General features: G+C 46.5%; 1 long non-coding RNA gene across 1 annotated transcript; it reads left to right on the top strand.

Moving 5' to 3' along the window:
* Positions 1–16,858: 16,858 nt before the first annotated feature.
* LOC115252132 (uncharacterized) lies at positions 16,859–50,041 on the top strand. Its single transcript, XR_003890574.1, has 3 exons — positions 16,859–17,090; positions 28,385–28,507; positions 50,002–50,041. It is a non-coding gene; the product is annotated as an uncharacterized lncRNA (long non-coding RNA).
* The last annotated feature ends 9,810 nt before the right edge of the window (positions 50,042–59,851 follow it).

Here is a 59,851-nt window from a genome sequence, read left to right as displayed (position 1 = left end):
GTGAGGATGCAATTAGCGGTAAAGTTTCAGCAAATGAGATCCAAGACCTGGAGGATGAAGAAAGCCAAACTGCCTCGGAGCAACAATACCAACCCGGAGGCTCGTGGCCAAAACCAAAATCCGAGACACCCGAATAACAGTTTAATCTCTTCCCGTCACCGGCTTGAACGTGGACTCGTGTCATCGGGACATTGCGACATCGAGGAAAGAACATTCCCTCTGAGATGAAGGGGAAAGAGATGGAACACGCACGTCAAACAAACACTTGAAACTTGTGGCTAAGCTAACTGGGTCTTCATCAAAGCAGCAAAGAAGCCCAAAGCTGACATAAAACACTGAGACCCCAGCGTCAGTGGGTAGAGACAGACCCAAACACCAGCTCAGCAGTGACCCTGTGCAGTGGGGGGTGGGGGCACATAGAGGAGACTAAACAAGCTTCTACAGGAGGGGGAGAGCCTCAGCGTTGCTCCATCCTAAGGGCTGATGGAGGCTTTGAAAGAAGGTCAGTGTGTAAAGCAAAAAGAATATCTTGGAATAGAGGAACTTCTCGGTGATTTTAGAATGCTGTTGCTGAATGCTGAATGATGTTGACTGTCGTCCCTTCAGCACCACGGTGGAAATACAGAGGAGCAACATTCGAGCATCTTTTTAGGAGAACCTGCACCAATCTCTGCAAAATGACCTTCTACTTGGCAAAACAGTCCAATTTATAAGAGACTAACCTTTGATCTGACTCTTGCCCTCTGGAAAGTTGCGTGAAACACAGATTTCCTCTTTCCTTGTGTTGTCACACCTCTGCTCCTGCCAGATGTTTCATCCCTCACTCCATCATCGCCTGGAAGCACAAAAGCCCCAGAAGGAGTGAGACCTTCGGTCCACATCTGTTTTGACAACAGTGCCAGCAACCGCGCTGTCCAGATGTAACACGCAGGCTGATTCCTGCTTGGCCAGAGCTGACCAAGTTGATTCCTTTTCCCACAGATTTGCATCCGATCACCGGACATCTGATTCACCAGTTCCAGGCTCAAGATCATCTCTTAGACTATTAACGTCAATATCATCAGAACACAATGTCCAGTTCAGCCTGCTGTCATTTAGGCATTACAACAAGATGAATCAACCTTGAGACACCCTTGCTAGTTGTCTCCAAGACATAGGTCGGTCCATTTAAAATTAAAGACAGAGTTTAGAATAGATATTTGATCCTTTGATCCCTGGACGGAAATGGACTCTTATTGGGCCACAATTGTCAAAATGTAAAGTAAACAGCCAGCATGGCTGAAGTTCAGCCTTGGGGAACTTGGAATTATGGCCAGTGTCCCAATGAGATGAAGCTGGTGTGCAGCTGATGTTAGGCTCTGTGTCAGGTTCGCTCCTTCACAGTCAAGAGATAAGTCACACGGATAAATTATTAGCACGAAGCAATCGATCACCACGACAAATTTGGCGCTGAAAACTGAGTCAAGCGTAAATAAACACAAACTGGGAGAAAAGAAGTACTGGAAAAACTTGACAAGGTTAATCCTGTTTGAACTTCAGCTGCAGCAGGGGTAATTAAGACGCTCTTCACTCTGCGTTTCTATTCTTGTATCGAATCCAAGTTCAAAAAGGACATAAATGGGTCAAACAATATCTTGAATTATCAGTTAAATGAGTCACGACTTGACCAAAATAGTCATCACGCTGTATTTTATCCACTTAAATCCTGATGCATGAGCATAGTTTTCATGTTGCTTCATCTGAACCTAAGCTGGGAGATGTTCTCGCTGCATGTGTGCTTCTGGGATCGTGGTTTTTCTAACACATATATGTCATTTGTTTGTTGTTAGTTGTGGGTTTCCAACCATCTCCAGCCTTTTTAAACGTGCGCTTCTCTTGTTGTTGTTATTGTCGAAACACAGCGCATCGTTGGTGTCTCATCCTTCAGTTCTTAGCAGACGCTTAAAAGCATGATAGGGAAGCCAACTCTGGGTCCCACTCAGGAACATGGCAACACATTCCTCACATCAGCCTTGAATCACGGCCAACTCGCGCAGCGCATCCGTCCAAACTGCGCACAGCTTTTTGAATTACGCTTCACTTGAAGATGCAGCAGCTCTCAGAAGTAAACACAGCAGCGAGATCACAATCAGAACCTAAACTTGCAGAACTGGAATAGTCTTTAGGCTGCACAACCACTTCCTGCTGTGCACGTGTGCAATGAACGATGCTAAAACGTTTAGCTGCGGGTTCTGGTGCCTTTCTGGCTCTTTCTTCTGGACACTGTGTTTATTGTTGCATCCAAGTTGAGAAAATGTGTGGATGAATGGATGAAAGTGAACCACGGGTTGAACAACGCGGCACTTCCTGGTCGAGGGGAGTCATAACCTTTGTCTTCCTGGTCATCCACTTGTTCTGGGAAACATGCTGCCGCTCAACGATCAGACACAAAAGCGTGGGCACAAAGACTGGCAGCACTTATCACAATGTTGTTTTGCCACATTTGTGTCTCTATTCACAAATTCAATCAAAGCGTTCACTGGTAATAACAGAAAATTCAAAGTGCCTCAAGTGAAAAATGTGTTTCCAGCGAGTGTAAGAAGGTACGGAATGTTGCGTTTTCCTGCGGAGCAAAAGAAAATAAAGCAAAGACTGTCTGAAGGGAGCCAAGATGGAGTCCAGGTGCTGCCGGTTAAATCAACCCAAACATCAACCTCATGGTGGCGTCTCAGGTCAGAGGTGGGAAATCGTATGACAGAAATCTGCCTTTGGTTGCTCTTCACAACAGTCTCAGACTCAGGATTCCCATTCGGGGAGTCGTTAGCGAACCGATCCGACTATAAACGTCCCATCAGAGAGGCCGTAACGGCGAGAACACTCTCGAACCTGTTTTGATCTCCATAATTACTCAGTGGAGCCGGCCTGTAATCACATGACTGCACATCGCTCGGTCGAGTCTTTTGTCTCTCCTCGGAAGGTTAAGATGAGTTGAAACGAGGCTGGAGTGGCAGGGATCATCTGCACGGCAACAACAAACACGGCCTGCATGGGATCGCGGGAGTTTTTGTCTTTATCCAAGATTAAACGACCCCATCATTTATTTGATGTCCTCTCATTTCCTCGCCTTCCCATGAGTCAAGCTGAAGGAAAACAAAACAAAACACGCTGTGATCTTGGGAAAAAAAAGAAGATTTTTGGCCAGCTATCTTCGTCTGTCCTAACTAAAAAAAGTAGAAAGGTACTGTGCACTGTAAACTTGTTTTCAGCTTTTACAATATGTTGGTGATTAACGCCTAGCAAGTTGTTGTTATGTAACCTGCCCCCCACCTGTCCCACAGTGCAGCCTATGGGCTGGATACTGGAAAAGGTCGTAAATCGCCTTCAAACACTTACGTTGTTTCAACAAAGCCAGACGAAAGCATGTGAAAATTTAAGAGCTATTGTAGCTGAGGGAAAACTTTATGTTCGCCTTCTGACTACCAGGGAGAAGCTTGGATTCAGTAGCCGCTGAGGTCGTGATGAAGACGCCTTTAGTTCGACTGAGTCTGATGTCCCAGACTCGCAGGGCTGACGTGTCCCCTTCAGGCAAGATTATTATGTAAAATACCCTAACCCTTTTTTTAGGAAAGAGTTTGCTCAGTTTGATAATTAGAGATGATAGTTATCCTCCACTGATTGAATCCCACTTTCCCTAGCAACACAGCAGATTATTGTGTCTCCATGCTGACATCTGACCATCTGCTTCTTGCATTATTTAATCTCCAGACCTTGATTTACAGTTCTTAACAACATTTTAGGGTCCAGATGTGCAAATATAATTGAGATTGATCCACACAGTGCCAATGCCTCCTTTATTAGGGCTGATTGAGAGTGTCTTGTGTAGGTGACAGAGTCTTTCAAACATGGGTTGAATATTAAGATGACCAAGACAAAAACATGCTTTGTATGTAATAAATCTATTTCATCATAAAAAACAATGAAAAAAGAAAAGAAAACCGCTTCTAAATGGCAACTCCGGGAGAGGCGGTAGGATACCTCGCTGTAGTGGTTGCAGTACCAGCTTTGGCCACAAACATGGAAGGTCAATGCGTGTTGCGCGCCCTCTGTCGGCACACCTGGGAACACACCTGTCTGACCTCTGTCAAAGGTACTTGAGCTAGGTTTCCATTACCCTCACCGCTTTAGCATCAATTAGATATTTAATAATTTAATTTTAAGACTCAAGTTCTGAACTCTCTGCTGTATGATTACATTGCATTTGAGCTTCTGAATGTGGACATTTTGGACCCTAACTAACCTTACTGTAGATCTACAACATGCAGTACCAAGGCAGACGCTCTATTAATTAATAAAATTACTGAAATGCTTTACAGAAATCCTCTGGAATATATATCTAGTGGTTGGGTTGGCTCCATTTCCTTAGGCCACTTTTCCCAAGTTGCTGATGTCATTGGCTCACGCTCACCAGCGTTGGCACAGAGCGGCCTGTGCCAAGACAAATGTCAACCTCTCCGTCCGGCCCTGTTGTGCCGATACCAGACCCGGGTTGATCGTAAGTTGCAGAGCAGCGCGGTAGAGGTGGTGGGAAAGGTTTGGTTCCCAGACCGAAGAAAACTCCTTTTCCCTGGAGGTTGGGACAGCAGCAAGTAAAATACCCTAATGTGGATCACATTTAAAAAAAAGAATGTATTCCCACGTTTCATCACCTATGCGATACTCCGAAGTACTGGAGCATCTATGAGTGCGTGGAATGATTCTGCCGATTATTTTTTTATTATTCAAGCCTCAGATTTGGGTCCCTCTGAGGGTCAGACAGCTGTGATGGATGTGTGCTGTTTGCTCTCGCTGCACCATTAGGCACCACTTTATATAAACAGCCAAAGGAATGTTTCTCTGGCCTTCTTTTCACACAATTGTCCAATATTTTATCACGTTGTAACGAATAAACCATTACTGCTGCTCCCCCCACCCTGCAAATGACAGTCCCTAATTATGCATGTACAAGTGCTTTCAGTTTAAAATCTGGCTCAGAGAAACAGTCCAATGTGGGAGAAAACAGCTGAAGGAAGCAAAAATGTGTTTACGTCTTTTCAAGAGCCACGAATTAGGTTTTGGGGGCGGCGTCCAAACTTAAGCTAACCGCTGGAAGATGAGCGCTAACCCCCTTACTGACTTGTTGTGGTACTATCGCAGCGAGAGCTCCGGCCGCTGAGGCCTTGCTGACAGGCTGCTGGCACACGCAGGCTCGGGGGGCCCTGGGGGGCCCAGTGGGCACCTCTTTCAGTTGCCTTCCTGGAACTCATTAGTCCTGGACTCCGCTGTCACGGTGCAGAGCGTCGACCAGAGCGCCGTATTCTTCAGCGAAAGTCCCTTTGTGCTGCTCCGCCGGTGGCTTCTTCCCCGTCTGAATGTGACCCCTGTTCAAACACCGAATGTAAATTAAATCAGACTAAGGCCCCGTTTGGGTTGTGGGTCTCCTGGACGAAATAGGGGACCAGGGGACCATAAAGGAACCCACAATGGATAGAGAAGAAGTCTCCAGAGTTCTGGTGGTTGTTGCTTCCACCGGAAACAAGAGGGCGGCAGGAGTTCAGGGGTCGAGATCCGACGAGGTCCAGCAGTTTCTCGCCCGCCTCCCAGAAGGTAGAAACGTACTGCGCTGAGGTCAAAAGGTCGCATCAGGAGGCACCATCAGGATGATTAATAAGTATGAAATGGGATTATATGTATCGCTGAAGATTTCTTTTATTACTGACCACTCCAAATGACGCCAAGGTTTTCGCCTCCAAACCTCTTCGTTATTCTGCTCTGTCTTAAACGGTTTCCCCCTGTAAACTTTTACAGCTTTTACAGCGTCACCTGTCTCACTCTGTCCTGATTCCATCGCTCCATCCCACCATCTTAACTCCTTTCCAGAGTTTAAAGCCTTTATTTAGCCCCGGCAGCTCTGGTCCTTTTGTGGATTTTACTGGATTTTACTCTCTCTCTGGCGCCCGTCGTCACCCTTCAAAACTTCTAATTGATGATTAAAGTTTGATTAAAGTTTCTAGAGATGCCAAAGCCGATTTTTCTGTTGGATAATTAAACAACCAGCACATCAACCGAACCCGTCTCTCCTGAGCCCCACAACACCACCCTTATTTTAGTTTCTTAATATAGTTTTTATCACGTTAAAGCACCAAATATTTTCATATCTCTGACAGATGGAGGCACCGCCCCAATCTTTGCTTCGTTCCCTCTATTTGCCTTGTGATGGTTCCAAGAATTGTGGGTAACGGTCGGACGCTGGCGCCGACACGGCGTTGACAGGTTGAAGCAGGTTCGGTGAGTTTGTTTAAGGACAAAGTTATCAGCACCAGCTGTCCTGGTCCAGCTGTCCTGGTCCACCTGTCCTGGTCCAGCTGTCCAGGTCCAGCTGTCCAGGTCCAGCTGTCCTGGTCCACCTGTCCACGTCCAGCTGTCCTGGTCCAGCTCTTCTGGTCCAGTTGACCTGGTCCAGCTGTCCAGGTCCAGCTGTCCAGGTCCAGCTGTCCTGGTCCAGTTGCCCTGGTCCAGCTGTCCTGGTCCAGCTGTCCTGGTCCAGCTGTCCTGGTCCAGCTCTTCTGGTCCAGTTGCCGTGGTCCAGCTTTCCTGGTCCAGCTGTCCTGGTCCAGTTGCCCTGGTCCAGCTGTCCTGGTCCAGCTGTCCCGGTCCAGTTGTCCTGGTCATCATTTCTCCAGTCTCTTTGACCAAAAGACTGACCAATTAACCATTATTTTGAAAACCATTTCCTCATAAATCAACTAAATAAATATGTTTTATTTGAAGGACAGGACATCTAGCCTGTCTTCCCAGTAACCCAGGTTGGGTTCTATTTTGGTTCTTCTCCTCAGGTGCCCTCTCAGTCCTCATCTGCTGCCTCCCCTCAGCTTTATTAAACTTCATCGTGTGGCTCCTCTCCTCCACTCTGTGTTTGTGTGGAGGCTTTTTGTTTTTTTGGTCCGGGTTCTTAGAAGGTGTACTGGGAAGTCATTCAACACAATCCTCCTCTTTCCAGCAAACACAGCTGCTACTGCGTCCCCCAAACCACCTCTCTCCACTTCAGGCCTTTTGCCCTCCGTCCTGCAGCCAAACAAACCATGTAGGTCAACAAGTCTGTGGTGGCCGCGTTAAGTTGAAATCACCAGAGGTCGGCGCTCCAGCGTGTTACCGCCATCGTTCGTCACACGTTACAGCCGTACCCATGATTAGCCGTGATTGATAACATGACAGGAAGGCTAATTAAGTAAGCTAATATTGTTGCAGTGGCTGAGTGAAAGACTTTAATGCACTAAAATGTGAAACAATTAAGTTTTAAGAGAGGGTTTAACATTGAAAACACATCCAGCTAGCACGCTAATTCGCATGGTTTGACAATTATGGGGTTTGCGTGTTCCCCCCGAGCCTGTGTGGAACCAAACACACGGACATTCGGCTGACTGGAGACCTGACATTCTGACAAATGCTTGCTCTTCTTTTGACACAGTTGGAAAATCAACACCTAAGTGAAGTATTACTCCAGCCCATCCACCCAGCGCCCCCTTTCTGCCACAAAGCAGATGGTACAATTTATCTCTGTGTGGCCTCCACTTGCCTTGACCGTTTGAGGAAATTCCTGTGAACAAGAAAACAGCAACAAAGTAAAATCGCAAACCATAATGAGGAAGAAATGGACCCAGGAAGAGAAAAGCTCAGCTACAATTGTTAGGGTTGCGGTAAATGGTTGAAATCTACACTGAAAAAAGGATTTGAGTGGAGTCGATAATGCCAGACTCGATGGCGAAACAATCCCTTTTTTTACATCTCTTCAAAGATTCTCTTCTTTGATTGCTTTAATGTCACTTGCATAACAAACTAGGCCTCATCTAAGAGGCCCCGAAATGTCAAACAGCTACAACGGAGACGTAAACTTCCCATAAAAACACGCTAAGAGTTTGTTTGGAGACTCAAACCCAAAGATAAAAGGGACTCTGAGGTCAGCTAATAAATCGTATGCAGCTTTGGCGAGGTTCAGTTTAACGTTGCTTTTTATAGTTGGCCAGTTTTTGTCTGCCTCTGTAAATTAAGCGGGACGGCGTTTATTGGAAGGTACAGCTCGTTTAGGTTCCTGGGAGCAGGACTTCCAGTACAGGTTCCTTTTGTTCTTGCCATGGGGAAGTCACCAAGACAGCAAACAACAGGGAACACTTCTCGGAGCTCTCCTTCTCTTTCGACATTGTCCCGAACCGCCCTTTACAGTCCAGATTCTAGATCAGTCATAAAACAGTGGCCATGGAAAATCTGCTTTTATTTAAGCATTAACGAAGGCATCAGCGGCAACCTTTAACATTCCACTTAAATCTGCTGGTCCTCAGATTCCTCAGAATCTAGAGCCCGGAGGAGGCGGCTACCTGCACAGCGCCGACTAACGTTGTGTCCAGAAGTGAAGCTGACGGGTCGGCCTTCTTTGGCTGCTGTCTGAGGTGGAGAACATCTGGATGGTGGCCGCAGCAACATCCACTGTAGTGTTACAGTGAACCAACATTGGTTGCTCCCGGATCTCCAAGTGCTTTCATGGGGCAAACGAAGATCTTTCCACCGCCATAACGAGGTTCAAGGATGAGGTCATAGATGTAAAGTGGCGTGTTTAGATAGCTGGCAGGGGTACAAGCAGAGCCCATAATCAGCAATCAGGTATCATATGATGCCACATAACAAAGTGGGAGGCCTTCGCTGATTGAGTTTCGGCTTAGTTTCATGGAGAAGATGCTGCGAAAATGGAAAGATATGATGTCACTGTGGCTGATTGGGCGGGTGGCTCATGCCTGCTGTCATGCAGGTGGTTGTTATTGTGCAGTGGAGAGGGAAGTCTGGGTTTGCCTGTCTGCTTACGGAGTACCGAGGGTCATCTACTTAATCTATTCAAACAAAGCAGTCGTCTAAAAACACACAGATTTCTCCGTTTTGCCGTCGCGTAGATTCAGACCGGTGACTCCTCGTCACATCCCAGTGACTCCAATTGTCCACGCAGATTATTTCAGTGCGTCAGAGACGACGTAGTCGGACATTTCATGGAGATCGTGTTACTGTAATTTTGCTGTTTTATGATGACTGTTAATTACACGGGGCAGCATGGTGCAGCGATTAAGAACTGTTGCCCCACAGCAACAAGACTGCAAATTTCCAGTCCCCTGGGGGCCAGAAGAGCGGAGTCACTGGGGGGTTTGTGATTTGTCCCAGTGTTTAATTCTCTGAGTGATTTACTTATTAGGCAACAGGTTATTCATTAATAAATAAACTGCCCTACGAACAAAGAAGAGGAAAAGGAATTCTTTGGTTTCCTGAAACATCTGGAACGGTTTGACGTCAACGGTCACGTGGTGGTTTGCCGCCCTCTCCTGGCGGAAACGCTCCATGGCACCTGGAGAATTAACTTAAATACCCGCATTGGGGCAAAAAATGTAAAAGTTGAACACGTTGAATCTATTTTAATGGTTTGACTTTAAGGTGGAAGCTGAGCAGAAAGCAGCGCTGTGGTGAGCTGCTCGGTCAGCCAATCAGTGACAAGAGATCCGCCCATAGCAACGGGAATTTATCCAATCAGCGTCGTCAACCTGCTTCACCTGAGAGCGGAGCAATATGTGGTGACTTAAGGAATTAGTGGACCAACAATGTGCACCATAGTTTTTGACCGTGTTTACAACTTAATTGCACAGATATATTTTTTTAGATTGGTAACAAAATTGTAATACCAACTTCGAGGCTTTAGCAAACACCAGTCCCCTCTTTGTCTAAGCTGATATTAAAAGCCAGGGTAAAGGTAGAACTATCAGAGTTGTTTTTGCCTCCTCTTATTACTCAAGAGGACGAGAGTCCCCTTTAATTAAAGCTGTTAGAGGTCAGCGGTGAGCCGAAGCCTCCTCCCCCCCAGCTAATTTAACATTAGATGATCCAGCTGCATTCAAACAGTGTTTGATGGCTGCAGAACAGTGTAAAATACAGGCACAAGGGACACCCACTGCAGCCTGTAATGTATGTAAATTACATATTAGTTTTGGGGGGGGGGGGATGAAGCAGCTTTAGGGATTACTATTTAACAAGGCAAATGCTTCCTTTGGTCAAAGCTCCGACAGATTGAATTAAGAGATTAGAGAACGGCGGCCCGGCAGTTATCAGGATTGTTGGTGAAGCTTCATTCAGAAACAGGCTGATTCATCTCAGCGAAGGTCTAATTAGAAGGATGACAGAGGATAAGATTATGAAGGAAACGCTGAGGGATTATCAAATCAATCCCAGGCGGTTCTGATCATCTGTTGATTACTCAAACGATAAAAAAATAAATGTAAATACATATCTGTTATTATTATTGGGGAAATGACCTGCTTAAATCTCCCTGGTCCTGATTATTTTCGACCTTTTCTCTGTTGCACTACCTCTTGTGTTAAACTGCCACTCACCCCCTTCCGGGGGTCATCGGGTTAAACTGGGCTCTATTCCCAGCAGCCACTGAGAGAGAGGCAGGAATCCACCCTAGACCGGCCACAAGTGCGTCACAGGACCCACACGTGGACTCACACCACGTTACACTTGTGAGCACGCATGTGCCGAGAGACCCTCAATCCCTAACACCATAATCTCATTCCCATCAGCCATTTTTGCACCATTTTCCTACAATTTATCAATCCGACTTTGAAAAAGTGAAAGACAGCTGGTTCTTTTTTTGTTTGTTTTAAACAAATTATAACAAATCATATGTCAGCCCACATATGAGCTTTCCCAGAGCTAGTATCCATCATACTTTGGTGTAATAGGATTTCCTGGGTGAGCAGCACTCCTTCCTTGAATGTCACGCTAGGCCGCAGGTCAGACCTCCCCTGGCGGGGGCTCGCACACCGCAGCTCTGGGGAGGGGATTGTTAGAGCCAAAGTCATAAAGGTGACTGCCGGGTAGACTCCTGTGCAAGATTTCATCAAGAAGAAGCTTTAAAATGACTCTATAAAACCGATTGTCTGGATCCAGATAGCTGAAAAATGTATTGTAACTAGGAAATATATATGTATACATAGCATGATCTACTCTATAACAGTGCTAACAAACAAATGCAATGACATCGCATCCAAAAAAATCCATATTTTACAAATACAGACAAAAAAAATAATCAGGGAATGTAGCATTCTTCAGTCTGGCCACTAGAGGGAGCACGAGTACGTAATATGTATTCATGCGTTCTCTCTTGAGAAGAACATTGTACATCTACGAAAGCACTTCCGGGCATATCTCATCTTTCTATTTTAGCTCTGTAAGAACAAAAGGGATTTCATTTTCTATGCAATGAGGCTAAACAATTAATATAAATACTTATATAATATGATCCACAGATGTGCAAAGGTATAAAAGTCAAACAATGGGAAGAACCATTGGGAAGGGAAGACACAGGACTGCCAGTGTGGTTCAACTACGATATAAAATCTGACAAAAAGACTGCAAAGACGAGGTTTCGTCGATGATCTGGGGTTGCGGAACCACGCTTAAAGAAATCTCCGGACCCCTCAAGCCCTGCAACGTACAAAAAGCAGCTTCAAATTGGTCACCAAAGCAGGTAAGCACATGATTTAGTGGAACGATAAAAGAGTGGAAAGGTGACCATTCATCATGGAGACTCGCTCACCAGGAGATCGCCTGTCATAGAGGGAGAGAGAGACAGATGTGTTTTCCAGATGGACACATAGGCGTCTGGTGGCGGAGGACCCTCTCTTTGCCTCTCCGTCACCACCCTGCTGACTGACGGATGCTTTGGGCTCACTAGAGTTCAGCTCCTCCGTCATCCATCTTTAGTTACAGGATGCAGACTTTGTTCTCTGATGTGAACAGGTGAGAAAAAACTTAGCGTCTGGGAAAAAAGAAAGAACATCGGAAATGACGAAAACCATGAACGGTTCCAAGGGCTCTACAGGGAAGACGCCCTTGGTGACATGAGCATCACTGAGGATCCAGAAGGTTCCAGAAGGTTTCTTCTGCTTCAGGACGTCACGGGGGGCCTTTTCTCCACACAGGAGAACTGTAATAAAGCCTGTAAGTCGGTGCTCAGACGGAGCGCGTTGGCCAGAGCCGTAGCAGCCGTGGTGTGGCCGCGACGCGGAGGCCGAACGGCTCCACGGGCACAGATGTGGAGCAGACCCTCTGCTAACAAGAACTGCTGAAGGGGGACCAATGCGGGAAACCCCCTTCTGCCTGCTCCCTTGTCCGGAGCACATGGGCTCGGTGGTCTCTGGGTGCTCTCGTGTGTCATCCATCCTGCCATGCAAACGGGGAAACCAGCATCAGCTGAGGTGTTGGGGAGTCTGTGTTTATGGATTCTGCAGTTTGAAGCAGTATTGAACATATTTGCTGGGTCTAAAGCCTCAGTTGAGATTTAGTTCATTTTACTCTCCTTTTTATTTTTTTTGAGGCCTCAGTGTGACCGCAAATATAACCAAAAACATACAGTCTGCTGCGTGGAATGATTAAAAAAACATTCCTTTTCCAAGGTTTTCCCTTTGAACAAGCATTTTAATTAAAACCACTTGCTTCTGAACCTGCACTTAATATTTCCCATCAGTCACATTTTTGGGATTATAGACAGCACCAATGAAAATCAAAGGCTAAATGGAAAACGCAGATGTTTGAACAATGCGCCTCGTTTTATAGCTATCACGGCTTTTTAGTCATTTTGAAAAATTAAGTGTCACTGAAAGACTTTGCCAAGTCCACTTAACAATAAAGATGTCGTTTGTTATGGGATAAAAAGACGATACTGGCCTGCACATTAGCAGGGGAGCACTGCAAGTTAAGAGCGCGCGGAGAAAACTTTTTATTACTTTCAATTATTTTCTTCCCCCTAAAACTGTCCAAGAAACTGGAAAAAGAAAGAGGCCATTAAACAGCGATCTGATTTAAAAACAGGAACTCTTTGTGCTCGATTATTTTGCATGAATGATTAAAAAGGTCATACAAACGTGATGAAATAACCACCGGAAAACACCTGACTGAATTCACAAGTTCAACTCTAATTTCCGATGAGAGCGCCCCCTAGTGGCCGGGACCTCCGATTTCATGACTAAACTTTCTGCTGTCAGAGGTCATCGCCACTGAATATGAGCTGATATCATCAAGCCCCTGCGAGGATTCAAACGGCATTATAGCCGCCGTTAGAACCAACATTTCCTGGAACTTTTATTTTGTTGGCTTGGATTTAAAAAAATCCCTTGTTTGGGTTTCTCCTGTGGCCAAAGTTCAGCCACGTTTTTCAGAAGATACATCTGTGCTGCTGTTGTAATCGGCTGAGGGATGATTGTTCAACTACATTTATGTTCAGCACCGACAACTTATCTGCTCGGACACTTTGAGCCTCTGACAGGAAGTGCATCGGAATTACAGAGGCGCTCCAGAGAGATTTCATCGTTCATCTGCTTTCGCTCCATTTTTCCAAATGAAGAAAACACAAACAACGTGACGTTTGTTAAATAATAAAGGCCGCGAGTGAGTTCCACCAGTCGGCGGTCTTTGGCCCCGCCCCTCAAGAATTCCAAGGCACGCGAAAAGTCCTGTTCTCCTAAAAGATGCTTCGGAATTGGGGAAAAGTTTTCATCTATTCAGATGCGACCTGACAAAAAAAACAACTAAAAAAAAAACCTCGTTTATGTATAAAATGCATCCATATTTGTATTAGAAGCACTGCGTCACTCAACTATTGTGCGGAATAATAATAACAAAGGACACAATTCCTGTCTGGAGCAGCTTGGGCCTCGATCGGCTCGGTCCCGTTTGGCTCTTGCGAATTTCTTCAACACAAGTAAATATTGTCTGTCTTTGCTCTGTTTTTTAAATCAACCCGGAGTCTCAGCTCCCTGGCAGACCTTCGAGGGTTAATAAATGGAAAATAAGGGAAAAAGAAGTGAGATGTCTCTGCAAGAGTTTAGAGGAAAAGAAAAACCAAGGTATGAAAGTAATAAGTTGCCTTCTGCAGATTCTGGCATATTTATGGGGCTGTGCTGCAGAAACGCACCTTTGTGATGTTATTTGCAGGAAGCACACGTTGTTCGCTGGCCACAGTCGAGGGCGAGGCCGCGCCACGGCGACCTCGCGGCGGAGGGGGCGACGGGGACTCGACGTTAGCGAGAGCTCCACGCCATCAATAACGCAGCCTGGCTCGGCGAAGCCTGTCCCGGAGCTGCTGCCGAAGACACCTGCAAAACCGTGATGCAAGCGCCAGGGGGGGTCTTCAGGCCCCCGCCGGGTCCCTCGGCACGACGTTCTCATCACCCTAAACGTGGAACATCGCCCGGATCATCGCGTTCTTCAGTCACATTAAAAATTTCCCTCTTTTTTCCCTCTTGAACGCCGACACATCCTTAAGTGGGACCGAATGACGGTAAAGAAAGCGGCGTATAAAACACGAACGTCGCAAATCAGGTGACCTCATAGGACGTCTGCGTCCGTCCCGGGCGCAAAGGTCACCAGCTGGCTGAGTCAGACCGCCTTCGCTCCCCTCTCCCAAACGGGAAAGAAATAAAAGGAAAGGAACGCGGCCGCTCTCCCGACTGTACCTTTGGTCCCTTGCTCTTTGTTAAAACCATATCTCCGCTGCTCCACTGCCCCCGGCTACATTAAATCCCATTAAAGTCTCCTTCATTAAAGCAGTCCTCGGCGCTCCTCGCCGCCGCCCCGGTGCAGGCCTCTCAAGGACGCAGCGGTAATGAGGCTGGACTGGATTTCACCTTGAAGAGTACAGGTTTTCATTTCCAAATCAATAACTTATGGTTCAGAAATACTGCTGCTACGTCCAGCCTGTAATTTTCCAGCATTAATTGCGCGGATTATGTTTCTCCTGCAGTGAGAAGGTATTTAACTTTAACTGCAGATATTGCCTTTATCAATTGTGTGTGTGTGTGTGTGTGTGTGTGTGTGTGTGTGTGTTTCTTTTAATGAAACAGGAATTGACAGCTTGCACATTTTCTATATTTTGTGTGCCTGTCTACACACTGCGGCACATATGGAATAACTTAGGGAAGATTATATTTCAAAGAGCCCGTGTGAGGATAAGTAATTATGCTGTTGGTGCAATTTTCTGCAGAGAAAGAAGCAGAAAGGGCACTTGATCCCCCCCCCCCCATCCTCCTCAGACCTGTATTGCAGCTCGGTGTCATCACTCACGCCAAAGAGGGAGACAGGAGCGCTGGAAATCTGCTCCCCTACTCCACGAGGTGACTTTTGTCAGTCAGCTCCTGTCAGACGCGGGCGAAGACGATGAATTTTGAATGAACGCGTGAACGCCAGACGAGGTAAAGCAACCCGAAACAAAAGAGCGGAGCTGGTTCAACGCCTGGAATTGTCTCCGTCTCCGTCTGTGGAGGGGCTCGAACGTGTCCTGCGGTGATAATTTCAGGCTAATATGCAATATTGGATCTTTGGAGAAAATGGGGACGCTGTAGCCGCGGTGATCACTGGAGCCTAATTTTTTAATCAACTCCTCTCTTAAATTAATCTTTATTAAATTACCAAGCTCACACAGTGGGAGTAGGACACAGGCAGAGATGGCCTAGTATATTAAAACAAGATTTCGGGGGATAATTTAATAAAATTAGTATTAATAACAAGAAAAAACCCAAAAAACAACTCTGCACAAAGTGAAGCCAGAAGCTGTTTTCATGTTCTGGTTCTAGTTCAGCGTGTTGGAGGAAATTTACCCCGCGGAATCAAAGGAAATGAGAGGAAAAACAAGGGAAACAAGACTGATGGACAGTGAACAAAAATGCAGATGTAGTCGGGTTTTTACCCCCTCATATTTCATACGCAGAGTGTGAGAAATGAGAGGTCGTTAAGGACGAGCAGATGAGGCTAAACTGCCAATTATTCACTGCTCTGCAACGGTGACGCATCTGTGAACAAGTCAAACTTCTCCGGGTTGGGTTACTTCATGCGTTTCACCCCGACACGACCCCGACACCCCCGTTCTGAGGATAAGAGGCTCTGAGGCTTCAGGACAAACTGCTAGAGACGCTCATAAAGGCAACAGTGGAGTCATCGTGAGGAGAGTACTCCTGAATTGCTCTTCAAGCCCCATTAAAGGCACTTTTTTCTTTTACATTCTGTTCCAGGGGTTTTTCTTCGCGCTGCTATTTGTCATCGTTCTTTCTTCAAAGACGAAACCTGATTCTTTTTTTTTTTTTCTCCTCAGATTCTGAGTGAAACGGATAAACTCGGTTCAGCCGTTGGGCTCGTCTCGGGCTGCACACGCAAGAGCTTCACATCCCGCTCAGCTGTCACTGAATTCATAGCGAAGATGATGAAAATATCACGCGTGGATGTGGAATTCGTCGTGTCTTTGCCGTCTGATCGGTATCATCTGACGCAGTCCCGGACTCTCGGTTTCAAGCTCAAGCGGCTTAAAAGCCATGTTGATGTTCGCTGTTCTGTAGGTCAGAAGGTCCGATGTGCTCGTTCTTCACTACTGGACGATATCTGGTCAAGAGTCTGCGGCCTTCCCCACTTTTATTACTGCCTTTAAAACCTCCCTCAGCTCTCCTCGGCCATTTCCGGGGTCTTCACAAACGTTTGAAGGGGCCTCGGTTATGTTAAACAAGGTGAACATGGTTCCGCGGTGGCGCAATTTATTTATTTGTGACACTTCTGTTAACCTCTGTTACGGTACGGTTTTTACAGGACCCGAAAGCAGGCCAGAACACAGTGATAAAAAGTCCAAAATCAAACTGGCAGTCCTCTGGGACCGCAGGGAAGCACTAGTTCAATCTTCCAGGGCACACAGAGAGCTCCAGCGCGGAGCCAACACAGGAGTCGGGTTCTGCACGTTCACAAGTCCAGCAGGACGGCGTGAAGACCTCAAACGAGGAGGGGCGACACCAAGTACTCCGAGCCTGGTAGGCCGGCGCTCCCTCCTTAGATAGGTGGCCTGATGGAGATTGCCGACAGGTGCGCCTGCCTGCAGCGGAAGCTGTTGCCAATACTGACTCCTCCACGGCCCCTGCAGGACAAACCAGACACCACCCGGAACTCTGGACCCCAACATTTTTGTCATATAGGCTGGACTCTTCCTGGACCTCGCTGGGATATTTATGGTCAGTTACTGTTCTGAATAGCATCTGTGCTAACATAACACTTTTTGGCTGGAGATCGTTTTTTCCACTATCTCCTTCCCTCATTTTCTGAAGAAGCGTTCAGTGTCTTTGCCTTGATTTCTCCCCCCTCTTGACTTTGTGTTCAACTACAAACTGGGCCCCTGGTAACCTCAAATAGACACACCGCACTTCGAAAAGTTTGTGTCTTCCTCTGATATTTTCAGCATTCTTTGGAAACTGCGTCATTATTGCTGGTTTTAATTGGAAAAATGCCCACATCAAAGCAGAAGAAGATCAAAACGGTCAAAGCGTTGTTGTGGATTTTCCATCCTGAGCAGGACAGCGAGGTTCGCAGTGAAAACACATGTCGTGGACGCGCCGCGTATTGATTCTGACAGTGTGTTAGCTCACTAAATCATTACGCTGATTTATGAGAAGCCCCGATGTATCCACAGCTGGGCGTGAAAAGGAGTTACAGAAACATTTATTTTTCCGTTTCAGGATGTGAGCCAATCGCCAAAAAAACATTTAAATAGAACTCTTGTGCACCTCCTGAAAGCTCGATCGCACTTCCTTGAACTCGCCGTGTTACAAGTGTCGAGTTTAGGCTGAAAACGTGAAGCCAGTGTAATATAGTTACACAGCCAATGAAAGAACATGTCCATCTGCAGGTAATTATGGCCGGCCCGGGAGTGACCAGGGGTCTAAAGTAAACATGGACGGCTTCCACAGTCAACAACATTTACAAATGCAGAAGAAAAAGCTACTGAATTTGCGAGGAATGTGCAGAGGGAATGGAAAGCATAGAAGCATGAAGGCAGCAGATGTTGAAAATTAAATACATGCGTGCACGTAGCTGAGAGGACTTTTTCCCCCTCCTTCTTGATGGTGGACCCTGGAGTTCTGCGGGGCTGAAGGACAGCTGGTCTGGGTTAATTTTTACAGGTTCATATCCAGTCAGCCATGGCTAAGAGCTCCCCCCCCCCCCCCCAGCCTAATTTCCTTGAGAGAAAATCTGAGTTGGGTTTAGTTCCTTATCTATGTCCTGCTACTGTTGTTGACAAACGGATGTGCGTCCAGGCCAAAGCCTTAAAACTGGTCACTCAGCACAACTGGTTTGGCTCTGGAACACGTTAGCGTGCCAGCTGCCTTGACTTAAATTGCCCAAAGCCTCGCTTGTTGCGCTCTGCAGCTGGCAGCACGCCGCTGCCTTCTGCACCTTCGGCACCTTCTCCTCGTTTTTATGGCGCTTCCCCCGCTGGCGCTCGTCACAGTCGGGCGTTTCGGAGCCTCCGGCGACGACAGAGTGACTGAGTTTAATTCGGCCACACCAAATAAAGAGACACCAATCCAGCCAGGGCAGATCAGACATGTTCGACCCGTCTCGTTCAGTTTTGGTAATGTGGGACTCGTCGGTGGTGATAAAGTGGCTGAGCTGGGTTCGTTCCATTCTCCTAAACAAGCAGCACTAAGTCCCGCTCGGCCCGATGGTGCCTCTTCTTTCACCAGCTACCACTGAAACAACAACAGCTTATTTGGAGTAGCTGCCTTAAAGTTTACTGTGGCCTTTCTGGCTCTTTGGCTGTTGCAACACAAATGTGTCGGATTTGTTTAAAGCGTAGCGCCATAAAATATCCCCAGTAACCTGTGTGGGTGTTCGCCCTGACTCGCTGATTCCAGGCTGGAGGCCGATCCTCTCCGGAACGGCGGTTAACACTTGACCATTTTTTTCTTTAGTGCCCTAACTAAAGACTGTCTTACCATTCTTATTTTAGTTTTACACTGAAGTTCCATTTAAATATCCACGGAGGGGAAGACTTTAGAGTCACTGTAGACGTGAGCGGCCCAGTCTGCAGATAAGATGGTTCTGGACGTACTACCAGCTCTCATGCACATGCAGCAGAAGGTCTCCATGGTTTCTTCATGTTAAATCATTTGTAAATTCAGCGGGTTTTGGGGGATCGGACAAATCTTCATTTAAAGGTGTGATGTTTTTCCGTAGCTACGGGGACGCTGGACAAAGTTGAAGCCCTCCTTCTGCCTGGAGGAGGGCTCAGGTCATTAGTTTTAGGTTTTTGAAGTGTTTGGTCTTTTGATGTCCCAATGTTCTCCGGAGGCAGCCTGGCCTGAAGGGTGTTTAATATCGTTCCTGCAAATTTCCAGTTAGGAATAATTTGTGCCCAGCATCTGTCAAAGAAACGGCCATTTAAATACAGCGGTCATGGTTAAAGAGGCATAAAATTAGGCCAGATTAGACAGAGCACCTTTCTCTGAAGGTTGGACCTGATGGAGGTGGGAGGCCAAACCCGGGGCTCCAACACTCTCTGCTCCCAACTCATTCATTTACATTCAACGCTCTCCCCACGACCGGCCATGCTGGCTTCTCCCGCTACTCTGAGTCTCAGCAGTCCATATTTTATTTATGAATCTTCAAGAAAGATGAGACAAGATGATATTTTTCTTCGTCTCTGATGCTCTAAGCATCAGGGGAGTTCTGTGTCCCTGAAGTCATCTCATGAAACATTCCCGGAATATTTCCACTAGGGTGTGCAGGAGGACCTTCTTCTGGATGCACGAACGAAGATCATATCTTGTCGCCTAGAGAATCGTGAAACATGCAAAGTAATAACAAAAGCCTTATAATGAAGCAACTGGAGCATCAATCTGAATGTATTGAAAATCCTATAGGAGAACTCTTCTATAGCACACACACCGCTGCCCTGGTCTCCTGTCCTGGGCGTCCACAAATGAGGACCGGTTGCGTGAGGCGGCGCTGTCTTCAGGGGCAGATCAACAATGCATTAGTTCCGCATTGTTTTTGGGAGTGGAAGGAGAAGAAAGTAAAGGCGGATTTGGAGGAAGGGTGGTGGAGGAGGGACGGCGAGAACACGGCAGGGACGCTTCAGCTCTGCTGACTTCTTCACTGATTTGGCCTAAAATGAAATTGTTTTAATTATGATTCTAAGACCAAAAGAATATTAGATAATCTCTGATGATGTGTCCCGCAGATGGGTTTACTGGATCAGTGAGTTTAAAGTTCTTCAAGTTCTTCTCCCGCAGTGCACGTGCGTGTGTGTGTTCATTTGAACGTTCAAATCTTCACATTTGTGATAAAAAACCCTGAATTTCCTCTTGTGGGATCAACAAAGCACATCTTCTTACCAACAGTTATCTCCTCGCACAACATGCCAACTACAACACGATATATTCACCAAACTGCCGTGCCAGGGTCTGAACGTGCACTGGTTTGTCTACGGCGAGCGTGTGCCGCGGTTTAAGCACAAGCAGACGACTGTGCAGGATCAAGCGGGGGCCTCGCTGCCTCCGCGCGCCTCCTGGTCTCAGGCTGAGTGTTAAATAAGTGGAAAACGTGGAGCAGTTAATCGGTGTGAGGTTGTAACTTTCCCCCCGTCCTGGTGCTGGAGGTGAATGTGCTGTAAGTGCAGATCTGCTGTGGAATCGACTGTCAGGGTTCATTAGCCCCAGCCATCTCTATCTCAGGAGGAATGTGGCCAGTGGTTTAAAACCTATTCCCATTACCTCCCTTCATTTTATTAACTTCCGTACCATTACCAGAGAACTTCCCTCCGACTGTTGTGCCTTCTTACTGTCTGGTGCTTGTGTGAGGTCAGCGAGGGAGCGAACGCCGAGAACCAGCTCTCAACAGGCCAAAGTGCACGCGTGTGCACGCGTGTATGTGTCCGTATCAGAACCTCATCCGTCCCTTTTTGACGTTTGTGCTCAGTTGACGTCCAGCTGGAAAACCGGGCTGGGAAAATTCCACTGTCACTTGACTGAGGTCACCTGAGAGACGCAAACCTGGCTGTTGACTTTTGAGGGGTAGGTAATGTGCTGGGATGATCCTGCCGGAGTCGGAGACGTGCGGTAAATAGAGAGCGATAATATCCGTTCCGTGACCCTGGTCCAGTGCTGCTGATTAGATCTGTTGGGAGCACTTGTCCATGAGGAAGACGGGCTTTTTTCCTGCAGCCCGAGTCAAGAAGTTGGGGAAGAAGGTGCGTGAGGCGCTTCTCTGTGTAGTTGCCACTTGGGAGCCCAGAGGAGGAGGAGGGGGAGGAGGTGAAAGGCCAGGTGTCTGCCACAGGATTTAATTAGAGAGACTGGGTGCTTTGTTCTCAATAAAGTTGCTTCAGGCGCATTTTAATTGCCCCATCCCCAATTTGCAGCAGCAGCCCATCCTGGAAAAGTTGATTAGTTTTCATTTTGCAGAAGCGTTTGAGTGTTGATTTCAGCCATATTTTACTTCACCCTTCTTCAGACGACTTCCTTTTTATTATCTTATTACTGCTGGAATGGGAACAAAATATGTGTCTAATGGCTCCATCGCAAAAGGGGAGGAAAAAAAAGGTGCTCCCATTTTCTAATGTTGCACTTGCAGCCACTTTAGCCAACCTGAGGAGCTCGGTAATCGCCTGTGCTGATTAACCTCCTGCTTATTAAGAGAGCTGCCAGCTGGTGTTGGAGACCAGAACACGAAATATTGTATTAAAACACGCACTCAGAACACGGAATTACAGAAAGTAATTTCGCCTAAACATGATAATGAGGGGGGAAACAGGGATGTACTGTGTAAAAATAGAGCACAACTTTACTGCTTCTTCCATCAACTGACTGTCTCTACTTGTTTTTTTTTTTTGGAATTACGAGAGTTTAATTTTTAAAGAATTCCATCTGAGGGATTTCTTCCACCGACAAATCAGTGTATGTAATGAGCAATTAACTGTTCGCTTTTTATAATTCCCATGATGGAAGTACCAAATCGTTCCCCTTTAGAGGCCAGCAAACACCATCCATGAGCTTTATCAGTGCTGTGTGAACCAGCCGGCAGCATTAAAGAGGAGAAGCCTGAGATTAACCCCGCAATTACACCGAGCCTCATTTATTAACACCGTAACCAGGCTTTAAATGAGATTGGGAGGAATTTCTCCTGGAAATTGAAAAAAGGAATTATTTGTCCGGTTATGGGATTTAACAGACAGGGAGTGAATTCAGCAGCTTTCAAAATATGGTAAGGCAGCAAAATCCTCCCCGAGCAAATTACAGACCTCTCCGCGATTATCAGAGCATTTCTAGGGGGAGACAGAGGTTATGCCCCCTGCAACACACACACACACACACACACACACACACACACACACACACACACACACACACACACACACACACACACACACACTCCTACACCTATTCCGCTCTGCAGTATAATATCTGGTTTATCTAGTTGCTGGGAATAGTTAAATCCTTCATGGGGAAGCACTCTGTTGTAGGATTACCTCATATTCCCGCCATTTCTCTCCTTATTACTGCTTTTCTCTCTCTCCCTTTGTCTCAACAGGCAGATCTCAGGCCAGTGTTTTAATGTTCAGCTCTGCGATCCCTGCAGCTTTTCTGCAGGATGAAATATTTATTTGGTTAATCACTTCAGTATCACACTGGGCTCAATGTCTCTGCAGTGGTAACGGGATTGTGGGTGAATCACGGGACGCAAACACGCTTTTGCCGATCTCCTATTAAAAGCCTTTCTTGCTTTACTTTTAACGGTCTGATTGCACATTTCAACATAAATTCAGAGTATCTACATATTTCTTTTCAGTTCCGCCCCCTGGAATCAGGGTTGGACATTCTTCAAACTTAGAAAAGGACAAAACACCAGGCAGATTCTATAAACCATCTTCTGCGTTCTCTGTAAAAAATAAGTCTTTCTCCAGTTTGCAGCCTCCTGCTTCGCTCTCTAAAGAGTGGACGCTGTACCTGCTGCTTTAAAGGTTCGTTTTGAATTCCCAAATCACGGCGGACGCCTGAGGAGCCCTGCCTTTGATTGATCGCTGAGGCCATTGATCTAATTTTGAAACCTTTGAATTGCATCTCTGCATCCTTCCTTTTTTATATGAAGTGGAATAAACCTAATTTCCTTGTGCCACATGCAGGGACTCTCTCTCCGAGGTTCAGAAAAGACAGTGAATAAATAAAGAAGTAAAGCCTGAAAAAACAGCTCTTTCCCAGCAGTACAGGGATTTTTATAGACTCGCTCAATTAAATTTGTCTTATTTGAAACGACGGGGCTCTGTGACTCAATAAGAAGTAATGTGGTTGAAAAGGCGCCTGACTGTGCGACCATTAGGTGAGGGAACGTTACCATGGGAGTATTAACATGCAGGGATTATGGAGGTATAAGGCTGGTTTGTGCCAATTAGATTCAACAGCAACACAGAGCGTGCAGGCGTCCATCTTGGAGGAGGGAGTCGTGCTGCAAAGACAAAGACGATGTCGCTGCGTTGACTCATTGAGACGGGTATAAATTAAAATGCGATTATGTTTTGGCCCCATCTCCCCTTCTTCTCCTCAGCCCAGACTACCATCAGCACCAGGGTCCCCCCCACATGAGCCTGGTCCTGCTCGAGGTTTCTTCCTTGCTCTGGGTTTCTGTGGAACTCACCGAGACAATCGTGACTGACGATAGTTAAACAAGGTCGTATCGAAGCGAACCTCGTTACTTCACCTTCACGCCTCAGCTTTAACTTAGTTTTTGCGAGCGATGTAAAAGTTCCAGGACGAACAGGTTGGAAGTGGGACATCCAGCACATCGGTCATCACCTCCACCCCCTCACGCGCTCCTGTACTGGGAAAGGGAACAGAATCATTCCACTGAACCATAAAAGAACATTAGGACTCTACAAAGATAGTTGCACAGACGTGTGTGTGCGTGTGTGTGTGTGTATGTGTGTGTGTGTGTGTGTGCGTGTGTGTGTGTGTGTGTGTGTGTGTGAGAAAGCGAGAGAAGCGCTTCCTTTTCAGTGAACTCCGATGTGTCACTCGTGTGCGTCTGAGACACAAAGTGCTTGGGGACATTGTGACAAAGTCCCCTGTGCCACCAGCCCCCCCGACACAATTACCCACTCATGTCTAATTGGCATTTGAGGCTCGCGTGCTTGATCGACCGTGGCCACATCGCCATGAAGTGGCGGGCCAGTGTTTGCCAAGCTGTGACTTAGCTGGTATCACGCTTTGTTACTCTCCTATCTGCTTACATAATTTGCCCATGTAAATTTACTCTGCCTAATTAACATCGTCAGCCTCTCGTTTAATCTGAGCAGACACGGGATGTGCCCGCTCATGGTGCTGCTGCCCATTTCGCTGTCGTCTGAGCAGCGGCGGTGCGGCCTGTCTGTTGGCTCTGTGCGACTGGGTTGAACACGTGCGTTATTCACCGCGCACACGGGGGGAAGGGGGGTCGGGGGCGCACGGAACCAACTTTCTAGGACTCTCCTGAATTAAAAAAAAAAAATCAAGTTGGTTTCAGTTGTCGGCTGATTGGATCTGAGCACTTATCTCCAGAGTGGTTTAGATGGCGGCGCGGGGACATAAATCTGAGTGACAGGTCTCGCTGTGGAGAGGAGCTTTGTGATATTTGAGGTGATGGCTCGACAGACAAATAATAATACCCTCAATTAGAGTCTCTTTCCCTTCATGGTCTCTGCAGCATTTAATGGCTTGTTCCTAGAGAAGCCTTTCTGGATACCCGCACAGTCGTCATTATCCAACCAGATCTCCTGTGGTAACAAATGACAAGCGTCTGGAATATTGATTTGTTAACCTTCAAAGTGGCGCCATCCGATGCAGACTGCCGAATTATATGAGCTTAACGAATGCAAGGGGAGCTGGACGCAGACGTCCCCAGCTGAGGGTTGCTGCGAGCCGGGCTTTTGAAACTGGTTCAGAGTTTATCAGCCCGGTGCATCCTGGCGTCCAGGACCGGCCTGTGTCGGCGTGGCGAGGCGTTCCCAACCAGGAGCGCTGGCCTGATGCGCACCAACCGCACACTCATTCAGTCAGTCAGGATATTAGATTAGACTGGTGGTTTGTGATGGCGGCCGGGTCAGTGAGCATCTCATTCTCATGCCCCCTCCCGCTGCTGCGCACCCATTTGCTCCTGTGCCGCACTGCGGGGTAATCAGGACAGCCCCACTTTATGAGCGAGGGGACGACAGGAGAATTCACGCACTGAGCCTGGAATAGAGCCGCCATTTGCCTCCAGACTTTGGACTCCAGCGCGTGAGCACAAAAAGTTCAGAGAATGAAGTTTGAGATGATTCCGACCCCGACAGACACCACGCTTAATTGCTGCATTAATCCTATTTTGCACGCGATCGTGCAGAAACCGGCTTCGGTTCGGCTTTTTGCGGCAAATGCTGGTCATTTGTGAGGATCGTGGCGTTGAAGAATGAAGCCGGCGTGACAGTGTTGCGTCATTTTGCCCCGCTAAGTGGACAAGGTTACGAATATTTGTTGGGACACTGGTGGCAATCTGGGATTCTTGAATTAGAGGTGAAAGCATTGAAATATTGATAGCACCTCTCTGTGTCCATTGCTAGTTCATTTATTATTCATTGTACCTTGAAGGTAGCATGCAAGATGACCCCTTTTTATTCAGGCCGCTGCCTGCTAACTCCCGCTCTCCAAAGGTGGGATTCCGCGTGGCCTTGCGGACATTTTGTTCCGAGCTCCCACTATAATTTTGCTCGTTGTTTACTTTTGTTTGCCACGAGCCCGAGGAGCGAACCCCGAGTGTGCGTCTGTGGCAGATTTAGAGATGTAATAATTAAATCAACGTTTCTGTACGACTGAGCACCTGGAGCTCCACGATGATCTATCTTCTGGTTTGTTTATGCCCGAAAACAAATAACAATAAATGTGTGATATCGCATCAGATCTTATTAGTTTTACAGGCCTATAATTCTAAAATAAAACCCAGATAAGCTGAGGAGAAGCTCTGCCGTTCTGCGTTATTCTTGTAATAACGCAACTATAACAGTGATAAATACTGTATTTTTCGGATGCTCCGCATCAGGTAGTTCCTGCCAACTTTTTATTTGTTTGCATAACCATAGATGGTTTTTTTTGGTTCTCTTTCTTTGAAAGAGACCTAAATTCTATTCCATAGAATGAGCGGAAGGATACGTGTTGTCTCATCCATATACAGAATTGTTTTAGATTTCCAGCAACTCTCCCAAATGATTCATATTTCATAGGGAGCATATTTTCTGGCGCTTCTTTGAAGATATGTGCAGGGCTTCTGCACAGACTTTGGTTAGTAATAAATAAGAATCCCCCTGAGGCCACGGCTCATAGGTGCTGTTTACGCTGACCAATGGAACCACAGCCTGGAAACCGGAGGCGTAGTTCTGCTGGGATTGAAGCAGGTGGGTTCTGGGCTTCAAAGACCAAAAGATAATCTGCTAAAAAAAATAAATAAAAAAAATCTAAAGCCAGGCTCTGAAACGTGGGGGAACATCTACGAGCTTCTGCTCGCAAAGACACAAAGCTCATCGCGTGGTTTGAGGAATGCTTTGATGCCGCTGATCTCCCAAACTTTCGTTAGTTTATTTGCCTGAGATTTTATGTATAATATGTATTCCAAATGCTGCCTCTACTTTAAAGAACTTACAGGAAATCCTGGAGAAATAACCTTGGAGTTGAGGGCTTGTGCTAAAGCAGCAGATGATTCAGGGGCTCAACCAGAATAAAATAAAAAAACTTCCATAACACAGAAATAGGAGCGCCAGGTGGACCGTGGAGAAACTGTGGCCAATAAATGGCTCCTCATAAGTACAGAATATTATTTTCTAATTGAGTTTCAAAGCAGAATGATGATAAGGTAGATATGTTCGCACTCCTTAAAACCTGTCCTGACTGTGAACGATGGCTATTTCCTTCTAATTTAGGACAGATTTCTTCACCTCGGACCAATGTTCAGTCCTGTGATGGTGCTTTGAACACCAAGTCCATTCAGGAGACGTTACACATTCACAAAGCAAGCGAGCAACTTTGTAGTCTTTCATCCACAGAAATGTTGAAGTCTGCATCGCCCAGACCTTCTTTTCTTCTTCTCTTCTTCTTCTCTTCTTCCTCTATTCAAGTAAATGTCCTATTCTTTTGAGCGAAGTCCTATTAACTTGCTGCCCCCGTCCACCAGCCTCTCTCTGAACCAAATCATATGTTTGCAACCCAGAACTTAAATACCCTGATTCATGATCGAGGGAGGACACAACTTGTTTAATTTTCCAAACGCCGTGGTTTTGTCCCCCGAACTCTTACGTAATAACTGTGGGCTCCCTGGGTTCGACAACCCCCGCCCCCCCCCATCCTTTTATCCGGTGTCCTAGTTTTCCTCAAGCAACATCTTTCTTTCATTTAAACAGTTTGGGTTTTTTTTAGTGGGCTTCGATTTCCATCAGAATTCCATCAAGAATGTGGAAAGTCATGAAGGAAATGGCCTCCGAGGCTCCATTTTATTCTATAAAGCTTTTTTCAAGGAAGTGATTATGTTCTCCTGCAGAGGGGGATGTTGCCCACAACATCCTGCGCCGTATTAAAGGCCCCCACAGGATCAGCAACTACATTGACTTTTCCCCCTCACAGCTGCTGAATGTTTTTCTGTGCAGGTCTGGATTGTGAATACATGCAATTCTCTCTCTGTGTGTGTGTGTGTGTGTGTGTGTGTGTGTGTGTGTGTGTGTGTGTGTGTGTGATACACCTTTCCCATTAAACGTCCCTGCTGATACACACTCTGCAGCGGTGGATCCGTTGGCTGTCTGGCGTAGATTCTTACAGGATCAGCACAGGAACATTTTGTCCTGTAGGCTCACATGGACAAATGAAGAGGCGATTTTCTCTTTTATTTTCTGAAATAAGAACAACGACTGTTTCTTTTTAAGTTGCCAGGCGAGGACACAGCAGAGGGTTGTGTGTGAATACGAGAGATGGTTGAGGGTTCTGTGGCGAAGCAGGCGACAGAGGTGGGAGATGAGATGGAGGTGTGTTCATTACCCCCCTCCACACGCACACACACACACACACACACACACACACACACACACACACGCACACACACACACACACACACTCCACTATCATGATGGCGTTGGCTGCATGAAGGAACGAAGTAGCCATTTTGTGGCGAGTGTGATGGTGCAGTAAAGATGAGATGGTTAACACCCTTATGCAGTATAGCCACCCTCCCCTCTCTCTCTCTCTCTTTCTCTCTCTCTCTCTTTCTCTCTCTCATTTCTCTCCCCCTCTTTCTTTCCTCACTCATTCGCTCAGTCGACTATGAAGACACTTCATCTTCCCTGACAGTATGACCACTGCTGCATGTTCTGATGCGTTCAGTATACCTTCCTTGCGTCATAAATAAATCAGAGAAATGACTTTTTCTTCCTCTTCCTCTCCTCTGTTCCTTTATCTCTCCCTCCTCTGCGCCCGTTATCTCAAAGAGTTGCTGAAAAACGGGAAGCGGGGTGCCGCTGGACTTCCTGTGTGTTCCACCCTGCCACTGCTCTCCCTCCATGCGCCTCATCATCAACCTCCAAAGCTCCTCTTTAACGTCACCTGCAAAGGTAGAAATGATTTCCCTTCCATAATGATTTTCCACCCCTGTTATGACATTATCTGCTTTGTTTTAATTTAAGTGTCATAGATGTGACGGATTTCCTTAATTAAAATACACACGGGTGGCAAAACAAGAACTTGTGCAAATGTAACAAAGTCACCCCCCCCCCCATCCCGTTGTTTTTCCATGAGGGGTGAGGGTGGTGGGGGGGGAGCGTTGGAGGCTGCTTCAGTTATCCGCTGGGGCAACACAAATCAAGTTGACGCGCTTTGTAATTTGTGCGGAAACCGAAATAAATAAATAAACCACTCACATTTGTGTGGCTGTGGATTACATGACGGGCGACGGATAGCGTGGTGGAGGGGGGGCGGGGGTTGGAGGGAAACATTGTCGAGCCCCCCCCCCCCATCACATCCCCACTACTGACTCCCAGTCCCTCCACCCCTTCCTGTAATCTCCATTCCTCCGTGGGTAGTCTCAAACCTTGTGTTCGTCCAGCACCAACCAATTACCTGGCAACCCTGCCCTTATCCCCGGCACAGGCGTGATGCTGCTGCATGATGGGGTTTTTGTATATTGAATTCCATCTCCTGGTGAGATAAAGGGTGTAGGAACAGGGCTCTGCTGCTGTGCTAGATAAGTGTTTCTCTCAGACCGTTCCTCGCCGCTTCTTCTGACACTGATTGTAGAGAAAAGAGACATTGAGCATGGCGGGGGCAGGGGGGGAAGGTATGAAGGTTTGGAGGTTTCTGTAGTGAGGTGGTAGCTAATTGTAGCATGCTTTTCCTTTTGCTTTTAATTGAGTTTGCTGCATCCGAGACGCCAGTTTTACTTGCGGGAAGTTTATGTTTGGCTATCGAGACTGGTATTCAAATATGAGGGGGTTATTTTCCCCGTCATCTCTTCCTTCATTGTGCTTACCAAACCCCAGATATTACTCTGTAGATCGATAGTTTATCTTCATTTAGGGCGGCTGTTCAATCTGCAGAGGTGACAGTTATGGGTTGGGCAGCTCTGCGGAGTATCAGCTTTTGTTCGGCTTCATCCCTTCCCTCTCCATCCTATTTGTAAGCTGTCCAGAGAAGTGTCCCCCGGTACGTATGGCCTGAGTCTGGCCCATCTATCTGTCTTTGTCTGGGCCACTGCGGGGGTACCACGCACTCATTGGTTGTCCCGGAGAACAATGTAAGTGATGGACTGCCGTTCATACATCAAACCTGCAAGGCGTTTGACAGTGCAGGACAGAAACATTGAAAATAATGACCACAGCAATATGTATCACAGGTTATAAATAGAGAAGTGCTGGCAAAAGCTGAGGCTGAGAGCTGTTGGGTGTGACCCTCCAGATTCCGGCCGTCCCACTGTTTTAGAGGTTAATCGAAGCCGCCTTGAGTGGCGAGGAAAAGATGTTTCCAGTTAACTGCGGTGAGTGATATTCAACGACTTGGACACTAATACGCTCCAATTGAATTTCTCCCTTTGTCAGAGTGGAGTGTGCCTGTTGTGGACCCTCCCTCGCAGCTGCGCTCCTGCCCCACTCCGCTCATCCTGCAGACCAAGCCAGAAAGGTCACGTGTGAGGGGTCAAGTTTAACTTGAAACCAGACAGAGCTAGGGGGTGGGGTGGGGTGGGGTGGGGGGGGGGGGGGGGTCGCTGAGGACAGCACTCTGCTTGGTGCTATCGTGCACGTCCCCGCGACCTGAAGGAGCAGAGCCTCTTGTGTCGAAAATCCGCATAAAAACGTTCTCTGACAGTCGACATCCCAACGTTCTCCTGTTCTCTCACAGATGAAATCAGACAATCAACCAAATGAGGTGCAGAAGAAGCAAACACCATCATGAAATGCTGGAACCGCTGTTTTCATTTGGTGCATTAGTGGGACACACACACACTCACACACATTTGGTCCTGCACCTGGAACAGATAAAAGGTCTTTCATGTTGGCGAGGCTATCCTGCGGTCAGTGAGGGCTGGTGTTGAGAGCTGGTTTTACTGGGAGTGAGTCGAACTGCAGACAAAATGAAAAGAAACCGCTTCCATCCAGGTGTTGCAGACTTAAGAACATTTCATTTGTGCACAATTCATTCATTGATTCTTTTCTCCACCTCCACAGAACCACCCCATCTTGCCTTAACTCTGCATCTTCCTCATCTGCTGCCTCTTTATGGGTGCAATAACCTTCTTGGTGACTTTGGTATTATTTAATATTCTTTGCTGCATCTTGAAAAGAAGATCTGTGATTCTTGAAACCAAAAACTGGTGCAAAACTAGCAACCACCCCCAGCTGCGCACCGATACAGTGTTTTAGTCATAACCTCATTGATGGATGGTATTCAGTGACCCTGAACTGCTAATTTCCCCTGAAATGCACCGGTGCCGTCATTCCTGCGGATGCTTTAATGTGTGTGATTTAAAAGAGATCGCAGCACACAGACTCTCCCAGCGGCGTGAGGGTGGTTGCCTGACACCCGTATCCCTGTAAAGTTTCCAGTGCAGGTGTAATTCCCTGTAAAAGGCCCTGTAATTTACTGCCCTTTGGGAGCAAACAATCAGGGTGTGAAAATCAATGGGATGGCGGGAAGCGATTGGACGCGGTGTCCATGCTCGGATACAGTGCGGCGGCAGTTAGGGTAATTCTTTAATGGTGGGGGATAAAGTTCAACCTATCTAATGCTCTATCACAAGCACATAAATGTTTTACAACGTTGTCGTTTAACCCCTTCTACCCACTCTGCCCCGTGTGCAACCTCTTAGAGAGTGGCCCCAAAGGGTCGAGGTCCACGAGTGTGTGGTGTGCGTGTTAATGGCGTGGTGATGGGGAGGGGTTACCCCCTCATTTCCCTGGGTATGTATTCCTGCTCCTAATGCTTTATAACCTTGTAAAGATAGCCCGAGGCATGTTAGCGTATAGCCGATTTTTAAAATCCCCCAGTTGTTTCAGGGGGAAGCCATGCAGAAAACACGCATCGAATCATACAAGATGCTGCATGTATAATGCAGCACGCATCACATCATATAGAGCAGTGAACATCACGGACCTCATCTGGCGCAGCATAGCAGAGAAAAAGAACAAATTAGAGTTTTAAACCAACAAGAATGAGAAGAATAATGAGGCGATGGAGCCACGGAATCAGCCCGGACTTCTGCCTCTTTGAGGACTGTGCGAATGGGATCCGTCGTGAGCTCGATGGCGAGGGACGGCGGGGAGGGGAGATCCCACGCTGACTTCCTGTCCGTCTGCGCGTCGCGTCTCAGCTCCAATTCCTTCTGTCACGTGGAGCTCAGAGATCCCATTGTGCCCGCCCAGACCGGCACCATCAGCAATCACATGTTTCTGATTTATCAGATAGCCGAGGAAATTAATTTTTCTCCGAAATGCACGGTCGGAAATTAGATGGTGAAATTGTGCGAAAGAATCGGTGATTGTTCCCCCGCTGTGCTATCCCTCTGGAGGTTCTGATAACTGCTGATCTCTGTGACACCATTAATGAAAAACTTATTTAGATTCCGGGAGGGGGGGGGAGCAGTCTTCCGAAATTTACTTGGAGTATATCTCCTTTCCTTAATGGGACTTGAACCGTTCATTAACAGCCACCTCTTGAAGAAAGTGACCACGATCACTCAGGTCAAAGCTCCCTCCAGAAACACGGGAGTCCTTCCTCTGTGAGGTCACTTCCTGTTGACGTGGAAGATCAGGGATTGTGATTGGTCAGGGGAAAAGGATCTTTCTGCAGATATTCTTATATTTATATCAATCCTCATTGTTTGTATTTCAGAAATCTGTTTACACAAATAGATTTATGGCCTTTAAAAGAAAAAAACATATCAGAATAAACTGAATCCCATCAATACGGGTTAAAGGGAACATTTACCAACATTTATCACACTAGTATCTTTAATCTCCCAGCCTCCTTAATAATTCAGAAGATAAAGTTCAAGTACTTCAACAGGGACAACTTGAGTGAGTGTAGTTTAAAAACAGTGCTTTAGAAAGAGCTTAACATTATATACATCGAAAATAATATTAAATAATGTTCTGCTTGTGTTTCTTTCTTCTAGCGTTGCTCCTTTTTTGTATTTTCTGTGGATTTGAAATTTAAGGACACTAAAATACGAGATTGGCCTCAGTAACTTTGTGTGTGTGTGTTGTGTGCGTGTGTGTGTGGAGTGTGTTGTGTCTAATACAATCTTTTCCCAGTAATGGGTTTATGTTGGCCTGTCCTAAGGGTAAAAGATTGCCTACAGTACATATTTTCTCTGCTCATTATCCTTACAGATAGTAAACAAACCTCCGTGCACCTTCCCTCTCAGCCTGCTGAGTGTGCCAGTTTGTTCAAACTCCTTTAACGCGTCTGCAGATAAATATAAATAAGCATAAACGTCTGGTAAACCTTTTAAATCTTCATCGTGTGTGTATTAAAACAGGGACTTGAAGCCATAAACGTGAAACGAACTCGCATTATCGCCATGTTGTGCTGTGTTTGATGATTCACCTTTATTCCTCGTGGACCTTTTATCCCGATAAATTTCTCCTCCACCATTTTCTCAGGATTGAAGGCAAATTGGTTAAAACACTGATCAGAACTTATTACAAAATGGAGTCCTGCTCAGAGAAAGACCCAGTGCATCACTATGAGAGGAAGGATGGAAGGGGCTGAATGGCAGCCGTAGTGGGTGGGGTTAGCAGGCGAGTTGGTGTGTGTGTGCGTGTGTTTTTTTGTGTGTGTGTGTGTGTGTGTGTGTGTAGGGGAGGGTTTCTGGCAGGAATGGGAAAATTAGATTTATTTTTTTTTCAAGGGATGCAGGAGAATTGGAGGTGGGGGCGCTGGGTTCAGCAACAGCACCTCACTGTATTTTATACATTTAAGGTGGAAGAAAATGAAAATATTTTCTGAACACATTTCCATCTGCGCTCTTTCTTTGGGTTGACGTAGACGTGTGCGAGTGTTTCTGTCTTTCTCTCGGTCTGTCTGCATTTAACCCGTCCCGACCCACCCCTCCTTCCTGTTCCCTTTCTCTCTGGCAGATCCCCAAGGTTATGGCATGTCTGGACATCTAATCAGACCAAGCCGCTATGCTAAATATGTTGTGCCCCTCATCCCCACACCCAGCAGTTTACCCCAAACCTTCCATTATGCATTCAAGCCTTTGTCCAGGCTCCAGCACACACCAGCTGTGATAAATGAACACGACCTTGGAAAATAGAAAGGTTGAAGAATGGTGATTCAACTAGTTTAAAAATTCATTTTCTCCCGTGTAGCTGGTGTTCAGCAGGTACAGAGATAGCGCTCAGTCTTGGCCGAGTCTAATAAAGGAAGGCGCTGGGGCATTCGAAAATTTTCTGACACAAAAATGAGGCACAGGCCGCATATGTGAGGCATTATGGGTAATTTTAGGCAGTTATGGCTCTTGTCCCTTTTGACCCAAAGAGATCAATTTTGCACCTTGTCAGTAGCAATAAAACATGAACAGCTCTCCTCAGAATGTTCACTTTAAAAATGTATTTTTTTTTGTCCCTTTCTATTTGAGCCTTTTTTTTTTTTGAAGCTGCATAGATCTTTGTAGAGCAAAATGTATTTACTGGTCATTCTGCAGCTTATCACTGCACGTGGACAGCTGTATACAGGGGAGCTGCCTTAGGGGTTGACAGAGACTATAATTGTGACCTTTCTGGGGAAATAATTCTGCCTCGGCAACCTTTTACCCCACAGCTGCCTGCAGTTCCTACTCCTGACCGGTAGATGGTGCGCCCTCTTCAGGATTCCTCGGTTTCCACACACTGAAGCTTGCTTGCTCACCCGTGACTTGTGAAAGTGCTCTGGGGTAGGCCTCCCTAACCTATCATCTCAACCCCCCACCTCCCCTCCAGCGACCCCCCCAGAGCACCCTTTCCATCTCTGCCATCTCCCCCATCGCCTCCCCCGCCTCCCTCTCCATCCAGGGGGCAGAGTCACCGAGGTGGCAGTTCTAACAAGCTGCCAGGGACTGCACAGCTCAAATGAGCCAAATCAAAGAGAAAAGGGGGTGTAGGATAGGTAGCACCATCACCCCCCCCGACCCCCCCCCCGCCCCCCCGCACAGCGACGCCATTGTGATGAATTGAAAACGAATTGTGCATTGCTTGACATGATAAGCCCCAGGAAAGCCCCCGTGTTCTGTTGAGGTCGTCAGCCTGACACCCTTCAGACATTAAAAGATGCACAAGAAAACAACAGCGGCGGAATTACTGGCGCGGCAATGACCGCGTAGCCATGAACTGTTGGGAACACAAACATCACAGAGCCGGCGGATTGTACATTAACACCATACGTCTGAAACGCCCCCCCCCCCCACCTTACACTTTTGGTGTCCTTCATTCTGACAAGGACATGGACCAGGTGGATGTCGGAGGCACCAGTGTTTTTTTATTCAGCTCCGGCAATTGCTTGGATGGCTTTAATAACGGAACGCTTCTTATTCTCTGATTCTGAGGTTCTATCTTTCTCTCGGGGTCCGCGATGAAACCGCCCCTACCGAAATGTCCCTGTCCCCTCACCGAGCCCCAGCCTGACACTTCCTGGACACCATTCGAAGATGTCGGCCAGCTTGCACGTGCACAAACACGCACACACGTGCACTCACGTGGCTGCTGCACACTTCATTTAACACACAGATGCAGGGCTTTATGGGGTTTTCTTTCCTCCCTAAATCCGGAAAACAAGGATGTGCACCTTGATTGTAAAAGCCTCTGTTATCATTTCTGCTCACAAATGCTCCTGACGTGGAGGAACAGCCATTGAAATTGCTCAGTCAAGAGACGAGAATAGGAAATGTTGTGTATAATAACCTGAATGGTAATGTTTCCGTTTTAGCCACTATTTGGCCTGTATGTTTGCTCTCCCGGAGCCCTGAACTTACACTGAACCATTTATGAAATGTAATGAATACAGAGATTGTCTGAACCTTTTTCTTTTTTTCTTTTCCCTTTTGGTGTTTTCTAGCCTTTTACAAAAGGGGGAAAAAAACCTTCTCCTTCAGTCCGGTCAACCTTTTCCTTTTTCTAGGACTCTCTTTGTATTTACATTTTCCTCCTCTTGAAATCCTGTACTGGTGCAGAAGCCAGTGGACTGGAAAGGCTTCAGTGTTTGATGAGCGGCTGATTATTGGCCACTGACACAAGAATCATATATAAAAGTTGACTTTTTGACACTCTGCTCCATATCAGAATGGACGCTTGTATGAATTCAAAACCAGATTTAATTCATCATCAGATAAAACTACTAAATAATAGTATTTGCTGAAGGACTTTCTAAATTCTGACACCTCTTCTATACATCCCATAATTAGCTGAATATTGGCGCAGTGATCCTGGGCGCTAACTCATTTCCTCCATGTTTGTTGGGAACATTGTCTTCAGCCTGAATGCTGGTGGTTTTTTTTTATTTTTTATTTTTATTCTTATTATTATTTTGTTTGGTTTTTCCTGAGTGGACACAATAAAAGCAATTTCTCTCCGAAGCCACTCAAACATGAAGGGAACAGACAGAAGAGATTGGAGGAAAATCTGGGCCACAGCAGAATCCAGCCTGCTAACCCCCAAGACACACACACACACACACACACACACACACACACACACACACACACACACACTTCATTTCCTCACTACCCCCCCCCTCGGAGCCCTGATTCTGCAGGTGAGGTGACGTCTTTGCACAGCTCCAGAAATATTGGGACACTTTATCAGAAAGATGGAAAACCATAAACGTTAAGATGCTGTAGGAGATTCTCGCTAATTCACTGACTCTTAAATTCTTGGAGATTCAAACTAAACGTTTTCACGTTTTATTTTTTATCACGTTGGGTCTGACGGTGTATTTGGTGTTGGCTACATCTGGCAGGAATCAGCTGATCCTGCAGAGTCAGGACCCGACTGGACCGAACCACATGATATAACCCCCCCCCCCCCAAGAACAACAACATTCCCTCTGACACGTGACCAATTGACACCACAGTCAATGGATCCTAAATATGTCATTACATGTTTATACCTCATATTTCAGCTATAGATGTAGGTCTCCTAATCACTTCTGTTACGTATATTTTGAGTATTTTTGTGTGTTTAGTTTTGTGTTTGGGAAAACAAAGCACATTTTTTTTTGGTGTTTCACCTCTGACGGGAGGGAAAAACCAAGGTGTGTGTGTGCGTGTGTTTCTCTTCTGTGCCCGCTTTGCAAAAAGAAATCCATAAATAAAGGAAGAGGGCGTTCACTGGTGGGTTTTTTCGTCGCTCCGAGAGCTGTGAATCTTGTCACTCATGTTTTTCATCAACTCCTGTCCAGCGTGCGTGCGGCCGAACCTGGAGATTCCCGCTCAAGCAAGAGCCAGAACTCGTGTTCCTGCTTACACACACACCCACCCACACACACACACACACAAACCCTATAAAACACACAGATTTGCATGGACTTCTTATTATTTCAGTGGCAAAATGTTTTGCGAGACTAACTAGGATTTGTTGGAGGGGGGACGGGGAGAGAAATCATGTTTTTCCTCAGAAAGCTGGCAACGTGAGCAGAAAACAAGGGAGCTGAGTGTGTACAGTTGTGTTTCAATCCTCACATGGCAGCAGCCTGTTACCATCACTGGTGTTCCCCTCTGCATCTGGCTTCTGCTGCTTGTCAGTTCAGCTGTAGCTATTTTCATATGTGAGCCATGTTTCTTTTAGAGCACTTTTTTTTTTCTTCCTCTGCATCTTGGGTACTTTGTTCATTCAGCCCGAACTTGACATTGTTCTCCCTGCTTATGTCCCAGCCTGTAATGATTGGCTGTGACAAAAGAGACATCTCCCTCCATCTTTTTTTAAAAAAGGGGGAAAAAGGCCCCAGTGATGGCCTCTCAGACAGCTGTCTTTTACCATTCGTCACGCTTCAGCCTCAGCGTGTAATTTTATTTCTTATTTTATGTCCCTCATGTTTATTTTCTCCTCTTTTCACAGGTAATGTAAAGCCCCCCCCCCCCCCAGCACACAGCTGTCTGCTTGAATGAAATAACCTCTTATTCTTTAGGCCTTAATTGGAGTTTAATTGCCCTAATTACATCATTACCTTATGCATGATTAAGATAATTATCTTAGCGTTAAACACTGTGACTTTTTTCTTTTCCCAGTCAGACAGGCAGGATTCCCCTTAATTAGTTAATGAGATTAATTATACTTAGTGTAATTGTGAAAGTTCCCACCTGAAATTCCACTTTCGCACCATTAATAAAAAATCTGTTAATGACACGTGAGCGTCTTTATCAGGGAATATTATTAACGATCATGGCTCTAAATGTGATGCCCAACTGTGTTTCTTTATTACTTTCTAATTTCAACGGGCGCACCTGTGCTGTGGGGAGATTAGTGGCGTTTGGAATCTCCTCGTATTAGATTTAACGTTGTTCTGTATTCATAGATATATGGATTTATTCCAGAAGTGGGAAGGTGGCGTCGGATCTCGGCATCTGCGAAATGACAATTTCTTGTTAAGCATGAGACAGACGCACAAAAGTGACCTAATATCTGGCGCGCTGATGAGTCTGAAACAGACATTAGGTCCATTTCACGGAAACTGCGGCTTGGGTGAGGTCAGCATGCGTTGAATGGTGCTGGATCAATCATCACGGTTAGGCTTTAGTGGAATCTAGCCAGTGGGAAGATGATGGGAGAAGTTGGCCGTCCACGTCTTCCGTCTCTTCCTCCCTCCCTCTGCAGTCACAGGCTGAACTCACTCCTACTGTCACTACCTGTGAAACTGTATTTCACCAAGATGGATGCTTTCTCTTATATTCATGACATCCGGGGAAGCGCAGTCACCTCCAAAACTGTTTAATATGGATGCCGAGAAGACACACACACACACACACGCGCGCGCGCATAAGAAGCAAACACAGTCACACGCAGAGACATATATGTGCGCGCTTGCAAACACGTTGGTTTCTTTCTTCTCTTTTTGCCCCAAAGACGACGCTTGGCTGGTGTTTTGCTCCTGCTGATGATGAAGAGCGGTAGTGACAGTGCGACTCTCTGTAGGGTTGATGCATTACAACACGCCGCTGCCATGTTGCGTAAATTCCCTGTCTCTCCTCATTGAGAACATGGAGGCTTCTCATCTAGCTTGGTACACCCATGCACTTTAGATCCCCCCCCCCCCCCCATTGTTTCATCTCTGGAGTTTCCTAATGACATTCGCTCGGTGCAGTCGAGGCCATTTTAATGGTATTATTGCATCGCCTGTTGTCTTCAGCGAGCATTTTGTTGTTTTTTTTTTCTCTCCAGGGCTGAGTGACAGTCCATCTCCACATTTGTCGGCGTTCGTGTCGGATCTCTGCACGTCTGTGTGTGTGTGAGTGTGTGTGTGTGTGCTCGAGCAGAGTAATCTGCTCAGGTTGGACCCCAGAGAAGGGGAGCCTAGGTAAATTGCAGGGCTGTGGGTGCACGCGAGGATGGTCTGCACATGCGCACTTCGGCGTGCGTTCATTTTTCACCGTGTATTTATTTGCTGTGGCAGAGAGGCTGGGGTGGGGAGGGGGGGGATCGGGCGGGGTGTGATGGGGTGGGGGTGTCTGTGGGTCAAGGAGGCAGGGGAGACTCACAGATGAGGGGTTTGTGACTGCAGCCATGGAAATAGACAAGATTAATAGGACACCACTGCACACAGATTGGTACCAGCCCACCCTCCCTCCACGCTCCTCGTCGCTCGACCCTTCCTTCACTCGTTCACTGCTACCTTAATATATGTAAGAGATGGATGCCCATGAGTCCTGTGGGGACTGTGTTTCATTTCATCGGGTCTGTCTTTTTCCCGGCGCTTCAACGGCGAGGCACACAGCCTGCGCCCTGCGCCTGACTCCGCGGGGCCGGCAGCGCCAATTAAACCAGGAGGGAGCGACGTCTGAAACACCAACCGCCATAATTACATTTGTTTATACCATTTTGAACGATGGCTGCCAATTAAACGATCCACTCCTCCGTATGTGTGCGGCGTCCTTGCACCACTTTTTGCGCATCCGTACCCCTTATGCGCTACATGCTAATACGGCGGGGCACGTGGGGGCAGAGAGACACACGGGGAGCTCTTGAATATCTCCATGGCGAATCTCCACCAGCCGTTGTGGGGTTGCAGCATTTTATCCTCTGTGTGCCAGTTTTTTTGTGGAGCTCTGTTGTCGAACTAAACTTAGGTACCATGCCCTAGCTGCGGGTTGCTACGACTCGTTCTTTGGTGAGGGGGAGGAGAGGAATCACAGAGACTGTAGACATCGAGGTTCTGCTCAGAGGTTCACAGGAGAGGGTTTGTGTAATCCTATGCTAAATTCAGCATCAGATCTTTGGGGGAGTTGTGTAAAACCAGTATGTTTTTCTTGTCTTTACTTTTGCTGCGCACCTCAGAAACCGACGGTAGCGCATGGCTTTTCAGCTATCTCACCCTCAAGGCACAATGTACCAGGCTGCTAGGCGGCGTTAGCTTTTCCTCTTCCTCGAGACAGCTAACCCCCTCAAAGCGTGCTGATGTCTGGAGAGGCGATGCCTATGAGCCAAAACCGAGAAGGGAGGGAGTTTCGGGACGGGGTGGGGGGTGAGATAGAGTTGGGGGGCGTTGAATGGAGGAAGGAGGGAGGTAAAATGTGTTTGATTCAAAAAGAAGGGAAAAAATGGGTCCATTTGGTCCTCCTGTTCTTTGTAGAACATTTAGCTTTGACCCTCCCTTACTTTCTGCTACTCCCTCCCACCCGCCTCCCCAAACACATACACAGACAGACACGCGGGGGTCCAGCAGACTCGCCGGATCCCACGCCAGCGAGCCCTTTCTGCCTTCACCACTGAGCTGAAGGCTGGCTAACATATACCTTCCATGTATGGTGTGCCTATGTCCAAACTGTTGCAACAGGCAGACACTGAGGGAGGAGAGAGGGAAATGGGGAGAGAGAGTGACAGGAAGGCAGAGAGGGAGGAATAGAGAGGGAGAGTCAGAGTCAAACAGCAGAGGGGTGGGGGGGGGGAGAGCTTTATATGATGGTTACATGTATATGATGCAGTGAAATATGTCAATTTTAATTCCAAAAAAGGGAAAGGCTTTAGTGTAGCAGCTAAGTGTTCCTCATATTTGTGATGGTCTAGTCCACATAGCTGCAGCCAGAGCCCAGACCAGACCTCCACTGTGCTGACTGAAGGCGACCCAGGGTAAGTTGTGGGCTTCCTTTTTTTCTTTCTCTCTTTTCTCTCTCTCTCTCTCTGATTACGAAGCTGCTGATTGATTGGTTAGAGGCTGTGGATTATCACGGGCCGCTCGTCACCAGGTACCTGATGATGAGAGGAGAGAGACGAGGGGGAGGAGGGGAAGGGGGGGGGGGGGGGGGGGGTAAGGTGTGGGGGGGTCGGAAAGGAGGGAGGGAAATTAGATGAGCGCGGCCGGCTCTCACATCTGCCAGATCACGCCAACATCTTTTTTTTTATTATTATTATTCCAGATTTCTCTGTTTATTGCTCAGATGCGCATTTACGTGCGTAAAAAAAATAAAAAAAATAGTAAACAATGGTGTTTGCGCGTTCGTGCGTCGTCTTGATGTGCGGTCCCAGCCTGGCACACGCCTCCACGCCCGCACGCTCAGTCAAGCCGGCGTGTGCTGATGAGGCTGCGCGGAGGGCTCCGCTGATGAGGGGAAGCCAGAGGGGCCTTTTTTGTGAATATGTAGATGAGGGGCATGTGCGCACGGGAGGGGCGAGCGTGCGCCGCACGCGTTCCTGTTTACGCGCTCTCAATGGGAGACAGATTCTGAGCAGATTGGCGGCGATCGGGCACGATCTCGCCCTTGCTTTGTTTTTGGGGCATTTCGTCCCAAAGATGGGAAAAGAAGGAGAAAAGTGTAGATAGGAAAAAAAAAAAAAATCAGTTGGGGGGAAAATAGAGATTGAGGAGCGGAGAGGAAGAAGCGCTGCAGGGCACATTTTCACCCCATTGACAAGATGTGATGATTGCTGTTTTGCCCTCTTCCCTCCTCCCCTTTACCTCTCCAGACATTTTTCTAACCCATTTGCATGTCAAAGCAGCGGAGGCCGCTGCAGATTAGTGTGAGATGACATAACGATGTAATGAATTAAATGCCCCTGTTTAAGCGGCGCGCTTGGCTGGTGGGAGGCACAGGGGCAAATAAAGGAGGAACAAAACAGGACATCGGCATCGCTTTCCTTACTCACTAATCTCATACGGTGATTAAAGTAACCTTTCTCTGCTTGATTTGATTACAACACTATATCTGCTTTTACTTTTCTGATTTGATTACACTTATTTATTCTGGCGGCATGTATATTTTTTGTATGCATCGTTTTCTCTGGATGCAATCACATATACTGTAACGTAGATATTCGCCATCATGTTTTATTCTAAATATATTTTCTGGGGTGAATTTTTTTCTTCCAATTTTAAATACATTTTTCTACCTTTTAGCTATTCTTTCCCCCGATGTTGATGTACACTACAAGAATCAGCATCCTGTTTTTTTTTTTGGACTTGTTTATATTTCTTTATTTAGTTTAAAATGTCTAAAGTCCCAGACAAGTCCTATATTTAATTATACAGTATTGTGACTCATTGTGAGGATTCATTTCAGACAGGAAAGGTGATGATGGAGGGATGGATGGAGGGAGGGATGGAGGGAGGGATGGAGGGATGGATGGATGGATAGAGGGATGGATGGAGGGATGGATGGAGAGAGGGATGGAGAAAGGTCACCCAGAAAATTGCGTCTAATCTGAAGAGGGTCTAATCCACAGAGGAGACACTGCTGCTGATGATGAGGGTGAGGAGAACCAGGCTTTTAATCAAAGAATTTGATTGGCTCATTCACAGAAAGGGCTTTTTTAGACCACTTGCCTGTGATTGACTGGACAGTTGGGCTGAGGCCGGAGCCTGTCTGTGACAGCACGCGGAGCTTGTGGCAGCCTGTGACGCGGAGCGGCTCTATGGAGTCGATCAACGTACGGCCAAAGCTGCGTTTTGATGAAGCTGAAACAGACCTGAAACACGACGCCTGGCTCCCTGTGGAGAAACACCTACTGTGTGACAGGAGCTCAAGTGTGTCACTCCTGACATCTCCAGGCAACACACACACACACACACACACACACACACACACACACACACACACACACACACACACACACACACACACACACACACACACACAAGCTCGTCATGTTTGGACAGCTGGTCAGGGACAGGGAGGCCCGACGTCTCACTAAACTTCACATTCTTCGCACACTATCTTAGTTCTGGTATTGATTTGAGATGTGCTACACAGATTTACTTCTTCTCACCTCTTGGTTGTCTTCTGTTTGCTCAGGGTTTGGGTCTTCTGACTGGGGGAATTCCCTCATGGACTCAGTCCGCTGTGGGGTCATTTTAATACATATGGAATTTACACACATATTTTAGGTCTGATTATTTGAGTTATTACGTCTACTCCAGTGTAAATAGCAGGTTATATTCAGGTTTTCCACCCTAAATAGATCAACTGGTCTTTAAAAAAAGGATTTTTACCTCCCACTCAGCAACATGGCAGCACTGGCTGGTGGAGAGAGGAGAATGTGCATGAATATATTTTTCTACTTTGCGATTTTGCCGTCCCCAGCACGGCCCTGGAGCCGTGTCCAGGCGGGTGTGGCTGCGTGGAGTCAGCTGGCTGGTGCAGGGTGTAATGAGTATGCGCTGTGACAGCTGGGCAAGAGTGTATGGATGCGTTTGGTGGGAGTAATCAGCTGCCGACCATGGGGTGCAAAAGGGTGATGTGAGGCTTTGTGACTGCAGCGTGTACCCCCCCCCCCCCCCACACACACACACGCACACACACACACATAGAGGTCCTGTGGGATTGCAAGCTTCACCTCATCTCTATGCTGCTGAATGTATCTCGAGCCGCACAGCTAGTTTATAATCTCCAGACTTCCCTATAAATATCTACATTCCTCATAGGTTAAATCAAGCGTGTGCAGTAATATATTGACCATATTGAATGAACGCATCAATGACACAAATACGGAATTTAAAGGAAGAAATATAGGATGAAAAACATCAACCTCTCTATGTAAAAATGCGGCAAAATTGAATAGTTTCTGCACATTATATATATATAGGGTATATTTTTGGACGTTTGCCTTGTGCAGCTCCACTCAGCCCTTCAAAAGCTACGTCAGAGGCGATAAAGTGCAACTTTTGATGACGCTCGCATTTGTGTGAGGAGGGTGAAAGTTTTGCATGGGTGCGAGCTCTCGCCATGAACTCCTGGCCCCGTCACTCTGGGCCAGTTTTCTGCAGCTCCAGCTTCTCTATAGTCAATGAGGAGGATAGGCGGGGAAGAGGATTATTGGTATTGATCTACCCAGAGGGATCATTAGGCATCACTATCAATTCACCACTCCTAGCACACAGCACCAGCCTGCACAGACATTGCCAATTTGTCCCTATTAGAGAAGCCGGTTTCTGGGTGTCTGCTGTGAGGAGCCGCTCCGGCCCCACTGGAGAATCACACCCCGACCACACTGGGCTTGGCTGCACATTGATACCATGAGGGAGGTGTGGACGATTCACCACAAGTTGTTTTTTACAGCACACCTGTGTACATTTACCTTATTTATATGGAGTCATTGGTGCTGGAATAGAGTATTTTAGGAGGCTTATCTGGCAAAGCTGGCTGTTGTTGAGCCTGTGCTGCTGAATTAAACCTTCTCTGGTGGAATCAACAGTGCAGAAGGCTGCAGACACCATCAGACCTGCTTCTCCACATATAGATACATTTATAAAATAATATACAGTATAAAGACATGTGGGTATTTACTGTAACATGGGTCTTACCTTGATTATGTTCTCCTTCTTTTCACAATGACCTTATTTTAATTATTACTAATACCACATATGCATTCGAGTTTTGCCAATAATTATTAGAATGACCAACAACTCACGTCATGTCGGTTTCCACGACACCAATCTCAAACATTTATTTCTGGATTTTTGCCATCAGATCATCTTTGTAGTGACCAGCCGTTTAAATAAAATCCTCTGTTATATCCTGCTAAACGGGAGATTTCTCTTCTGTGTATTGTGGAGACGTATAAAACATTGATAATTAAAATGCGTCACCGCCCGGAGCTGATATACATACAGAGAAAGTGGTCCTTTAAAAACAGTCAAAATCTTTGTTGACATGCTTAAAATCAGTTGAATCCCCACAAACCAGACAAACAAGCAAACCTTGTGGCTGACCAAGTGGGTCAGGGAACAGCAGGTGACCTCTTCTCTCACGTCCCTCGACCCCTGGACGTCCCCCCTCCTGCCCTCTAGCTGCCCTCACCGTTACAGTCGGAGACTCAAGAGCTCCGAATGGGCCTGCTGCACATGTTCGTCATCACGAGATGAACTTGTTGTTCATATGTTATTATTTACATCCTGCCGAAAGAAAGCGTTTAAAATAGGAGCGTCGTTACTGGGAACCGTGGCTCCGTGCTGGGCTTCACTGAAGGCTCAGCTGGTTGTGAAACATCTTGCAGGTCTTTTAAGCGCTACAATAAATCACAGCCAACACATTTGAAATTCATCAGCGATAGCATTTTTGCCCTCTTTCTTTCCGAATCGGTTTGGGGAGGTCGGACAACCGCCCCAGATGAAAACGTTCTCCAGGGGCAGAACATGTTGGTCTTCAACCTGAAGGTTCCGCACACAGAAATCAAAGTGCCGCTCTTAATGACTTCAGTCTGGAAAATGTGGTGGGGGTCCTTTTTCTGAGCTGCTATTCCCCAGTCACTGCCCCGCGTTCACACATCCTGATTCACGGGCTGTTCAGAGGATGCTGTGCAGCGTTTTCATGCTAGGTCACCGACCACACAAATGACATATGGAGCGAGTTCTGTTTCATCCGGTCGGCCACACTTCATCAGATACAAAAGCCAAGGAAATATTTATAGGAGCAAATCGTGTGGCAGTAACATGCAGAGGTGCATATGAGATTCAAAAAGAATATATGTGACATAAAAGGTGGGAGAAAGAGTCAAATTTATGACCCGCTGGTGTTGGTCTGCAGCATTTTCACACATCGACCAAAAGAGGGCAGTGTGGCCCACGAGCAGCCGCAATTCATGTTCAGAACATTGTGATCACCTGACACACACACACACACACACACACACACACACACACACACACACACACACACACACACACACACGCCTACACCTGGTTGTATACACACCGTCTCTGTACAGAGGTTACTGTGTTTTGGGTTTTTTTTTTGTTTGCGGATCCTTTCTCTGTGCTCCATACTTAGAATTCAGGATCTGCTTAAATTTATCTCCATTTTAAATCAGCCTCCATCCAAAATGTAGGGCTGTATTTTATTACAACAGCTAGCCCCTTTACTTCACCCTGAACATCAAGGACCTCGGCCCAGATTTACCCGTACAGCGCCAATATAAATGCAGAGGTGAATGTAATACAGAAAGAATGAAACGTAAGTAAAAGCAGAAGGACATTTGTTAAATTAAAAGCACCGCACGGTGTGCCATTTTGTTTCCATCCTCTCTGCGTTTTCATGAGGCGGTGGAGGCAGACTGTCTGGGGCTAATCAGATAAAAACGGGAATCATTCATGATCCCTAAAAATCCTACAAATGAAAAATAAACATATCGCGCAGAGCCAGTGGGGAACGGCGCATGCTTCCACTTCTGTAGATTTTACCCAGAGGACCAGTCAGTGGCAGATCTCGCCAAGGCTGCCTTGGTGTGCGTTTGTGTTGTCTCAGAACATAAGAGCGTGCATGTGTTTTCTGGGGGATGGGGGGGGGGGGGGGGGGGGGAAGGAAAAGAATGGAGAGATGGATGAGGGCAGTTTGGGGGCCCTGGGTGTTTTAATTATCCACTGCTCCGTCGTTGGGTCAGAGCTGGCTATCTCTTCCTGGCTTTATCCCTGTCTCATGATTTGAGCAGCACCTTTATCCTTAAGCCTTCAGCTCCTCTGGCCAAACAAAGGAAAAAGGGAGGGCAAAGACGGGCCTTCGCAGCACTGACTGTGCCACATTTACCATTAATATCCCCCAATCTCCTCTTTTTTTAAAAAAACGTAGCGCAGGGCAGAGCGGAGTAACCTCAATAAAATGACCCCAGCGAGGCCTGCTGGTGGCGGCCGGGATGGTGGATCCTCCAGTTTTTTTTCATGCTTTATTTTGGAGGACAGGCAGCGTAGTTCAGCTCCAAAGCTAGAGAGAAGCGCTGGCAGCCGTTCTAAACAAGAGGGGTGAAAGAGCGCGTGTTTATCTTCTTTCTTCCTTCACTCGCTCTGCTTTTCTTTTCTTTCCTTTTCTTCTAAGAGGAGATCGTGGAAATGCCAAGCGCTCCAGAGACGCCGTTGTCTGGTAACACCATCAGTGGTTACTATGGCCATCAGATCATGTGACCTTATTTTGGGGGATTTATTTCAAGGCAGATTCCTCCAATTTCGGTTGGACACATTAATTCCGATACAAATGAATAAAGAACATATATTTGACCCCTTAAATGTCCAAATTAAAACACACTTTTTATTTAAATAGAATGGGTATTTATTCACACTCAATCATGTGCAAATATAATTTCTTTGAAAAACAATGTTACATCGTCATGACATTTTTTTTTTTTTAGTAAACGTTAGGCTATATATTTGCTATTGAATTTATATTGTCAGTTTTTGTTCACATAAAAATATTTCATTGCAGGTGCTGAATGAATACAGTCCAAAACAACGTATGAGGAAAAAACACTCATTTCCTTCTGTGTTGGTTTCCCTGAAAAGGAAAATCAACAAAGCAGATGTATTTATCAGGGTGTACATAAAAGCTGTGTGTGCACGTATGTGTGTGTGTGTGTGTGTGTGCGTGCATGTGCTGTATATCCGGTGTGCTACTCTGTAAATTCTGGACCATACTGTATCTCCATGACAACCTGGTTTTGATGTAGGTTCCCTTCCTGACATTCCCCCCATTTGGGGATGCTTGTGAATTGCCTTTGCCTCTCCTTCAGTCAGCACGTCACATGAAAAAAAGGTGTTGGGGGAGCGAGGGGGTAAGGGAGGGGGTGCACGAGGGGGCAGTATGAGGTATCTAATGGGCGTCTGGTCTGATTGTCCTCAGCCGTGGCAGTAGAGACAAAGCAGATGAATTGTGCAATGGATTCGAAGAGATTGGAGACAAGTGCATGTCAGCAGCCCCTCCATCTCTCTCTTTCTGCCCCCCTCCACCACCACCCACCCTCTTCCCTTCCTCCAGGATGCCTCCCTCTCCATCTCCCCTCTCTTTTTGTCTGACATCCTGAAAAAAGCAGGCGCGACAGCCGCACTCTGCTCCAGCAAAACATTAAAAACAAAATGCAATCCTCACCCGTTTTTTTCCCCCCACCCTTTTATAACCGACACCGGGGCCGACATCCAGCCCGCGGAGCCGCTGTTAATTGTGCTACGCAGCACGACAAATCCTCACAATCTTAATCAGCAGGCAAACAAACGTGGACATTTTGAGATGACAGCATCCATGGAAACACATTAGAGTAAAATGCGCTGATTTAATCAGCTTAAATGGGAACACCGAGCTGAAATCAGGATATTTTTTTGGTTTCTTTCTGTTAAAATGCATTTGAGCAAACACCTACGTGATGTGTTGGGCTCTCGTGATGCTTTCGCCTGGATGCTAACCTAAAGTGCTGATCGACAGCCGGGAGCACAACGTTGTCCTAAACTGAACCTGGAACAGTGAATCTTGGCTAGCTGCTTCTCTGAAGCACCAGCATGACCCCAAGAACCCGACCCCATGCGTGACACAAAATAATTATTCTGCTTTCAACTGGCCAGGAAGGAAAACAACATATACGTTTCTAAATGTTTGCGCCAGCTGTTAAAACTTGGGTGTACGTAAAGCTCAAGATTTCCAAATAAAATGAAATTTGCATTTGTTTCTTTCAAAAGTCCCTTTTTTTTTTAAATCTTGGAGGAACAAAGCCGATACAGCTTCACTTCTATCGAGTGACCAAATTGAAAGCAGCGGTCCGCAGGCTTCTTCTTTTCTTGAGTTTGTGTTGACAGCATTTATTATTCATCTTTATATCAGTCTGTATTTTAATATAAATAATGCAGGAGGTATCAGAGGAGGAAGAGGGGTGTGAGAGAGGGGTGCCACACAGCATGTGTCCTTGGCTGTTCGTTGCTCCAGAGTGGAGCAGGTGGGGGTGGGTTTGCCGGGCTGAGGGGAGAGGACTCGTGCCTGGTGCAGGCCAGGAGCTTTGGCTCTCTCTCTCTCTCTCTGACTCTATGTCTCTCTACCTCCATCTCTGCTGCCTGCCTGCTTACCTGGTTGCTTCTTCTGTCAGATTTAATAAGTGTGTATAAATCAGAAAGCTTCCTGTAAGCCGCGCAGCTTCATTACATTCAAATGGGGAACGGGTCTCTTTGGGTCCCATTTTAATAAAACTCGGTGATCAAACAGGGGTTTAAAAATGGGTCATCGTCTCGCCGCCTCACCGATGTCTGGTTGCCGTTGGTTTCGTGTGCAAACGTTTAACATTTCAGGGAGGAAGTTGTCATTTCGATATGTGGTTGCCCCCCTTCCTGGGTGTGAATCACTACGTTGTTGCAGCTCTGGAACGCGTCTGTTTGGGCCATTTTTGCTCTGAATAGGATCAGTGTTAGTAGGAGCTACATAAAAACAGGTAAATATCAGCAGTCAGGCGACGTGCGATGCGTCATGGGCGTGACCTGCGCGTCACAAGTGCAGCTGATGGAGCCGCAGCCCCACGTCCCGCCGTAGGCCTCGGAACCTGCCGCAGGCTCCAGCTGATGTTTGAAGCTTATCACGCAGGTTCACGGGCAGCAGCTGTTTTTAATGACACATGCAAATCAGTTCATATTGGGAAAAGCACGCGTGCGGCGAGGAAACGGTGGGGAAAAGACCTGCATCATACAGCCAGCGAGCAGAAGAGGGCACTATGAGTCGCTGCATTCCCCCTGCGCCCTCCCCTGACTCACGTGCCTCTTCGCCACATTCTCTCACTTGCTTTGTCACTGGTGCGCCTCAAATTTGTTTGGTGAATGGGGCCCGTTTACGAGCGCCGCCCGTGATGCAGCCATGAAATGGCAAATGGCCAACTGTGAATTAAATGATCTGACTTCATGTCACAACATCAGCAAACACGAGTCCCCGAGCGGTTGTGTGTTTTCTGGACGCCGGCCTCTCCTGATGCGGACCCAAAGGTCTTGATTGTTCTGATTGTCTTGATTCTTGAGACAAAACACTTCTGGTCTGTAAAAACGTCGACACATTGAAATCATGTACATCCGTACAGAAAATGGAATAGAAATGACTTGGCTTCGACTTTCTTTTAGCACAATGTCCAACACGTTTCTTTTCCTTGGGGAAAAATAATCCCCTTTTGGGACGCTTGTGTAAGAGCTCTTCATTATTTGTCCTCCTCAGGTAGCCAGGAAATCACGTCCAGGAGCATTGTGTTCTCCACGCCAGGTCGCAGGAGCCCCCATCATCCCCTGGTGCGTCTCCCCTTCCCCTCCTGTCCTGTTGCCACCATAGCCAGCTGTATAGGTGCTCAGCCCTCTTCTTCCATAAATCTTCATATGTGTTTTTTGGGGGGGGGGTGGAGGCTACAGACAGCAATAACCACTGTTGCTCTCCATCAAAGGGTTATCTGGCTTCCACAGGCGCTCTGACAGACTGCTCCCTGACATGGAGCAGAGGCCGAGTGCTGCGTCTCTGACAGGAAAAAGGCCCCATTTTGAAGGCAGGGAGGGAATTCATCAAAAAAAAAGGTTAATTTTTAAGGACTTATTTATCTGCAGGCTGTTCCTTTTGATGCCGGCGCTCCCAATCTAGCACGATTTACAGGAAACTCCACTCTCCTTTACACCAACGTGGACCTGCAGGGGACTATTTTTCAGTGCCATATCTCTGACGGACTGAAATTTTGCAACTTCAGAGTGTGAATGAGAGTAAGCCCAGTGTTTATATCACCTATCAAGTTGAAATATTGACCATTCTGTGCCCCTCAGCGCCCTATCCCCCTCCAGTATGATGAAATGCGGCCTCCTCCCTGTCCCACCCTCTTCCACAACACACGGACTTCTCTCCGGAAGGAGTTCATTGGCTCCTCTGGGAGTCATAACGCCGTCTGTCCGGGTGTGTGTTTCCACGGTTTCAGGTCTGCGTTAGGAGTGTGTGCCCGGCTCGTTGCCCACTTTGTATGTGTGCGCGGCCCACAGCGGGGGTACGTGCACAGCATGTGTACGCACGTTCAGAAAAAGAGGAGAGGAAATGAAATTCGGCACTGAATGAATTATGGAGCGTGCATTGTTACTGCCGTGTGTTCTTCAGAGTGCTCGGCGAATAGTATTTGTGTGTGTGTGTGTGTGTGTGTGTGTGGGGGGGGGGGGCGCTGTGTGTTTTAGACATTGTGTCAGGTACCGCGTGAATCGCCTGCGGTTGCCTTGCAGGACTGATACCTCTGAATTCGACCATTTCTTTCCATTGGTTTTCAACAAAAACATGTCCCCCAGCTAAGCTGTGTTTTTTTTTTTTTTTTACCATCACTTTTTCAAGAGAAAACAAAAGAGCAAGGAGGAGCAGCCAGGCACTGGAGTTTTCTAAAGGTGTTGGGTGGTATTGTCTCAAGTAAACAGGCTTTGTGCTGCTCCGTACATCTCTTTTCATACGCAGGGTCACAGCGGCTAAGATCCCGTTGTCGCTAGCGCTAACGTTTCAAACCTTGTGAGGGTTTTTCAGGAAATTCTCATCAAAAGCAGAGCGAGCTCACAATGCAGCCTCGGCCGTACCTTCCTTCAGCAATGAATACTCCATTTTTGACGATGAATTTGTTATTGATTGGAAAATGTGTCCCCTTAAGAGGCCAGTTTGATCAGAAGGCTAGCGTCAATTGTGTGTGATCTGTCCATTTTCTCAGGATTATTTTCCCCTGATCACAAAAACGCGTTCGGCTGCGGACAGAAGGAAAGATGTTTAGCAGGAACTGACGTGGGAATCATTTGATTTTCTCTGCCACGGCGGTGTTTCATTTTTAATGGTAATTTTTTTTGTCTCTGTCCTCGTCTCTTCTGTCTCTCCCCCTCAGCATCCTCGCCGTCCTCTCCATTTCCGTGCAGATATTCCTCAGATATGCAGTGAAACCTCGGGCTCTGTCTCTGCCTCTCCAATCTGCCAACCTTGTTTATAAGTCCTGTCCATTTTTCCCCCCGCTGTTGGGGGCGGCGGCGAGGTCCGGGTCTGACGTGGGGGTTATGTCAGGAGGGGCGATCGTAAATATTAGGAACTGCAGGGAGACAAAGGGGCCAAAATGGAAAGGCTTGGCTGGATGAGGGGACCTGACCATGTCGTGTACCTCAGTCATTTTTCTTGTGCGCTTAGAACTCAGTCAGGGGTTTAATTGGAATCCAGACTTCAAAGAGACCCTCCACCCATCCACACCCCCCTCACCCCAGACCAACTCCACCCCTGCACTAACTCTCCTGGCTGGATCCACTCATGTCCAAAGACCATACACACAGAGCGTGACCGCCACAATATCTGAGAGAGCATCACCATGCACAACCCTGCCTGGAATCGACTTGGCTCATATTTGCTCAAGATATTTAGGTGCCTGAGGTGACTTTGTGTGGGCCCGGCTCAGTATTAAAGCTTTAGTACGCTTGATTTGCTGGACTAATATTTTTAAGGTCTGATGAAATATCCAGTGAGCTTTTTCATTGCATTTCCAGGAACTTATATTTTATTCCCATTTCTTTTTTTTAAATTTTAACCTGGTAATCTCTGTTTGCGTTTCCACCGCATCTCAATGTTCTGGAAAATTAATTAGAAATCAGCCTGACCACATATGGGGGAGAAGTGAGACTCGGATAAATGAAATAAATACGTCGCACGCAGCCACACGCTGGTTCCAACATGGCGGGTGGATGCGCAGGAGTGTGTTCCACCAATCAAGCCCCTTCAGAATCCCAGTGAATCTGAAAACCCCCAGAAAGATCCATCATATCCATCTATCATATCTATCTATCAATGATCTCTCTTCCTAAACACCCCAGTCCCTCACAAATGGTGACTGATAGTTGCATCTTTTACGGCATTTCACCAACTTTATGGCCAAACTCTGCAATAAAATCAGAGATCAAACCTACAAAAGGCAACAAAAGGGGGAAAACAGCTTTTAATTAGTGTTTAATTATTGCTGGAGCGGCAGGGCTGATGTGGAACATATGAACCTGCGTCATTAATGCTTCTCTCTGCTCATCTGGTGTTGCAGCAGACCTTGTTAGCACATGCGGGCGACACTTTCGAAGTCATACCTGTAAGATAATATGTTTCAAAGCTATAATTATAGGTAGGAAAGGGGACCTATTTTCAGGCCCCTGACAAATCACTTTTTCCTATTACACCTGGTAAAGGTGTTAATGACATTTTGTCTTTTTGATTTTTCTTTCCATTTGAATTTTAAAGAAGCCGGGTAATTTGAAGTGCAGCTAATGTGGGAATTTCAAGGGCCCCTGCATGAAAGTGTAGAGTATCCACTTTAAATCGTTTTCACCAAGAAAGATGGCGTCAGCATCGGCGTGGTGCGGGTGCAAACACTACAAATGTGAAATCACGCTGCCCCTTCAGCAGTGATTATGCTCAAGTGGTCCGCTGATCAAGAAGATCAAATTATTGCAAAAGCTAATTGGTAAAAATGCTGCGTTTATGAGACAGATGCAGACAAACAAGTATTGTGCCCCACTCAACCTGTTATTATCGTTAAAAAAGATTTTTTTCTTTAATTTTGGATTATTCAGTTCATTTCCTCCCCTTTTTTTCTTTGCTGGCTCACTTGTAATTCAATTATTCAGCCGACTGATACTAAAATAACTCAAGTTGTCGGTTTGTTTGACTCAAATTACAAACGAAGTGAATTAAACCATTTCTTTTTAGACATCTGAGCCGTCGCACCTTTACACACTGACATGATTCTGACACGTAATTATTTTCCTTCTGTCATTTTGAGCACTGAGGATAATTTTCTTCTCCAAAAATTAAAGATTAATGAGCATTTTATTCATTTTGAATCTTCAAATCATGTGTTGGTACAAGCAGACACGTTCTGTTCAGAATAATGATGACACCAAACAGGCACCAGTTGGGGATTTATGGCATTTTTGTGTCTGTTGTTGCCGATGGTGACAACGCTCGCATGTGCTAAATATGATAAATAACACCCCTTCGCAAAATTTGAAAGAGAATTACGCTAAGAGGAGGGACGTATTCATATAAACAACTTTCCAGCAGACTTATCGGAATAGTGAAAACAAACATCCGGACTATAACAAATGGGATTGTTCAGGAGTTCTTCCGTGAGCAGCTTTTTAAAATCCTAATCAGTCTCGCGACCTCCTGCAAAACCGCTTCCCTTAAACGTCTCCAAGGCTTTATTTAAAATATCTTTAAGTGCCATCTTGTAATTTTCCTCCCAAAAATCTGCTCTGACCAGGTAGGTCGGCCACTTTTGAGCGCCTGTCATCTATCAGTCGTGTCAGTTTGGGCTGATTTGAAGGCCAGGTTGATGCACGCGTGCTGTCTATTTCAATCAAAATATCAGATCGTCAACACCTTAAAGCATTTTAGGAGCTGCGGTGATGATAATGGCAGATTATGTAAGAAAAACTGAAAAGTTCCTCTCCTGCAGGAACCACGGCCGGCTTGACTGAGTGACTAATAGAGCAGCTCGTATGGAAAAGTTTGTAATGGATGTGTTAATGACCACGTTGCTTAAAGGTTACTTCTGAGCACTGTTTTCCTTCCTCCTCACATCAACACCTTGGCGCTCACGCCAACGTGCTCACTTTGTTTCCCATTATCTTCCCCTCTCCCTGCGCAAACCTGAGACCTGAGTGCAGCTGCAGCGTCGGGCAGATCAAGAGGTGACAGAATCGGAGCCGAATGAGGAGAAAAAAGATAATGAGAGAAAAAGGGACGTACGGGGCCGAAGGAAGGAGAAGCCGCTAAATCAGAGAGGCCGATGCCCAGCAGGATTTTTGGTTTAAATGGACGTCAGCGGTGCCGCCACACGGAAACCAGCAGGACGGAGGAAATGGCACGCTCCTCATTATGTCAAGGAAAACAGACAGACACGCACCCACGCAGCTTTGAATACATACATCAACGTCGGCGCGTCCACTCATGTAGGCCTGAAATTTGACTACGTACCGTTCAACAGAAGAGTCAGAGAAAAAGGGGCCTCGGGAGACGTAGATGAAGGTGGCGAACGCGGCGGTGGATGTTGATCAGGGTGCGCCGCGTCGCCAGAGGAACCAGCGTGCAGGCCTCTTCATTTGGAAGCCTTTTTTTTTTTTTTTTTTTTACCTTTTCATTGAGTTCTGTGGTTAATCTGATGTTGTTTTCATGTTGGTCACAGAGATTTCTGTCTCTGCCGCTGTCACAGGCAGCGTAGATTAAAGGCTGTGGGATGATGGGAGTCGTCTGTGGATGATCATACATGACTGCTGTCCCTTTTTAGCATTAATTACTTTTGAAGATGAGAAGTTTGTTGAGATCGTCCCCCAAAAAAAGGAAGGAAAAAAGCAAATCTGGATGTAGCATCGAGCCTTTTTGGGACAGCTGACAACTAAAATCACTCAGATCTTCTGCAGGGTTGAGCCCATGGAGCATGCACAACCTGCAGCACAGCTAGCTTTAGCAGCTATTAAATAATGTGACGATCGAGCTGTTTAAAGTTAGAGTGTGGAAGATTTGGTGGCTTCTAGTGGCGAGACAAGAGAGTGCAGGCATTACGTAACTTGGCAGAAGGATTAAAAGCTGCATTGAAGGGCGAATATTAGCAAAGACTGAGGTTTGCATCATTGGGCTTTCTGTAGAAAACATGGTGGAATAATAAGGGAAGGACGAGGACCCGTGTCAATAATTAAACCAGTAGAATCTCTATAACATGAAGGTCATTGTATGTTAAATAAGAGCTCGTTTTGTGTATTATATTCTGTTTTTATGCACTTTACACAGAGATTATTTTTAAAGAGATAAAGTATTTGTAGCATTGCTGATTCTGACTCTTTTAAAGTTGCTTCACAGGGAAGGATTAAGAAAATATAAAAGTCTATCTATTGAGTGTGCTCGCTATCTGGCTATCTGGATGGTATGTGCTGAGCTCATAAATGCAGTTGTTTATAAATGTCAGGAAGAATATCAGGCAGCAGCGAAGAATAAATCTCTTCCAATCACTCCTCTAGTGGTATTTAAACCAAATGACTGGAGCGCCTACCAGCGTCACCGTGGAATTATATTTGTTTGGCCTTTTCCTGGTGCATTTTAAAGGGTATGGCATTACAGCCAGTGCAGTGAATTATGTATTTCCTATTTTTTAAAATGACATCTTGCTTTAGATACAATCTTCATTTACATATCAGATCAAACAGTAGCCATTAAAAAGGGGGCATGTCACCCTTTGACAATAGATTTTAACTGCGAGGAGGAGAATTTGATGGGGAAAACTAACCCTCATAAATTAGAGTTATATAGCAGTCGGATTATGCAAATGACCTAAACAGGGACTCATTTTACTGTCTCTGATATTTGTTAAACTTCTGTGAATCTTCTGACCCAAGTTGTTCTTAAACCAAGTGAAGTTGCAGCATCGTTATGTTATAAAACAGTAACGGGGCTCAGTCGCTCTTTTATGGTGTGATGATGTCTGCAAAGCTCTTAGCTCTTAGTGTTTGTTCAGGTCTCGTTTGAACTGCTGGGCAGCCAGTCACCCCAGTTCTGCTGTAGAAATGAACCTAATTAAACCATTTTATTCCCCAGTTGACATAGTCGGTTTGGTGTGCGGCTCAAATATTATTGGAATCTTACATATTTGATCCCCTCTCAGGTCTTTAGATGCTGAGGTGGCCTGAGAGTTTTTATGGGGTGTTTTGCCTGAATGAACCCTTTAATGGGACTTAGGTCACATTTTACGTTCCAAGAATTTTTTTTGCTCTGAGTACATCTTGTTCTGTATTTTCAATCCACAACTGGCATTGAATTATCAATAAAAAGCCAAGCAGCTATGATTTAAAATGGCCAATACATCATAATCCCACTGGCCCGACGCCATCATAGAGTGGCGTGAACACTGAGCCAGCTGGAGAAAGGCCTCCCGGCTCCTCCCACGGTCCCGTCTGAGAGCCGTTCCGATGCTTCCGAAGATCAGTCCAGGATCTCAGACCTGCAAGTGGGGAAGAACACTCCGTGCTCTCCGTGTAGGAGGGACCCCCTCCACCGGTGGCTGTTAATGGTGGGCTTTTCCCCTCTCTGAAACACAGCGCCGCAAATTGTAACGTACACTCGCTCAGCCTTCAGAGGAAAGCTCTCAGTTTGTAAATTCTTCGGTAGCCTTTATTCTCCCTTTCATAGTGCCACAAACATGCCTCTGATGTCTGTGATCCTGCAGCTAGAAAGGGTTTTCTCTAGTACTCTTAAAGCTCCTTGCAGTGTCCTCTGCTCGCGTTTCTTTCAACAGATCTGATGTCTTAGAACCCTTCGTTTTTGGGATTGCGGTTATGACACGACAATTGAGTTTACAGTGAGAGTGTTGAGTGCAGACAGATGAGCGCTGCAGCCCTCCTGGTGCCACCTTCCATAAAAAGCCTAATTGGTCTGTTAAACGTCAGGCTGTAATCACGTGTGGCGAGCCCAGAGAGATCTGTAAACACCTTGGATGTGGTGTTTCTCTTTACATCACAACCAAAGAAAACCACAGAGGAGCAAAATGAGGAACCCACCAGGATGGAGTGAGAGGGGAGAGTAGGTGGATTTCAGCGCGTGTAGACGTTCATGCTAAAACATACGTTTTTGACCATTTAGAGAGCACGTGCGCGGCGTCGGATGCTTTCTTTGCCACCTATCTACAGTTGATCTAATCTGCAGATTACAGCTGTCGCTTCAGCCGAGAAAAAAAAAAAAAAGCCTGACTTTGTGAGCGTGAGGCAGTTTTGCATCTTATGATGATAATTTTGCCCCTTTTACGCAGTCAGACACGAGAATGAGCTGAAGAACAGCAGCCCCGGAGCTGGAAGGGATTCGGTATGTTGATCAAACAGGCAGCACTTGGCGCCTGGAGCCGGGTACTGAATTGAGATCTTTAGTTTAAGGGTGTTCTCCCAACTCACTGCTCCTCCCTGCAGTCCTACTTAGTAGTGCACTTGGGAATGTGAGATCTGTGCGTCTTCTGATGTGTACATCTTCATGTGTCTGAGCCGAAGAGCAACCCCCCCCCCCCTTCTTTTTTGGTCCTTACCGCTCTATATAAAGGAGATAGCTGTGACATTTTAATGAAAACGCTGCCATAATGTGGATTGGGCTTAATTAGATAAGACGTTGATACGAAGGCTTTTATTTCTCTTTAATTGTTGCTGCTGAGGGCGAAGTAAGGCAGCATCCCGTCAGTTACCCCCGCACGCCGGGGGAGGAGGTTCAGGAGGGGAGAGGCACTTCTTATTCATCCCATATGAAGGAACGGTGTCCGTTCAGAAAAGTCTGGCCTGGGCTAATGACGAGTTTCCGTTCCAACTTGATTTCCCCTCAATGCTGCGATGAAGTCTCACAAAACTGCATCGACCATCTGAAGGGCATCTACGAAATGAGATGTCTAAACTTAAAGAAGATGGAAGGAATTCATGCAGCCCCCCCCCCATTATGTGTTTTCTTAGTGTTTGGAGTTTTAGTTTGGCACGTGGAAACGGATCCCTGTGTGATGGCAAAGGTCTGAGCAGATCAAATGAATGTAAACCATGTTTGGAGCTCCAAGTCTGTCGTCTACATGGGAAAAAGTGAAGTCCCAAAACCCTTTTTGTGATTAAAAATGAACACGATAAACAATAAAACAAATTCTATCAGCACTTGTAGTGCAGGCAGATGGTAAACCACAATGGCTGGCTCACGTGTGTGTGTGTGTGTGTGTGTGTGTGTGTGTGCGCGCTACAGGAAGGGCCTGCTTGTTCATGGCTCCTCTTACATTCTCTGTGTTTGTGAGAAGAGTCCACGTTTTAATTCATCTCTTATATCAACAGCATCACTTGAATATGAATAACTAAGTGCTGCTTCATGCTGTTCAAATGACATGAAATTGTTCCCATTGTGTAACGGTAACGTGCAGCCTTTTAACGGCGCTTGAGCTGCTGCAGGTTTGTTACTCTGAGGACTCATTTATGCACGTGCATACAGCCATATAAAGGATTGGAGTGGGGCAGTTTCACCACAACATAGATTTTAATTTACTCCTGATGCACAGTGTGTTGTGCCCTGATGTTTGTGTGTTTGCTGCGTCTCCACTGTCCTTATGTGCGCCACATCTGAATTTAATACTCCATGAAATAAGGCAGCTCGTCAGTTTAGCAGAAGAGGTCAAACTGAAGCCAAATGGAGTCATCCTTCCTTCTTCCCTCCTCAAAAATCCCTAAATGTTCGGATTATTATTGGGTTTCTTCTTGGCCGACTGATGCCGATCCTTTTGGAAGTGAGATCCCTGATTTTCCAGTCCTGATGGGATGTTCTTTTTCTTTTAGTGACGAGCAGTTCTCATTCTTTCCTTACCAGATTTTTCTTTTTCTTTTTTAAACACAAGCGTCCTTTCTTTGCATCCGACCCTCTAAATGCCTCGGTCGACTCCCTGACGCTGACGCAGACGCCGTTCCTGCTCAATCTAACCTGATTGTTCCGTCGGTATGGCCGCGGTCTGTGGGGTTGGCGTTCCAGATGTGGTGTTCCTGTGTCACCAGCAGCATTCCTTTATTGGTTAAAAAACCAAACATTGTCCTGCAGCGCCGCAGTGACATGCCAACACCATACGTGTGACACCTGCGCGCTGTTCCCTTTGTTCGCTCTTTTTTACTCCCATCTCACCTCAATCAAGATCTGGCTCGCCGCCATTATGACACCTGGGGGGGGAGGCGCTGAAGGTGGTAGGAGCCTGACGGAGAGCCAGGCCAACAGTTTCCAGGCAGCCAGATCCCAACAAAGGCCTTTTTGCTCTTTCAGAGTAGGAAAGACGGCTGATTTTGAGTTTTTGCATCAAACAGCCTCAAAATGAAACAATTTAAGCGCTTCAGCCAGTTAAGGTGGGCGTTACCTTTATCCAGTCCTCCCTTCACCTCGTGTTTTGTTTGAAACGTGAATAGCAAAGACAAAAATATCGCATTTTTCCTGTAGGGAGGATCGTGTGTCTGGCGGAGGATTAAATCAGTTTACATTTCTGCAGGTAACCCAGGTGGATGCTTGGAAA

The sequence above is a fragment of the Takifugu rubripes genome, chromosome 13 (assembly GCF_901000725.2).
Source record: "Takifugu rubripes chromosome 13, fTakRub1.2, whole genome shotgun sequence".
In the NCBI taxonomy this organism is placed as follows: domain Eukaryota; kingdom Metazoa; phylum Chordata; class Actinopteri; order Tetraodontiformes; family Tetraodontidae; genus Takifugu; species Takifugu rubripes.
The sequence above is the reverse complement of the archived record's forward strand: the minus strand, read 5'-3'. Positions and strand labels throughout refer to the sequence as shown.